Raw genomic sequence first — 71,961 nt, forward strand, 5'->3', positions numbered from 1 at the left:
TCTAGAACACTCACAAGTTATAAAATTGTATTTGAAATGAGAATTACTCTCCATGTTTCATCTTATTGTATGACGGGATAATAAAATCCACTTAGGAATATCCATGCTGGCAATACTATACCAAAAAAAAAAAAAATGAGATATTTGAGTACTAATGATAGACATCTGGGAAAGACTGAGAGAAGAGTCCTTGTTCTCATTGAAAGATCAGTACCATTGTAATATTATTAAGACACAATTCATATATGTGTTTATCAGTCTACTCCCTACTCCCACTTATCATAGAATGTGGAAACGATAATCTCTGCAATTGAAAAAGAAGTTATTCATTCTAAAGATTAATGAAATAAATGATAGCTGTTTATGTTCATAAAGAGCTGCCCTGAGAAACAAAGACTTAACATTTGGCAGACGTGAAGAGAGAAGAGGCACCAAGAACCAAGGATATAAAATTTCAGATTGTTGAGCAAAGGATGGTTGTAGAAATTTCTCCCAACCACATAAATAGATAAAGGGATATGCTGCCATGGAATGAACAGAGAGGTGCTGCCGTTGTGATCAAGTGATCTGGTAAGTGTTGAACAGCAAATTGCCATGGAAAATTAAGCATCTATTGCACAAAATAATGTAGAATTATTTTATGTGATTTCCCCTATTTTATATAAACTTATTTTAAAACACTTATACTGAAATTTCTCAGGCAATAGCAATTCCAATAGTACTATATGTAAAACATCAAGTGCAGAGTATTTTATGTTGTGAACACCCTCAAGAAAATATTACTTTCTGACTCAACAGCCAAGGTAAAAAGAATCAAGCTGTTTAAAATTCCTAGTAGAGATCATTATAGAATAATTTATATGAAAAAATGTGGTTTTAAACAATATTTATTTTCATTTCAATTAATGTCCTGTTTAAGTAAAATGAAAGTAATATACTATTCTTGATTATACAATAACTAGTAGGTGAAGCTTACTTACTTACTTACAATATGATATATTGACTGTATTAAATATATGATCATTTAATCTTTATCACGATTATTTGCTTAATACTATGTGGAGTATATTTTCATGTGTCACAAAGAGAATTACAGGCTTCTTAGGAGCATTCTCCATTGCATGAATGATTCTGGTTTATCCTCATACAAATATATTGATATAAGTGTGTAGGGGTACCTCTTTTTTATTCATTTGAATATTTCGTCGTGAGTGTTGTATAAAATGAAGATGATAATCACTACATCCTTTTCATATCTAGTATTCTCTGACCTTGGAATTCCTCATTGGTTCTGCAGTATCATTATATTATAAAGAAATAAACAGGAAATTCAGTTCAGGAAAAGTCACACAACCCTGTAGCTTAGTCCTATAAGGATGTGAGCAAAATGGCAAATTTGCTCTCTTTAGAGAATCTAGGGTGTGGAGATTATATTCTGGAAGTTAACCTCATCCTGATGATTATCCACCATACTTAAAACAATTTGTTATTATCCAAAATGCAATGAACTCACTTCTTTAAGGATATCCTTTATATAACTCCTTCAACTACTTGAAAGGAAATGATCATTTTCTAGAGGGAAGATTAGAACATTCCACTATCTTCATTGTTGTAACCATACCTGAGAGGCAGGACTCTCTAGCAGCTTGGTGAAGACAAATCCCCAATCTGGAAGACCTTAGGAGTAAAGAGATGCTCTTTGACCTTCACTTTGATTCACATTCTGCACAGAATAACTGTCATTTTCTTGAGAGTTTTCAATAATTTAGAGCTAGGTTTGCAAAGAACTAAAACCTCAAGGGTTTACCCTTGAGGAGACAAAATTAACGTGTTCTTCGTGGCTTTTGGACCAAGTATTACCTCCTAATAGTATCTTTTCTCAGAGAGGATTCCTAAGAAAACAATATGGGTTTTTTCCTCCTTTACATTCTCCTTTGCCAAATAGAACCCTCTTTTCTATCAGTGGGGAGAGAGGCATTGAGCATTCAACAGCAGCTGAGATGAAATAGTTTGCTGCATGGCTTCTGGTGGCACATTGCCTGGGTGTAAATCACAATTCCATAGTTTACTGACTGTGTCACTTTGAGCAAGTTTTTAAATCTCTCTGTGACTCATTCACTTAATCTCTAAAATAAAGATATACAGTTTCTAGTTCACAGAGATGTTGGAAGGAGTCAAGGAAGTAATACATTTCAAATACTTAAAATTGGAGTGTCCAGCATAGAATTAGTTCTCATGAATGTTATTTAGTATTATTAGAGGTGTATAGCATAGTTGGGGAGATAATACCTAGACACAAAAATAAAACAGCAGCTCAAAGGAGCATTTGCTTATGTCTAGGACAAAATGGAAAAAAAAATGGGTCACCGGACTCCAAAGGAAGTACCGATCACTGTAAACTGGAGTAGATTTTCAGAGAAGGGATCATTTTGGAAAGACAGGTACAATTTAGATAAACTGAAGCCAAGAGGAAAGTCATTCCAGGCAGTACTTAGGAGATGAATAGCAGCAGAGAAGCAGGAAAAGGACCCAGGAAGTCATTTGAGATGGAAGGGTCACAGTAAAGAGAAGAAATTGTAGAGTCTGATGACATAAGTTGAACTATCTTCATCACCACCTTCTATGAGAACCTTATCGTTATCCCAAGAAGAGCTGATATCTCATTCTATCAACTCTCATAACATTGCATTGGTAATTCAAAATACCTATCTTATAAGGTTGTCAATAATTGGAGTTGTGAGATTATTTGTTGAATTAGTGGAAAATAAAGCACTAAAATCTATCATTCACAATGGCTTATATTTAGCAATTAAGATTACAGTATTTTCTTTTGACTAAATATGTCAGGAGAAAAGCATTGCTCCCTGTTATTCTTCTTAAATTCAATTAAAAACAATAAGAAAATCAAGAAAAACAAAATAAAAAAGAAAGAAAATGACAGATAATTAAACCTAAAAAGGAAAAAGTAATATAGAAATAATAGGAAAAATGTATTTTATTAACAAAAGAAAGTAAAGGATAATCCTTCTTTATTCCATTTAAAAAAATATAAATGTCCATTTTGTGGAATGGCAAAGTTGAAAAATAATAACAAAATTATATCAGGCTATCAGACGAATGCTGAGTGAGCCCAGGAAAGAAAATGATATGAGAATTGTTATCACATCTATCAAAACAGAAAAACAGCCTAGACACTACTTAAAACAACCATGGAAGTCATTTGAAAAAATTTAAAAAGAGAAAATATACAAATAAACTATAACTTCAAAAGATTTATAAAGCAAGTGATTAATAAGACAGAAAGGGAAATGCAACATACAAATAATTGCCATCTCTGAACAGTAGAGATGTAATATGTAAAAAACTTTCTAAAACATAAGAAGACCTGTGTCTATGGAATAAAAGAACACAATTATATCTTAATGAAAAAATAGGAGATAAATAACTCATAGTTTATTCTAGTAAAGTGTCTAGACTTCATGTTATTTTCTTAAATGAAAAGAAAAAACTAAAACTATTCACAAAATCCTCCACAATATCATTCCACACTATACTCATTACGGTGAATACTCTTATAATTGAACTGAGATTGGAAAACCATGGCAATTAAAGGAAATGGTGATATGGCCATAGTAATATAATCAATAGTGATACTAATACTACTAGTAATAATGTAGCAATATAATCAACACAAACTTGAAGTGAAAGAAGAGAGAATTTTACAGATGCTCTTAGCCCACCAATCTTTTCCCCTCAGTGTAGGGAGTTATTAAATACTGCTTAATTGTGGCTTTGAATCCACGTCTACCTGACTATCCTACTCATCTCTCCTTTTTCCACTGTACCATTTTGCCATGAGATAGCAGGTTAATATAAAAGCAGTATTCAGTATTCAACTTTTACATTAAAAATGCAAACTATATATAATATATCATTTTTTAAAAAGTGGGGTTCATTTATGAAAAATACTAAACGAAATGAAAATGAAAGACTTTTATTGCTCATGAATATAGACATGAAAATCTTTAACAAACCATTAGTCAGTCAGATCAAACAATTAAAAAAATACATCACGACCAAGCAGGTTTCATCCAAGTAATGCAAGTCTTCTTCATTTGAAAAGCAATCAATGTAATTCACCATATTAATGAACCAAATAAGAAAAAAATATGTCATTATATCAATAGATGAAGAAAAAATTAAAAAAAAATTAGCAGCCCTTCATATTTAACACCCTTATCAATCAAGGAACAGAATGAACTTTCTTAGCCTAATAAAAAATTTATAAATAAGAAACAACTAACATAATAATGGTGAGAGACTAACATTTCCCTTTGTGATCTAGAGTGAGGCAAGTGTATCCTTTTTAACCATTTATTACTCAGTATTGTTCTGGAAGTCTTAGCTAGTGTAATAGAGAAAAAATTAAAAGGCACACAAATTAGAACAAATAAGCCTATCCCTATGTCTAGGCAACACAATTGCCTATGTTAACATCCCAAAGAATATATAAATATCTCTTGGAACTAATAAGTGAGTTAGCAAGCTCATAGGATACATTGTCCACATACAAAAGGAATTCCATTCATATACACTAAAATAGAAAAATGAAATATAAATTTAAAAAACACTTAGAACATATTTGCATATAAATTTAATGAAATATTTGCCAGTTCTGTAGGCAGAAAACTACACAACAATGAAGTAAAATAATTTCTAAGTAAATAGATATACATTGCTCGTTGATTAGAAGACTCACTATTGTTAAGGTGTCAGTTTCTCCAATTTGTTGTTTAGATTCAATGCAATCACAGTCAAAAACCTAGCAAGCTTTTTTGAATAAATCCCAACAAGATGATTCACAAATTCATATGAGAAGAAAAAGCAACTATAATAGCCAAAATAACTCTGAAAAAGAAAAACAATTTTGGAGGACACATATTACCCAATTGTAAGGCTTACCATAAAGTTAAAGTAATCAAGACCTTGTGGTATTCGTGGACAGAACGTGTAAACAAAATCAATGGAACAGAATACCAAGTCTATAAAGAGATCCGTAAAAATATATTTAATTGAGTTTTAACAAAAGGGAAAATAACTTAATGGAGAAAAGATAGTGTCTTTAAAAAAAAAATTACTGGAACAACCAGGCGTCCATTTGCTGATAATGAACCTAGACCCATAACTCAGTTTATACAAAAAAGTAGCTGAAAATGTATCATAGATATAAATGTATGTTTTCAAGGTGATTTTAAAGAACCTAGGAAGAGATACTTAAGTCCTTTATGCTAAGGTGGAAAGAATCCACAGAATACATGAGCTTTTTAAGTAAACAAGTATAGCTAGAAAGAATGGGCGAGTGAGGACAAAAGAATGTAAGAAAAGAGAAAAGGAACATAGCAGATCTCATGAAGAAAATTCTGACATCTGAAGGACACGTAAAAACATTGACTAAATAAAGACTGAGGGAGACTTCTAACACACAAAGAAAAAAACTTTGAAAAACAAACATTAATTGGATTGTAAGAAATAAACTAATCATAAGTACATCTCCCAGAATCCCTTGGCAGTTTGTACTTTAGAGGCAAAGCAAACTTACAGTTTGCATTAATTTTCAGTACCTACGTTATGAATTTTGGTTATTTTAATACATTCATTACTTTAATCTTTTAATCATTAAATAAGACACCCAAGGAGACATTAATGTACAGAGTAATGAATAATGATAAAGTAAGCTCTCATATAACTCTTATTCAAGACAAAAAATAACATCACAGTCACATGCTATTTCTACCGCAAATGTAATTTCTATCTCATAAGAATAGTTTATATCTTAGTTTCCTCATCTGTGAAATGGAATTGCTGTTAGTATCTATTGCATAGGGTTGTTTTAAAGAAAAATAAGCTAAATTCTGCCATGAATCAGTTCATGTAAGACACAGAGTACTTGTTTACAAAATATCTGCTATTGTTACTGGTGCTCAGAGAGCAAAGCAGAAGCAAGCATTAGTTTTGAATATGAATATAAAAATAGGAAAGCCTATTGGAAATGATACAAGACTAGAGTAAAATTACATAATATTAATTTTCACTGTTGACAAATTATTTTAATGAACATTTTGTAAACCTAAAATATACGTGAAGGAAAGTTCTAGGGGAGGAACATCAGCAACATGAGGGAATGAACTGTTCTCTTTATCTCTCCTCCTCTGAATTACAACTAAATGGACATTCATTGACCAGAGAGGATATCCACACAGCTCAATAGGATGCGTGAAAGACCCACAGAGCTACACATCTGAAGGTGGATGGACTAGATCCCCAGGAAGCAGTGGAGATAGGTGTGTGCACTCCTCCCCATCCGTGGCAGCAATGAGCCAGATCACAGAGCCTTATACAGCAATTGGCATGATGCTAAGAGGAGCAGAGACCACCCAGCCAGTGTGTGAATGATATCCCAGTCAATGGCAGCACCCATTGTGCCAAAGCAGGTCCCACCAATGGGAATGCTCCCCACCCACTCCAAGAGGTAGTGGCTTGGCTCCTGAGAAGTAGCCCCACCCACTGGGCACAGCAGACAGTGTGATTGTAAGAGGAAGTGGGGGCAACCTGGTGTGAATGTGAACACTATCCTGGCCTAGGAGACTGCCCATTATGCTAAAGCAGGGCCTACCAGTGAGTATGCTCCCAAGAAAGTGGCCATGGCCTGGCCCCCACAAAGATGCCCTATTCACAAAGCTCTGCCAAACCACCCATAAGCACAGTACAAGCCTGCACCTGCACAATCCACCTGCTGAGTACAGAGACACAGAGGCCCTGCCCCCATAAGAGCGACCTGCTGAAAGGCTGTCACCAGCCTGCACTAATGCAGAGTAGCCACACCAACATAACTTCCAGCAGAAAAGGCAGAATCAGAAACATAGCTCTCGCTTTCCCTCAGCAGTGGGAGGTGGAATCTACAATGTGATACCACCACAAACGCAGTGGCAGAGGTTCAGTTTATCAGACACCATGAAAAAACAAAGTAATACTTTAAAGCAGAAGGAAAATGACAAGTTTCCTGAAGCCAATCCTGAAGTCACAGAAGTTTACAATCTAAATGATAGAGAATTCAAAATAGTTGTCATAAAGAAACTCAGTGAGTTACAAGAAAACACAGAAAGACAGTTAAATGAGCTAAGGAATAAAGTTAATGAGAAGAAGGAGTACTTCACAAAAGACATCGAAACTATTAACAAAAACAGAAATTATGCATATGAAGAACACAATGAGATTAAAAAAATAATCAAGAATCCTTAAAAATAGAACTGACATATGAAGGACAGAATTATTGATTTAGAGGATAGAAATATAAAAAAATGTTTCATGTGTAGAAGGAAAGAGAATTAAGACTTAAGAAAATAAATTCATTGAGAAATATCTGACTCAATTAAGAAAGGCAACAAAAAGATTATAGGTATTCAAGAGGGGGAAGTGTGGTAGAAAGGAGAAGAGAGCTTGTTCAAAGTAATAATAGCCGAGAACTTCCCAAACCTGGATAAGGAAGTGGACTTAGAAGTACATGAAACCAATAGAACTTGTAATTACATCAGTGCAAAAAGGCTTTATCCAAGGCATTTAATAGTAAGACTGGCAAAAGTCAATGACAAACAAAAAACATTAGGGGCAGTAAGGAAGAAAACAATCTATGAAGGAACTGCTATCAGGCCTTAAGCAGATTTCTCAGCAGAAACCTTACAGCCTAGGAAATAATGGAGTAATATATTCAAAATACTGAAAGACAATACTTTCAGCCAAGAAAATTCTATCCAGCAACTATCTTTCAGATACAATTGAGAAATAAAACTTTTCCAAGATAAATAAAAGCTGAAGTTGTTCATCACTAGTAGACATCCCTTATAAAAATTGACCAAGGAAGCCCATATACCTGAAACAAAAAGGCAAAGGTCTACAAAGCTTTGAGCAAAGAGATAAATAGACAGACAAAATCAGAAAATTGCAGCTCTCTTTCAGAATAGGTTGGCAAAGAATTATAAAAGATAAAATGTAGGGAAGCAACAAAGATAGCTATAAACACTTTAATTTAGTCACAAGCTCACAACACAAAACAGAATATGTGGCAACAATAACTCAGAGGGGGAAGAGGAAAAGGAAGTAATCTGCCTAGGCTAATGCAGATAAGAGACTATCAGAAAATGGACTATCTCTTCTATGAGATCCTTTATACAAACCTCATGGTAGCCACTAAACAAAAATTCAGAGCACAGCCATAATTCACAAAAAAGAGAAAGCTGAGAAAACTACCATATAAAACCAAGGAACTGAAATGGCAGTCAGAAATACAAGGAAAGAGAAACAATGGAAATATAGAACAACCATAAAATAAGAAATAAAATGGCAATATTTAGCCTTCATACATCAATGGTCACTCTAAATGAAAATGGATTGGATTCTCCAATAAAAAGACACAGAGTAGCTGGATGGATTATAAAAACAAGACCCAACCAGATGCTCCCTCCAGGAAACACATCCCAGATCTAAAGACAAACTTACGTTCAGAGTGAACGAATGGAACAAGTTACTCCATGAAAATGGCAAACAAAAGAAAGGAAGCGTTGCTATACTTATATAAGACAAAGGAGACTTCAAGATAAAAATGACGATGAGAGAAAAAGAGAGGCAGTATATAACGATTAAAGGGACATTACACCAAGAGGACATAACACACCAATGTATATGCACCTAACACAAGAGCACCAAAGTTTGTAAAGTAACAACTACCAGACCTAAAGGGAGAAATTAACATCAAAACAATAATAGTAAGAGACTTCAACACGCCACTTCCACCAATGGATAGATCATCTACACAGAATGTCAACAAAGCAACAGTGGAATTAAATGAAACATTAGATCAGGTGGGCTTAATAGATATAGATAGGACATTCCTTCCAAAAACAGCAGAATACACATTCTTCTCAAGTACACATGAAGCATTCTCTAAGATACACTATATTTTGGGGAGCAAGGCAAGCCTCAATAAATGTAAGAAGATTGAAATATCATCATGCAACTTTTACAACCACAATACTATGAAACTAGAAATCAACTAAAAGAAAAAAGCTTGGAAAGCCACAAATATGTGGAGACTAAACAACATACTACTGAACAACCATTGGATCAATGAAGAAATCAAAGGAGAAATCAAAAATCACCTGGAGACAAATGAAAATGAAAACATAACATACTAATTCTTATGGTGTGGAGGAAAGAAGTTCCAAGAGGGAAATGTATAGCAATACATGCCCAGCTCAACAAACAAGAAAAATCTCAAATAAGTAATTTTAAACTATACCTAACAGAAGTAGAATAAGAAGAAAAAAAACCCGAAGACAGCAGAAAGAGGGAAACATTAAAAATTAGAGGAGAAATAAATAAAATGGAGACTAAAAGCACAGCAGAAAGGATCAAAGAAAATAAGAGCTGGTTCTTTGAGAAGATAAACAAAATTGAGAAGCCCTTAGGCAGAGTCAATATGAAAGAAAGAGAGAGAAAGCTCAAATAAATAGAATTAGAAATGAAAGAGGATAAATTACAATGGATGCAACAGAAATATAGAGGTTTGCAAGAGAATCTTATGACAAACTATATGCCAACAAATTGTATAACCTAGAAGAAATGTATAAACAACTCCCAAAAATGAATTGAGGAGAAATAGAGAATCTGAATGGACCAACAACAAGTAAAGGGATTGAAACTGTAATAGAAAACCTCCCCCAAAATTAAAGTCCAGGATTAGATGACTTCTCTGCAGAATTGCATCAAAAATTCAAACAATGTTTAATATCTATCTTTCTCAAACTATTCCAAAAAAGAGAAGAAGATGCAATTTTTCCTAACTCTTTCTATGAGGCCTAAATTACCTTGAAACTAAAAGCAGAAAGGGACAGCACAAAGAAGGAAAATTACAGGCCAATATTGGTGATGAACATACATGCAAAAATTGTCAACCAAATATTGGCAAACCACATACAGCAATACATTGAACAGGATCTTACACCATGATCAAGTAAGATTTATACCAGGGATGCAGGGATGGTTCAACATCTGCAAGTCAATCCATGTGGTACACCGCATTATCAAAATGAGGAATAAAAATCACATGATCATCTCAATAGATGCAGAGAAAGCATTAAACAACATCCATTTATGATAAAAAGTTTGAATAAAATGGGTATAGAATTAAAGTATCTTACATGATAAAGGCCATGTATGAGAAACCCACAGCCAACATCAAATAGCGAAAAACTGAAAGCCATCCCTCTGAGAACAGGAACAAAATAAGGGTGCCCACTCTCACCACTCTATTGGACATAGTACTGGAGGTTGCCGCCAGAGCAATTAGGCAATAAAAAGAAGTAACTTGTATCCAAATTGGAAAAGAGGAAGAGAAACTCTAGCTGTTTGCAGGTGACATGATTGTATATATAGGAAACCCTAAAGAATCCACAAGAAAACTATTAGAAATAATCAACAACTACAGCAAAGTTGCAAGATCAACTTATAAAAATCAGTTGCATTTCCAAACACTAATAGTTAACTAGCAGAAAGAAAACTCAAGAATACAATCCTATTTAAAATCTCCACAAAAATCCTAAAATATCTAGGAAATAATTTAACCAAGGAGTTGAAAGACCTATATACTGAAAACTATAAGACATTATTGAAAGAAATAAAAGATGACATAAAGAAATGGAAAGATATTCCATAATCATGGAATAGAAGAATAAATATAGTTAAAATGTCAATATTACGTAAAGCAATCTACAGATTCAATACAATCTCAATCAGAATCCCAATGATATTCTTCACAGAAATAGAGCAAGAATCCTAAAATTTACATGAAGCAACAGAAGACCCTGAATAGTCAAAGCAATCCTGAGAACAAAGAATAAATGTGGAGGCATCACAATCCCTGACTTCAAAATATACTACAAAGCTATAGTAACCAAAACAGCATATTACTGGCACAAAAACAGACACACAGATCAATGGATTAGAACTGAAAGCTCAGAAATAAAACCACAAATCTATGAACAGCTAATCTTCAACAAAGGAGCCAAGAACATACAATGGCTAAGGGAAAGTCTCTTCAGTAAAGGATGTTGGGAAAATGGTACAGCCACATGCAAAAGGATGAAAATAGATCATTATCTTACACGATGTGCAAAAATTAAGTCAAAATGGCTTAAGACTTGAAAGTAAGACCTGAGACCATAAAACTCCTAGAAGAAAGTATGGGTGTACATTCTTCGGCATCGGTCTTAGCAACATCTTTTCAAATATCATGTCTACTCAGGCACTGGAAACAAAAGAAAAAATAAACAAATGGGAATACATCAGACTAAAAAGGTACTGCAAGGTAAAGGAAACCATGAGCAAAACCAAAAGGCTACCGACCAACTGGGAAAACATATTTGCAAATTATATATCTCACAAGGAATTAACTTCAAATTTATATTAAAGAACCAACACAACTCAACAGCAAGAAAACAACCAACCTGACCAAAAAATAGGCAGAGGATATGAACAGATATTTTTCCAAAGAAGATATATAGATGGACAATAGGCACATGAAAAGATGTTCAATGTCACTAATTATTAGGGAAATGCAAATCAAAACTACAATGAGACATCACCTTGCACCTGTCAGAATGGCTATAATTAAGAAGACAAAACATAATAAATGCCGGAGAAGATTTGGAGAAAAGGGAATCATCATACACTGCTGGTGGGAATGCAAACTGATGCAGCCACTATGGAAAACAATGGAGATTGCTCAAAAAAAATTAAAAAATAGAAGTAGCATATAATCCAGCTATCCCACTACTTGGTATTTATACAAAGAACTTGAAATAAACAATTCAAAGAGATTTATGCACCCCTATGTTCATTGCAGCATTATTCACAATAGCCACATGTGGAAGCAACCCAAGTGCCCATCAACTGAAGAATGGATAAGGAAGATATGGTGTGCATATATATATATATATATATATATATATATGCGTGTGTGTGTATACAATGAAATACTGCTCAGTTTAAAAAAAAAAAAAGACCAAATTTTCCCATTTTCAACAACTTGGAAGGACCTTCAGGGACCTTAAGAAAAATTAGCCAGACAGAGAAAGACAAAACACTGCCTGATTTCACTCATATGTGGAAGATAAACAAACACATGGATAAAGAGAACAGATTAGTGGTTAGCAGAGGGGAAAGGAGTGGAGGAGGGTTGGACAATAGGGATAAAAGGGCACATATGTATGGTGATGGATAAAAATTAGACTATTGGTTGTGTGCACAATGCAGTATATGCAGAAACTTAAAAATAATAATGTACCTATGAAATGACACAATGTTCTAAGCCATTATGACCACAATAAAATAATTGGAAAACAATAAAATTCTATGTATCTATAATTTTCCAGAAATTCACCTTAAATGAAAATACATTAAAGAACACACATTCTTCCCCAGAGAACATGATAAAAACACTATGTGAGAATGGATGGAGATCATTTCTTAAGGACCGGATCTAGAGGTTTTCCCCAGATTTTAGCAAAGAGAAAAAGAAACTAAAATTGCATAAGTAGCAGATCTCAGACATCAAGGATTTTTAACCAATGAGATTCTAAGAACATGCTGCAGAGTTACCTTTTTTGCAAGGCATTTATAATCCAGTTGTAGAGTTGCCCTTGTAATTTCAATCTAAAAGGATACTAACTAGTGAATTGATTACTTGGAGATGTATAATAATTAACTTGAACTAAATAAGCAATGTCTTGGGAGAAAACAAATACAATTTTAGGATAAAATCCTTACCTAAAATTTTACTTACTATTTGGAAAAGAAAGTACTCTTCATGCTTTCAAGTGTTTTTCTGCAGGGTGACTTCTCATCATTTATTTGATTTATTGGTATGACAAGTGACAGTAGTTAGTAAAAGGGTATGAATTTTATAGTTTTTATGTATAAATTGGGGGAAATTAGAAAGGGAAACTCATCAGTAGCACTCACTATGCTGAGAAAAAATTCAAGTCATAAACTTGAAAGGAAATAATTTAAATGGCTAAACTTTAACTACTAGGTTAAGAAAATGTATAAATTAGTCAATAATTTTAAAATAGGCTACACTCTAAATTCTGTAGTCTAAGAATTTTTGGACTAAAAGAGCGCTAAGTTCAAGGAGGATCTGGTTGTCCATTAAGGGAGTAGACATATTCTAGAAAAGTAAGATCAAAGTCACATAAGAATCCTGCTATTTTATTGGACAACTGCAGATAGAAAAAAGGATACACTAATAGAATTTGAGGCAGAAGGTCAGTAAGACATTGGCCAAGAAGAGCATAATTTTAATTCTGAAAAAGAAATCATGATAGAAATGGTTCTTAGAGATAATTGAGGCTAGCTCTCTCATTCTACAGCTAAAAGAGTTATGAAACTAAAGTATACAGGGTCACAAATTTAAGAAGCAGCAGTGTTAGGGCATGCACCCAAATATTTTTCCTCCTATTTTTCTTACATGGCGAATAGCTGAGGATGCAATATCACTACTCATGTTTGAGAGAATGAGAAATACATTGCTTCCTACAGAAATCTGGGAGCTGTGCATTTGTTACTTTCTAGCACTGGCATAATTATGTCAGAATCCTGAATTGATTTGGTTTGTGGTTTTCATACACTTTAACCTTACTTACAGCTTTATATTTCCATTCACAAATTTTCAATTTAAATTTGAGTGCTTAAAATGGAACAATGATTGAGAAGATATCCTGGTTTTGTCTAGAAGATTCAGAAATGAATGCAAACTTCAGAGATGGGATAGTCAAGGTTAATGATGTATTTATCTTCTTACTTCAGGTTTTCCCTTTTGAGAGGAGGTATAGTGGAATGATTATGAATGCAGTCACTAGAATCAGAAAACTTCATTTATAAACTCTAGTACGCTATGCACTACTTATGCTACTATGCATAAGTTCCTTAACATCTATAAACCTAAAGTAATTTTGTCATTTTGTTTTGTGTATGTTAATTTTAACACGATAATACCATAATGTGTACTTTTATTCTTTTAAAAGATCTTTCTCATGTTTGATCAAAATTGAGTCTCAGAACCACTCTGAGTTATGTGGAGCAGGATGCATTTCCCTAAGTTTCAAATGAAGAAAAATCTTTCTAAAAGTTTAACTGACTTGCAAAGATCATATCTAAAGTTAGTGGCTTAATTAAGACATGTAACCAGGGATTGCCTCAAATATACGATGAATGATTAGATGGTACTCATGAATTTTTTTATAACCTTAAAATATGTAACAGTTAATCACGGTAGTTTTATATCTGTGAACAACTTGAATCAAGGGGGAATGCCAGGTAGAAAAGTAAGCATAGATGTAGCTTTCAGAACCAAGAAAACTAGACAGTCAAGTAATATTTTTTGCAAACTCCTCATAAATGCAGATGGATTGATGAATTGGCTTTGCCTGAGAACATTCCCAGTCTTCCTTTATTTGGACACTTAAAATCATGTAAAAGACTTAATATGCTTGAAGGGGGATAAGGAACATATTTCAGGTATGTTCAACGAATAATTCAAGCCAGTAGTATATACTGCACTATTTTATTCAAGTTAAAATAAACAGCCTTTCTTACTTATTGCCTAATTTTACTGTAGTTTGATTTTGGAAATTATCGGAAAATATTTCTCAATAATTTATCCTTAAACTAATTAAAATTCCTAAAATTCCATTATGGAAATGAATACCTTTGTTTTAAAATTCTCTCTCTATTACAATGTTATTACTCATTGCGTGGGTGATAAATATTAACTCTCAGTTATGAAGGAGAGTTAAGGTGAAAATTTAAGTAAAAGAAGCTAGGTATGAGGTTAGGGATGAAAATATATGTTATAAAACTGCAGACACAAAGAAACCTTGTAAGAATTTATCCTAATTCTTTTTATTTAAAATAACAAAAGTGTTTAATGGAACACATTGCTAGTCAATCATTGTCAACTTCTCTGCAGCATCCAAGACTTTATTGTAGATTAATCAAATGCATTTGTGTTGAGTAAGCAACATTGATCATGACATCCTGGAAGATTTAATGGAAATCAGCAAGTATGTGTTCACACAGAGTCTTATTAGAGAGTCATTTTAATTGAATACCTTATTTTTATTCTCTTGGACACTTAAAGGATGCATATTAAAACTAATTAGTTCCTTGAATATAATATGATCATTGCTCTTCTCCATAAAGATTTCTAAATATGGGCTCATGAAGTATATCATTTCAGGTGATTTATGCGTCTATGCTCTGCCATGGAAAAAAGCAACAATGTCACTGTATTTATTCTCTTGGAACTTTCCAAAAACAAGAACATTGAAATCCTCTGCTTTGTTACATTATTTTTATTTTGTTACATTTCTGTTTGGGTAGGAAACTTGCTGAGGATGATTTCAATTACAAGCAGTAAGCTAGTTGACCCACCCATGTACTTTTTCCTTAATTACCTCTCACTCTCCAACCTTTGGGAAACATCCACTGTGACACCCAAACTAATGACAGACTTCTTGACAGAAAGGGAGACCATTTCCTATAGAAACTGCACAACACAGGTTTTGATGACTCATTTCTTTGGAGGCACTGAGACCTTTATCGTCACAGGATGGCCTATGACTGTTATGTTGCCATCTTCAAGACCCTGCACTACGCCATCATCATGAGCAGACAAAAGTGTAATGCAATCACCATAGTCTGCTGTACTGGGGGATTTATATACTCTGCCAGTCAGTTTCTTATGATTTCCTTACAATTCTGTGTTCCCAATGAGATAGATTACTATCTCTGCAATGTGTATCCATTGCTGAAACTGCCCTTTTTAATACACACATCATAGGTCTCTTAATGTTGTTAATTCAGTGCTGTTTGCTTTGGTGACCTTTGTTGTCTTGTTCTCTTATTTCTTTATATTGTGCCACATCAGGGCATATTATTTGGAGAGACACAGCAAAGCTCTTTCCACTTGCACTTCTCATATGACAGTAGCAGTTTTGTTTTTTCTACCCGTGTTATTCATTTACATTAGACCAGCTACAACTTTCCCAGAAGATGAAGTGTTTTCTCTTTCTTAAAACATCATTTTCCCCTAGTTAAACCTTCTGATATGCATGCTAAGAAACATGGAGATGAAGAATCCTTGGAGAAAATTTGGTGTCATCGTATACACTTGGAAGGAAAGTAACTTTCCAGAACTTTTTCTGCATTTCAGCCATGGTTCCATGAAACTATAACTATGAATAAGACCCATTCTCATCATTCTCTTGGGCTTACAGCTTGGGGAAATTAAGTTGGCAAGCAGGAAGCATATAATCTCTGTGGTTTTATGCTTTTACACCAACACTTCATCAACAAATTGAGCATTATTCTTATTCATACTTTCCTCCATTTGACTTATTATTAAGAATTGTGCTCATATGGTATGAATTAACTAGACAATATCATAAAAATAAACAATTATATCATCTTTCTGTCACTGTATTGTAAAAAAAAGATACAACGGATCAAGTGTTTTCCACAACTTAAAGCACAAAAATTCTGAATTAAATATTTTCTTCAAATTTTAAACTTTTTACTCTATACAGCTATATTCTGTACAACTATAAGTACAGAAAATTGCACATATTCATGCCTGCTCAGTTCATAAATTAAAACAAACTGAGAAATATCATGTAATCAGCAACAGGATTGTCAGAAATTACCTGTATACTTGAAGTCCTCCTCATTTCTCTTTATAATCATCACTACCCAAATGTAATCAATATCTTCATCTCTAAATCAATTTTGCATATTTTTGTACTTTGTAGAAAAATAATGATACAGATTGTACTCTTCAGTGCCGGTCTTCTCATTACTATGTTTGTGAGATCTGTTCCTCATGTTTTTGCGTATTTTCTTAATGTTTTCATTAATCTATAGTCTATCATTGTATGAATATGTGACAAGTAATTTATGTGTTGGCTTGTTGGTAGACATCCGGGTAGTTTCCCACTGAAGGCCATTATCAGTAGCACTGTTTTGAACGTTTTGAAACATGTATTTTGGTGAGTATATGTATACTATTATATCTTTAGCAGGCTTCATATTGTAATTAAAACAAAATTTTAAGATAGTGATTTTACGCTAGTGTTAACAGTCTTTCTGAATATATTCCTGACATAAAATAAACTGTATTAAATAAAAAATAATTATCAATAGAAAAACACTACAATGAATGCAATAGATGGTTTTGAAAGAGTGAAACATATGGCAATTCTAGGACCCATGCAATGGGGTATGTGATGTATTGATTGATGTAAATCAAACCTGTTAATAATAAATAAAAAGAAAAAAGCTCTTAGAAAGTTTATATGATGGAGCTGAGAAAAACTTCCAGGAATAGAGCATTAAGTTATACTAGCAAATTAACACATTAGTAATCACAATTGGGAAACTTTAATAAATAGGATATTCACTGGAGGATATGAAGTTGCTTGTTATAATAAGAAAAACTGATAAAAGTCTTTATTTAGCTCTTAAAAAGTAAAAAAATATATTTTTATTGGTTCCAAATAAGGGCAGTGGTTCCAGGTAAGGAAGGCGTGCTATAAGTGCATGCTAATGTTGGATTGACAAACACAAAAACACACATACACATACATTTGCAAAGACACACAGCATAGAAAACAAGATCTTCCAGAGACTTCTGTTTCTTCTATAATTGAAATAAACATGTTTGAATAGAAAACCAAAAATGAAGGAGGAAATATTTTCTTTTTTCGCAAAAGTATGTGATTGCATACCCAAAAATCACTCATATAGGAGGCAATTATGTTGGAAACAGCTATTGCAGAGTATGTCATATAATGATTGCCTTTATTGAACTAATCAGGCACAAATATAATATGAATGTTTATTATATAAAAATAAAAATAATTTTAAAAGCATGGTATAAGAACATGAATCTCAAAATTTTCCAGGTTAAACAAACAAGCAAGATAATTTAAGATATAAAAAACAATATTTTAATTAGAAACTCGATGCATAAAACAGAGTGGCTATACCTTAAGAAAGATTCAATGAATGGAATTTTAGATATTGACAAATCATCCAAACACAGAATTAGAGAGACAAGGAGATGGGAAAAAAAATTAAATAGGTATTAAGAGTCATTATGAAAGAAGTAAAAGAGAGGAACACACGTCTATCAGACTCCAGGGTTTCGATAATAGTGAGAAAAAAATATTTAAAGAGATAATAACTGGTAATTTTCCGGAAACGATGAAATGATCTTTAGAAAATATGCATAGGAAATAAAAAGTGTTGTTCTTAAATAGAGTCATAGAAACACTACTGCAAATTAATAATAATTTAAATTATACAAAGAGTAGTAGACAGAAGAAAATCAAATTACATAATGAAAGTAAAAGAAAAATGTCACCCTTGACTTCTATATTTTTTCAAGAACAAGGATAAAATGAAGAGTTTTCAGAACAATAAAAGATAAAACAAACAAACAAACAAAGGCAAGACTTTACTACAAACTCACCCTTACTAAAAGAAGTTGCAAAGAATGTTTTCATAAGAAGAGAAGATGTCTAAGAACGGAGATAGGAAATTTCAGGAGGAATGAGGAATGAAGAAAATGGTAGTCTTATGTAAAACTAAATTGTATTAAAAATAACAATCTTGTCTAATATGTGAGATAAAACATAGAAAAGAGAACAGAAATCCTGGTCCACAACATCAAGAAAGTTGGAAGAAAATGAGGAGGAAAAAAGTGTTCTATTTTAGCATGTACTATTCAGCGGGAGGGTATATGTTGATCAAATTCAGACTTGTTAACATTAATGTACAGACATGATTTCTTACAGCTAAAATACTAGGAAAGAGATAGATAGAGGGATAGATAGATAGATAAAAATGTATTGAAGGACTAAAAGGAGTCCAATCCAATTAAAAAGCAAGAAAAGAGGGAAGAGGGGCTGGCCCTGTGGCGCAGTGGTTAAGTTTGCACGTTCCACTTTGGCAGCCTGGGGTTCCCTGGTTCAGATCCCGGGTGCGGACATGGCACCGCTTGGCGACAGCCATGCTGTGGTAGGCGTCCCAAGTATAAAGTAGAGGAAGATGGGCACGGATGTTAGCTCAGGGCCAGTTTTCTCAGCAAATGGAGGAGGATTGGCAGCAGATGTTAGCTCAGGGCTAATCTTCCTCAAAAATAAAAATCATTCATTTCATAAATGTCAGAGCTGAGGAGCTGAAGAATTATGAATGAAGTGACAATTTCAATAGCAGCACTTAGATTAGGTAGGTGTTTATGTGTGTTAAAAATATTCTAGGCTACAGGAATGATGACTGTTCCATATAGTGTAGGTGATTCTGAGGCTGATCATGAATTTTAATAATCATTTGAATGCAATATTTATACATGGAGACCTCTAGACAATTTTGGCATTCTGTAGAAATGAAGTAGATTTAAAGTCATTTTCAGAAATTAAAAACGAATATTTTTTATTATTGAGCTTTATTTTCCAATAGAATATTCAATTAAATCTTATATACTGGCAGTGTGAAATAAATTATGTAATGAAAAAATTCACAGAGATTATTGGGTTTAAAGTGTAAAGAAAAAAGGGCATGAGATTTGTTTTCTGGGAGCTGCAGTGCCCACTCCCCATCTGCCTTAAAATGTCATGAGGGGGCCAGCCCTGTGGCTGAGTGGTTAAGCTTGTGTGCTCTGCTTGGGTGGCCTGGGGTTTTGCTGGATCTTGGGCGTGGACATAGCAGTGCTCATCAAGCCATGCTGAGGTGGCATCCCACCATAGCACAACCAGAATGACCTACAATTAGAATATACAACTGTATAGGCTTTGGGGAGAAGAAGCCTGGAAAAACAAAAGATTGGCAACAGATGTGAGCCCAGGTGCCAATCTGGAAAGAAAAATTTGTTATAGGCAGGGACAAAGTGACTGAAGACTGTTTATGTTTCTGTTATGATGTTTATTGCATCACATATACTAAAACTATGGAAAGAGTGGATGAGAAAATTAATAGATCTTATCCCTTTCTAGTAGCTCAATCACTCGAGTGACTACAAGACTACATTTGGGAAGAAACTGCACATATCAGCTTCTCCTGATATGTAGACATGAGAAAATAATTCAATACCCATCTAGTGGTTCAGAATAGGCCCAAGTGAAATTCTTTATAAAATGAATTTTCCTTTAGAATAAGTCTTTTTGCATATATTTTATTCCCTCTTAAGGTGAGAGAAAAATAACAATAACAAAAGCAGAACTATTGGTGATATTAAAAAACATACTACCATGGTACAAGTAGAAATTGCTTTATTTGTAGGTATGATTCTGCTCACACAGCATATCGGAAGCCAACTCCAATCTTTGGTTACAGATGTGAAAGAAGAAAAAGAGGAAAGAAAGATATATGGAAATTATATAAGGACTTGAGGAAAAATTAAAAGATGTTCAACTGCAAAAGTTTTTAAAATTATTTTTTGGAAATTTTCTAAATCCATATAAGATAGTTACAAGCTATATTAGTTTACAATTTTTCAGGAAATCAGCCTAACTCATATTTGGAAATAAACTGAAATTCATTCTAATTCTCTCAGAGAATACCTTAAAGATGCTATGTGAGGAGAAATGAAGACCATTAGCTACCATAATGACTGCTACCCGAGCAGTCATTTACTCCTCAGTCAGTTTATAGAGATTATGGAAAGGATCTATCTCTCAATCAAAATTGCCCACATTTGTTTTATCACAAAACTCTTTGAGTAAAGTGCAGAGGATTTTAGTCATTGTGGCCCAGGAGGAATATCTAATGACTGAGATTTCTAAAGCAGAAGCAAAGTTAGTTATGACTTGCATACTATTTATAATCCAGAGTCTATTTTAGCTGCAGCAGCTCTGATAACTTAGATATAAAGGAAATCCACCTGGTAAGCTTAGATTTGAGAAGGTAAATCCAAACAATTTGGAAGGAATAGTCAATATTCTAGAATAAAAGAAATGCAGTTTTAGAATATATACTCTACTAAGTATTCAGTTAATCATGTGAGCCGAGACAATTACATGAATAATTTTAGTAATGAAAGTATAGATTGTGATTTGACTTGTTTGGATATTAAAATTATTCCACTTGACTTTAACATGTTGCTCCGAGGGTATGACCTCTCATTGTCTGTGTGAACATTGCTTGAGTGACAGGCGTCAGTTGTCTCTAAAATGATACAAGATTTTTTTCTATGAATGACTAATGAACTATGCTGAATGGAATGTGAATTCAAGAAGCTGAAGTGAAATACTCTGAAAAATAGGTGAATCAACAGAATTTCAATGAGGTAAGAGAGAGAACACTGAAAGAATGGAATAGAAATGGATTCACAACAATTGAAGGAGAAAAACATGTGTGATAATTATTTCTCCTCTTTCCTATTATCCTGCCTGGATGTTTAATATCAGTTGAATACATTTTTGTCCCCATTGTATAAGTAACAGATTGACTGCCAGTTAAAGTTAAAAACAGACATCTCTTTTATAGACTAATTTGTTTTAAGATTAGGGCAGCAACAGATTCAGAGTTACCCACTGACACTGTGATGTGGCATTCTAAAAGGACAGTGAGACAATGACAGGGAAATGATGCTTAACTAAGTAGAAAATTGAGAATAAGAAGAAAAACATTATTAGTTCTTGTAGAAATTTGTCTAGGTATTGATTGATACGAGAAAGTGAAAAACCCAAATTGAAAGAACAAATAAGCTCCCTGAAATAACCACTACCATAATCCCTGTTCCTCCTCCTCAAAAAAAAAAGTTAGCCCAATAATTAACATAACCTAAGACCCTGGCAGGTCACTAAAAAATAAACGGAAGTATCTCAAAACTTACATCTCTGTTTACCTTGCCCCTGTTTACTTTGTTGCCTGCACTTGTTGCATGTAATCATTGTGAGGATAATAATTTCAATTATTGACTGTTTTATTTACATACTGTTTTAAATCATTGAAGTTAATTTTTTAATCATTCAATAAAAATTTACTAATTATTGGTTAAATGAATGTCAGCGTCTATTTGACCAGAGATAAAACAAAGATTAAATAATTGGAAATATTTTTTTATTGACTCTCTATCATGTACTGGGTGACTCATATACTTTATCTAGTTAATTCTCACAATACCATTGGGAGATAGAGGTATTCACTAGCAATGTACTCATCCATCAGCAATATGATGATCTGAGGAAAAAACAGCACGTACCAAGAGACAATCTCTCTGTCCTTGAGAAATTTAGGATCATGGACATTAAGCATGTATAGATTTTATTTTAGAATAGATCAAAAGTTGAAATGCTGGAGCCAGTGAGACCCTATATTTTAAGTATGATATCATCAAATATTTATTGAGTATACCATATACATCAGGAGTTGTGCTATGTGTATGCCATTTTGCCAAGCATATTTCTAAGTGAGCATATGTTGTTTTTGATCTTGACTATACTACTTACTAGTTTTATAATAATCCACCAAATGAAACCAAATCATACATAAATTAAATAATTAATAATATTAATTATTAAGTAAATAAAGTATTAAGCAAATAGTATTTAATTCTTAGAGTTATTGTGAGGATTAAAAAGGATTATAAAAATAAAGTGTTAAGAATTTAGGTGCATGAGAATGCTCAAATTGTAAGGTAATCAAAGAATGATTAGATCTATGATGGTCAATGTACTTAAGTAATGTACTGAGGTCATATGCTTATTCACAGCAAAGCCAGAATATATACACAAGCAATTATACTTTATTATGTTTAAGGTTTTTCAAAACTTTACTTTTAAAAAAGGTAGATAGCCCAAAAGTTATGCAAAATCTTAAATGTATTTTATTGAGACTAGATTCATCGTTTTATAGAGACCCTCGAACAAGTGAATACAAATTCCTAAACAGAGTTAAGAGCTGTACTAGAAAATGAATTTGTTTCTCTTTTTTCCTAACCATTGTTCTTACATAGGGACTCTTTGTGGCTGTGGTAGCATTGTTCGTGTTTGAGAGAGTGAAGGGATTTAGTAGATTTTATTCATGTATGTGAGTGTAATTTTCTTACTCTTTATATTTTCCCACTCTAAAATTGAGAAGCTAGAAATATAGGTGGTACTTTATAGATCGTAAACTACGAATGTATGGGGACAGTGAAGTGGAAAGAGAATATTATCAAGACGGGAGATAAAATGTTACCCACGGACTTTCAGAATGGAAAAAACTGAAGGCACAAACACGTGTTTAGTAAAATTATTTGGTTAGAATATCTGACCACATTTAATTAGCAGGGAAATTAAATTAATATCAAATGAAGACACAATGATCGATTTTGCCTGAATATTCTAACAACATCAGTTTCTTTAGAGGTATAATTATACGTATAAACTGAAATTTTCATGTTCACTTTTGGGGAGGGGAAAAACAATTTAATGGGATTTTTATTTACATGCACATGATTAAAATAATTATTTTAGGGGCCAGCCCGGTGGCACAGCGGTTAAGTTCACATGTTCTGCTTCGGTGGGTGGGAGTTCACCAGTTCAGATCCTGAGTGTGGACCTATACATTGCTTGTCAAGCCATGCTGTGGCAGGCGTGCCACATATAAAGTAGAGGAAGATGGGCATGGATGTTAGCTCAGGGCGAATCTTCCTCAAAAAGAAAAATTACAAATTTGAAAAAAATAAAATAATTATTTTATTTATGTCCATTCAATTGAGCAAGCTATTACTGTGAGTTGACCAAATTAGCATTTTAAATATTATTTTGGAAATAGTCTTTATTTATTTATATGTAAGGAAATAGGTACATGATGTAGTTGTAGGAATGATACCTTATTTTTCAATGACTTCTCTATAAGCTAATTCTAAATCTTATAATTGTGCCATGGAAATAAATTTACTCGTTTGAAATCTTCATTGCAAAGGAATTTTTTATTTGGAAGGTGACACAGTTAACAACCTATAAAGAGAGTGATGAGGAGAATATTTAAAAATTAATTGATGAGAAAATGTAGCTATACGATTAGAACAGAAGATACTTCATAAATTTAAAAGAAAGATATTTTGACCTGCATAAATAAGGTCGAAATTTCTAATAAAGACAATTGGACCATATGGATACCAGTTCTGTGTTATTTTTTCATTAACATGGAGATTCTAACTAATTTAGCAGAAGCTATGGTCAACCTCTACTGATTTGCGTATGTTTTCATATATCAAATCCTGTTGACTTAATATAATTGCTGAATGATGAAGATATTCAAACTACCCATATTCATTCTCTGTATATTTTATATGCTTTTAATTAAAACTCTTTCTATTTAAAACTAGGATATTTGTCTAATGGATCTCAAAGTTTCCTTCCTGCTCAAAAGAATTTTATGATTTAAAAATTTTATTTTCTCTGTGTAAGTTATATTTACTGGACTTTATTATTGACAACTGTAGATTACTGATTTCACTAATATTAAGTTAATAAAATCAACAAGTAACACTTCTATGGTGAACAAAACAATGAACATTTATTGATTGTAGTTTCACAACTATTTTGGGACAAAGTTCAGGAAGGTTTCCTCATTTTATAAATGAGATAACTTAAATTCAAATAAATAAAGAGATTGGCACCAAATTCACACATTTGTATAAGTAATAACAGAGCTGGGATCCCAATTGTTTGTCTTCACATGTACTTTTTCCTATAAACTTCCTGTTAACTTTTTCTATCAATTATGCAATGTCAAGATTCTTAATGGGTTTGGGCAAAAGTCATAAATAGGACAAACATAGAACAGAAATTCATACTCTAATTCAAACCACTGAGAAGAAATTGACCTGCAGAATATGATACATTGAGTGAAGAGCTGAACCGTGAATATAAAACTACTTTCTGCTCTTCTCTTTAAGTTTTAGCTATCGCTTTATTCTGTGGTTCATTTAACGACATGGTTTTTATTGAAGTGCCTATAGAAATCAATATACTTCTGTTATAAAATGTCAGCATTTTACTGTCACAAATCACTAAAAAAGAGACAAGCCTTCAAAAAATTGTTAAAATCAATCGCATGTACCTCTTGCAGAGAGTTTTTATGTTCCACTTTGTAAAGGTATATGTATCATTATATGAATATTTAATTTTATTTTCTACTTCACTCTAAAATTATTTTGAAGTAACGTATATTCCACTAGTGACTACTGTTAAGCTTTACATTTGCTGCTGTATCATTAAATAAAAACTTCGTGTGATTTATATTTGCATCTTTAAAAACTTGAATTTACAAGGATCTGGAGTGATCTCCTTTTCACGTACTTAGTTGTATATTCTTTAGCATTGAAAAATATTTAGCAACTAATGATTTTTAGGCATTTTTGAAATTGATTTTTGAATGTATTCGTCTTTATTAATGTCCTGAAAGACTGACTTATAGTTATCATCATAAGACTAATCAGAAAAATATTTTGTTAGATATCAGATTTTGATTTTCTAAAACACTGGGATCATGTCCACTAAACATAGCTTAATGATGTTAGTTATCAGCAATTTTCTCCATTTCTGATATTGACTTATGCATTATATCTTTTTAAGGGACTGTTGAGCATTTTGACTCCATTGGACCATGGAAAATAGGAATAATGTCACTGTTTATTCTCTTGGGCCTATCTCAAAACAAGAACATTGAGATCTTCTGCTTTACATTATTTTTATTTTGCTACATTGCTATTTGGACGGGAAATTTGCTCATAATGATTTCTATCTCATGCAGTCAACTAATTGACCAGTGTATTTCTTCCTTAATTATCTCTTACTCTCTGACCTTTGCTATACAACAACAGTGACACCCAAACTAATGACTGATTTACTGGCAGAAAGGAAGATCATTTCCTATAATAACTGCATGATACAGCTCTTTATCCATCACTGTCTTGGAGGCGTTGAGATCTTTATCCTCACAGGGATGGCATATGATCGCTATGTGGCCATCTGCAAGCCCCTGCACTACGCTGTCATCATGAGCAGACAAAGGTGTAATGCAATCATCATAGCTTGCTGTACTGGGGCATTTATACACTCTGCCAGTCAGTTTCTTCTCACCATCTTCTTACCATTCTGTGGCCCCAATGAGATAGATTGCTACTTCTGTGATGTGTATCCATTGCTTAAATTGGCTTGAACTGATACCCACAGAATTGGTCTCTTAGTAATTGTTAATTCAGGTCTGACTGCTTTGGTGACTTTTGTGATTTTGATGGTGTCTTATTTTCTGATATTTTACACTATCAGGGCTTACCCCACAGAGAGCCGCACCAAAGCTCTTTCTACTTGCAGTTCCCACATTACAGTTATTGTTCTGTTCTTTGTGCCTGTTCTCTTCATTTACATTAGACCATCCATAACCTTCCAAGAAGACAAAGTGTTTGCTCTTTTCTACACCAGCATTGCTCCCATGTTCAACCTTTTATCTACACGTTGAGAAACTTGGAGATGAAGAATGCCATGAGGAAAATGTGGTATCATCAACTGTTTTTTGAAGAAAAGTAACTTATATTAAAAGCATTTCAGAATTTTACTTTATGGCTCAATCTTGTGCCTAGAATTAATATGGAATGATATACAGAGAGTATACTGCGATTGCAAAAAACAACCACAGATTGGAGCTGAGGATTATTAGCAATTTTAATTTAATTTTTCATGTTCATTCTTCTTTTTCTCTCCTCATATATCTGCCTCAAGTCCTCCTTAACTTGACATTTTATTTTGAATGTGCAATTAAGTCTTTTCTCCCTTCCTCTTGATTTCCAATCTCATTCAATTGTGCTCTTATTGACAGACTAATAGGAAGCCATCTGGTAGAGGAGAAGCATAGTTAGATTTTACTCCCAGTATCTCAGAGGAAAGCATATAAAGGTGGATTTTGACTGGGGATAATAGGTAAATGAGTGGAACGTTTAACTCCTTTACTCAGCATTCATAAACACGCTTCTATATTATATTTGAAAGTCCTTTAAAAAACCAATAACGTCTTTCTGCTTTCACTGAAAAAGATGTTTTTACAAAGGTAGTCTTACTCTCTCTCCCAAAAAAGAAGCACAGCATCCTAAACATTCTAGACAATGTTAATTTAAACATTAGTTTCTTTTCTAATTCAGTTTAAAATCCTTCCTGAATAATCTGTAACACTAAGAATAGGCTATAAAATTAACTACTCAAAATCTTCTTAATATAAAATAATAAGAGAAAGGAAAAAATACTATATATAAAATATACAAAAATATGCATTGCTACATTGGTCCTTCTTGTTTCTGTAATTGGTCATGAGATTTTTGTTACCATATATGCCTTTATTTCTTGCAATCCCTACTTCACAGTCCCTTTGACCTCAGGCTAAGCTTCTGCTGGTTGGGACTCATTATCTACTAGTGTGAAACAAATCTTCATTCCTAAATTTCTGGAACCTCAAAAGTCCTGCCATATGTTTGTTGCTTTATTTTTCACCAGATTTTACTATTAGTTATGGCTGTTTTAAGAGATGGCATTTTGAATTCTCTAGGCTCAAACATTGGTCGCCCATGTCTCATTGTGTTACAACAACCAAATTCTCCCTGGTGATAAATAACATCACTCCAGTGCCCTTTTTGTCTGTCCATTTAGTAGAGGCATGAGGAACCCAAAATGTCCAGGTGACAATTTAAATTTCCAGCTCAATAAAATAATTGCTGTTTTCCCTGATGCAAGCATCATCTCTGTAACTAAGACCTAAAAACCAGATGACCTGAAAAAATGCTGAGACAGGAAGCAAACATTCTGTAAAATGTATTTTAGTGCAATAATAAAAGGAGATACTTGAATTACATCATTCAATTTCTATAACTGCTTATCAAGGCTATGGAGAAACAACATCATATATTTGTCATTACATTCTTAAAAATATAACTTCAGTTTTTCAGGATGTGTTCTCTGAGTTGGCACTTTGAATGTCCAGGATGCCATTCTTCCCTTGTTTTGAATCCATGTATTAGTTTGCAAGAAGAACCACAACAAAATATTACAGACTGGGTGACTTAATCAACAGAAATTTATTTTATGTCAGTTCTGGAATCTGGAAGTCCAAGATCCAGGTGCCAGCAGCTTTAGTTTTTCCTGTGGTATCTCTCCTTGGCTCATAGATGGCTGCATTCACATTGTGTCTTCACATCGTCTTTTCTTCTTGTGGGCACAACCCTAGTGCCTCCTCCCTGTGTCCAAATTTTCTCTTCTTATGAAGACACCAATTATATTAAGGCCCACCCTAACAGCTTCATTTTAACTTAATTACCTCATTAAATGCCCTATGTCCAAATACAGTAACATTCTGAGGTACCTGGAGTAAGTACTTCAACATATGAATTTTCAGAGACACAATTCAGTCCATAACATGGTACATGGTAGGATCAGTGAATTCCTTGTGTATCTGTCCACTACCATGCTTCCTTACTGTGAATTAAGTTCCTTGATCAGAACCAGTGCTGTGGAGGCAACATGATGGTAAATAAGACATTCTATAAGTGTATAGATTGTGTTGCTGATATAAGCACTATGGCCAGGAAAGGAAAATCCATATCCAGAATAAATGTCTATTTGTGTGAGGATAAATTAAATTCTCTCAATAATATCAGGTTTTAAGTGTAATAAACTTGTGACCACAGGGCTGAGTAGTCTTGCTAAGGAATGGTATGGTTGGGGCATTTACTGTTGCAATTACAGACAGTAGCTTCCAAAGATGGCAACTACAATCTTTTCCATCTCGCAGGCTCTTCTTACAATGTGACATTGACACTAGTCCCATAAATTGATGTGGTCTATGATCCTTTGGTTTAAACTTAGGTAGACCTTTGTGACTGCCTCAACCAATATAATAAAGTAGAAGTAAACATATGTAACTTCCAAGGCTTGGTATTAAAAACACAAATTTTCACCTTGATCTCTTTGGGTCTTCACTCTCAGAATCACAGCTTGCATATTGGACAGAATCCCAAACTAGCCCACATAGAAATACCATATATACGGGCCAGATGTAGAATTTTATGGCCAGTAGCTCAGCTGAGGTCCCAGCCCACAGCCAGCATCAACTGCCAGACTTGTAAGTCAAGATGCCAAATTCCTCACTTCTCTCCTCGATTAATTAGCATACTCTCCTGATCCAGCTCTGACCATAAACTGTGCACCATTTTAAAGCATGCTCAATTCCGCCTCAATCCTATGCTCCTATTGTTCACCCAAACAAGAATTCTCCTGATTTATGTCTTGCATAATCTAGCGCTGTGCACAAATCAACCATCACCTCAGCCATGAAAACTTTTCTAGATATTTTAGCCATCTGTTAGCTATTGTATGTTTCTTTTTAATTGATTGCTTGAATTAAAAATGATTTTATTTATTTTAGAGGGAAGTTTCCTAAGTTTTATTTAACACAAATCCTTACCACACTATTTGTATGAGGAAGTGCTGTAGACATTCACCTGCTCTGAGAGGTAAACCTGTGAAAACCTTTGAATGTGTTCAAGTTCTTGGCCTGCCCTTGAACAAGTAAAATTCTTTACTACCTCTTTGGCTGGGACTCAGTGAACTCTAATTTTCCTGAGAGACTTTGCAGGCATTCTTTTCACACATGAAGTGCTGCCTTTATCCTTAAGTAATGGCCTTGCCATATCTAACTAAGCGAATTTACCTTTAAATGAGGTAGCTTGGACATAGTCAAAGATAAAACTTGGTTCATCCAATTATGCTCTAACTGGAAGGACATTGACTAATATTGAGCCTATAGAACTAAGTTGACTCATCCTATCACCAATATAATGAAGATAGATTCAACCACAGATGACACTACCATTTTCATTTTTTACAGATACGTTGTATTTAAAGTGGAAAATTTAACCTGAATTCACTTATTAAAGGAAAGTTGTGATTTTTTAAAGCTAAACCCATTGTAAAAATATTCCTCTTAATTCTTGTAATTAAAGAATGTTCTTTAAGTTTCCCCTGATGATGCATAAATTGGCTTTGATTCCCTAGAAAAAAAAATATGAGCTAAAATTTATGTGCTAACACTTTATTCAGAAATGTAATTCTAGAGAAATATGTGTGAGGAAAAATGGTAGTGAAAGAGATATGGAAGGAGATCCAATACAAAGGAAGGTGTTACAGAGCTAGTCACAACTTCACAAAACATCAAACTTCACATATACCACAGCCTTTGGTTTGGATCTCAAAGAACAAGTAAAAAAATACTGCACATTGAAACGATCTATGGAAGCATTAAAATGAAAGGGAATTTATCTGCCTGTGTCTCTTCTGCTCCTTGGGTTTTCTTGCTCAATATTCATCCCAAGGGATAACTCCTATGGATTTCTTGGATAATCATTTGTTTCTCAAGGTCTCCCAGACTGATTACCTCACATTCCACAACTTCATGTTTTGTCCTACGTTAGAAGTGGTGAAAAAAAACCCCAAACTCTATGCACGCTGCTGATCAGCCTTGCGCACAAGGCCAAATTTGAGCTCTTGGGTCATGCCAGTGAACAGTGTCCATGTCTATGGAACATGTGCTCTTAGTCTTGAGGACCAGTACACCATAGATGGACATGCAAAAGTATATGTTATTACACCTTGCCAGGGTAGGAGAGAAACTCCATCACATGTCAATGAAACTTTTGTTTCTTCACAGACAAATTCATATATTCAAATAAAGGACATCATAAAATAAGCACAAAGAAACAATGTGAGATAGAAAGAAATTCCTACACCCAGAAATGGAAGACAATTGGTTGTACAGGGAATAAACTAATTTTAAAAGAGAAAAAGAAGAGAAAAAATGTTATAAGATAAAACTTGTGTGATAATGACACAAACTACTGTTCAAAGCCAGTAACAAGAACAGAAAGAAGATTTCCAAGAAGAGGCACTCCATGTTTCTTCTTTTTCTTCTTCTATTTTGGTGAGGAAGATTGGCCCTGAGCTAACATCTGTGCCAATTGTCTTCTATTTTTGTGTGTGGAATCCTACCACAACTTGGCTTGATGTGCAGTGTGTAGGTCTACGTGCAGGATCTTAACCAGTGAGCTATGGACCACTGAAGCAGAGAGTGTGAACCCAACCACTATGCCACTGGGCCAGCCGCTCCATGTTTCTTAGTGACCAATCCTTAAAATCATAGAGGGTTCAGCTTTTGGAGAATGGGTGGTATAAAAAAAAAAAAAAAATAATGGTATTAGCCAGGAAAAGTGATAAATTTAGAATTTATGGATGAAAGTTATGATCATCAGTGTTGAGGATAGTTAATAAGAATATCATTGCAATCATTCCCTTTGTAAAAAATTAGTCTATTTCAATAATTAAATCTTCTCAAGCTTTGCTCTATGAGAAGGTGTAACTGAGAGAACTCCATCACTAAATCTGCTTTATATTTTATTTAAAATATATTTTAGGATTATTTTAAACTCGGATCTAAATAGTAAGTGAAAAATCTTTTATTTAAAAAAGTCATTTTGAGAAATTTATATTTTCTTCCTTTTTGTAGCAAAGCCAATTGTGGTTTACTCCTTGATCATATATAGTTAATGTCAAACTGGTTAAACTAGCATGAGTCCAACCTCCATGACTTATCAAGCAAGACAATAGATTCATCTCAGAGGCATATTGAACTTGCAAGGAATCAAACACATATCTTGGGAAAAAATAGAAGTTAAAGAAGATAAAGGGGAAAACAATTTCAATAGTATAAGAGATTTTTCCCTGCCCAACGTCACGCCAATGATGGTGTATGCATAAGATGTGAGATGGTATTCAACTTTTATTTTGCTGCATGTCAGCTGTTAGGCACCACTAATACTACATGTATCTCACAGAGATGGATGGTTGAATTGCATCTTTACCATTTACTAGCTGTGCAATGTGGGATAATTTTAACCACATCACTGTTCATCTCATATATTGACTTTAGAACCCAACGTATATGAGATGTGACTTTATATTCTTTTAATAATGCAAAGAATGACTTAATATATGAAAGTTAGGTACGCATATTTAAAGACCAGTATCTGAGAATTACTGGATTTTCTATATACTGACTATAACTAGTGAGGATGAGAAATCATAATGGAAAAAAATATATATTGCATTCCCAGTAGCAACAAAAGTGATGAAATACCTAAGAATAACTTAACGAAAAATATAAGATTCTTTGAATAAATCACAAGATTTCACTACAAAATATAAAAGAAGATTGCAATAAATATAGCCATAGCATTCTCTCGGATGGGAGAATTGAATATTATTAAGATGGAAATTCCTACCAAATTAAGTTAGTTATAACTCCAATCAAAATTCCAAAAACATCACTTTTAGAATGTGACAAAATCATTCTAAAGTATATCTGGAGGACAAATAAGCAACAGTAACCAATATATTTCAAGGGGAGAAAAAAAGTGGATTAGCTTTCCTAGAAAGTAAAACACAACAGAAAATAACAATAATGTTTTCAATTTGTTTCTCGTGCTAGTGTAGTTTAGTGAAACAAAATAGATATGACATAAATAGCCTATTAAATATACAATATGATGCTGATAAACATGGAAAGGCAAAAGAGGAAGAAAGGGAAGAATTTTCCAAGACATTGTGCTAGATAATGTGGTGGAGTGGGAATGGGTTGAAGGAGGGAATGGAGAGAAACTGTTTTCCTGAGTGTATTTTTTGATATACAGGGTCTTGAACTAGAGTCACACCACTGCTTTCTCTCTCAAGCCCTCACTTTCTCCTTTCCAGGGTAAGAAGAGGGAAATACCTGATTAACGAGTTTAGAAGAAGAAATAGAGTGTATTTGTCTCTCCCTTCTGGATCTGCCTGCTTAACTGCAGAGTGACTGGGTGCTGTTCTACACTCTGATCTGTGGTCCTTTAAAAGGTGTTTCCTGGCTCTACTTCTCCCCTTAGGGGATTTGGTGAGGATCTAGCATGGCCTGTGATTGGATGTGTCAGGCAGCTTAATCCAGAGGTGAAGTACATTAGCAGATAATTTGGCTGCTTATCTAAAATTATATGTTCTAATCAGTTTTAATCAGAAGTAAAGAAGACAACATCTGCTCACAATAAAAACATGACTTTCCTATAACCATATATCTTCATTGCTAAAATCATCCCAAATAAAAGTAGATATGGTTGTGAAATGCTGACCAATTTCAAGGTCTTGGGGCAATAGAAAGAAACCTCAAAGTTAAAAAAAACACAACTGGTCTATAATTTGGAAGAATTCAATTCATTTTATTACCAACTATTCAATATTTTAAGCTACCTTTGTTTCACATAAAATTATGTAGAGATTACTGTCATAGCAAAATTATGAAGTGAGTTGAGATAGGAAGTTTTAAAAGAAAAAATTAAAAGTACGAAGACATACACGATCAGTATCTTTCACATCATAGTTTTTTTTTGGCACCATCAAAAGGACTTCTTAATTTGGAGTGCATTTGTGTGTGTGTACGCGCGTGTGTGTGTGATTTGACTATTATTATATAAATTCGCTATTTTTCTTGTAAGAACAGACTTTATGAATAACAAATTCATCACATATTCAAACTCTGTTGGAAAATCAGTATATGCATAAGACTAAAATAATTGACCCAGTACTCTACTATGCTCCTGATTTCTGGTTGTCTCGGCTGGCCGATTGGACCTGGAGTAGAATACTTGCTTGTCCACAGTGATACATGAATGAAGCCAAAATACACTGAAGTAGAGAAATAATTGAAGAGGAGTTTTATGTTGGCAAAATGGTGGCATTTAATGTTGAAGTGGGCCATTCAACCATGAAGGTGGTTCCTACAAGAAATGAGAAGCAGAGCTATGTGAAAAGATATTTAGATATTCATTCAATAAATATTTATTGAGCTCCTAATATGTGCTATACACTTTGCTTATTGCTAGGAAATTAGCACTGAAACAAATATGACATGACACCTACTTTCATGGAGCTTAAAATTTAGTGAAGAATGAGGACAAGGGAACCACATCAGGAAAGGAATATGAAACAGGAGGAGCAGTGATGGAAGCTGTTGTTTAAGACTTGGCATTACACATTCTGACTGATTTTCCCATCAGCATGAGGGTATCGAAGAAAGGAGGTGTGATGCAAAGATATCCATTCACTTCAAAGAATGAATAGCCTTCAAATCATTGGCTTCCCTCCCCAAAACCTTTTATTGCACCAAACTTTCCTAATATTTTTTATCTTCATGTTTCTAAGTGCATAGATAAGAAGCTTGAACATGAGGAAAATAATTGTGTAGAAGAGTGTAAACACTTTACCTTCTGGTAAAGTTGTGGCAGATCTAAGGTAAACAATGATGACAGGGACAAAAAACAAGATCAGAAGAGTGAAATGAGAATTGCAAGTTGAAAGTGCTTTGTGGCAGCTTTCTGCAGAATACAGTCTCACCTTATATCTATCATAAAGTAGGAGGCTATCAAAACCATGAAGATCACCAGTCCCATTAGACCAAAATTGGCAATGACTAAGAAACCAACTTTGTGTGTACAAGTGTAGGCCAGTTTCAACAAAGGATACACATCACAGAAATAGTGATCTATTTCACTGGGGCCACAGAAAGGTAAAAAAAAAAATTACAAGAAGGAACAGGCCAAGGGAAGACAGAAAACCCTCTGTGCATTATGTATGAGAATTGAGTTACACCTTGCCTATTCATGAGGACGGCAATAGTGAAATGGTTTGCAGATGGCCATGTAGTGGTCATAGGTCATTCCTATAATGGTGAATACTCTAATCCCTGCAAAGAAGTATGAGGTAAAAAACTGTTGTGCAGTTTTTATAGGAAATGACCTTCTCTGACAGTAAATAAGTCATTAGTTTGAGTGTCACAGTGGTGGTGTAGGTCTGAGAGTGCAAGGTGATTAAGAAAGAAGTACATGGGCTGGTTAATTAGCTGACTGCATGCAGCAGAAATCATGATAATAGAATTTCCAACAAAATCACTAGGTAACAGAGTACGAGAAGTAAAAAGCAGAAAATCTGGACTTTCTTGTTCTTGGAAAGTCTCAAGAGAATAAATCAGTAACATTACTCCTATTTTACATGTTCTGATGCTCAGGAAAGTTATCTGAAATGACAAAACTAGTAAATCAAATCATTAGTGAGAAAATGGAAATCTAATATCTAATTAAAATTGCACTACCACATTTCTTAAAACCTAAACCATTTTGAGATCCATTGATATCACTCATTCTTTTAAAAACACAGTTCTTTTGAATATCTAGTGCCAATATTCTTCTAAGAACTGAGGATGAATTAGACAAAGTCTCAACATTTGAGTAATTTAAATTCTTTTGTGAGAAAGCAGGAAATTATACTCATAAAGAATAAGAAAAAAATGAGGAGTGGTGTCATCAACATGATGGAGTGAGCCATTTCCTTTGTCTCTCCCTCTTTGAACTACAACTAAAGAGACATGCATTGGCTAACAGAGGAATCCCACATAGCATAACAAGACCTGTGAGAAACACACACAGCTAAACATCTGAGGGTGGATTGACTGACCCTCTTGGAATTGGTGTAGATAGATGAGCATTCCCTGACCTCCCCCAGCAAGACTGTGTATGTTCATGAATGTTTTCTAGCCTAGCAGGAGCATCCGGACAGCAGGAATGTGTCCAGGATGACTGTAGAAAGAAGTGGCAGCAGCCCTCAAACCACTTGTGAAAATGTTCCCAGAAGGGGGCCCACCATGCCCCTGTGCCATCAAGGAGTGGCTCTGGCTCAGTACCCATGTGTGAAGCACCACCTACAAAGCACAGCAGATGAGGGGACCACAAGCAGTTACATTGGCAGACCTACATTCTGGGACAAGTGAACTAGAGGCCTGAGCGAGCACCCATAGTACTGCTAAGCGAGCACCCATAGTACTGCATAGTACCCCCAAGAGGTAGCATACCCCAGAGCGACTGTAGGAAGAGGTGGCTGCAACCATTAGCACTGTGGTGATTGCTTTCCTGGCAGTAGGGGAGCCCTCTGTGTCCCTGTAACCCCAAGGTGTGGCCCTAGCTGAAACTCCACAAGGAAGTTCCACCAACTAAGAAGTCTACACAAGGGATTGAATGCTCTCCAGGCCAGTGCAAGCACCCATAGTACCCCCAACAACTTCCAGCAGATGGAGTAGGAACAGAAGCTCAGCTCCTGCTTCCCCCAAGTGGTAACAGGTGGAATCTGTGACCTAATACTACCACAGATGCCGTGACAAAAGATTAGTTCACCAAACAAAATGAGAAACAATAGCAACAATTCAGACCAGAAGTAAAATAACAGTTCACCAGAAACGAACTCTGAAGGCACAGAAATTTATACTCTAAATGACAGAAAATTAAAAATAGCTGTCATAAAGAAGCTCAAGTAACAAGAGAGCACAGAAAGACAGTTCAAGGAGCTCAGAAACAAAATTAATGAGAAGAAGGAATATTTCACCAAAGACATTGAAACTGTAAAAAAATCAAGTAGAAAGTCTTGATATTAAAAATACTTTTAATGAAATAAAAATAATATAGAATCCTTAAACGTACAGCTGATATTAGGAGGAAAGAATTAGTGATTTAGAGGATAGGCATGCCAAGGGTGTAGGAGGAGACAGAACTAAGCTTTTTAAAAAGTGAAGGAATTCTTCAAGAAATATGTCTTTCAATTAGTTAAAGCAAAATAAAGATTACAGGTATGCCAGAAAGAGAAGAGAGACAGAAAGGAGCAAAGAGCTATTCCAAGAAATAGTAGCTGAGAAATACCCAAACCTGTGGAAGGAAATGGATTTAAAAATATACGAAAATAACAGAACTCCTGATTACATTAATGCTAAAAGATCCCCTCCAAGGCATATAATAGTAAAACTAGAAAAAGTCAATGACAAAGAAAAAATTTTAAGGCAAGCAAGGCAGAATAAAATAACTTACAAAGGAATCCCTATTAGGTTTTCAGTGGATTTCTTGGCAGAAACCCTACAGGCTAGGAGGCAATGGAGTGATATATTCAAAATACTGAAAGATAAAAACTTTCAGGCAAGAATACTTATCCAGTGAAACTTTCCTTCAGACATGTTGGAGCAATAAAAACTTTCCAAGATAAACAAAAGCTGAGGACTTCATCACCACTAGACCTCCCCTACAAGAAATGATTAAAGATGGCCTCACTCCAGAAACAAAAAGGCAATGTTTTTCAAAGATTTGAGAGAGGAGATAAATAGACAGAAAAATCAGAAAACTGCAGCTCTCTTTCAGAATGGGGAAGCAAAGGCTCAATTATAACTTAAAAGTTAAAAGAAAGGGAAGCATTAAAAGTAACTATAAATACTTCAACCTAGCCACAGACTCACAACATTAAAAACAGAACTATTTGTAACAAGAATAACTCAGAAGGTGAAGAGGAAAGGGATGGAACCTGCTTAGGTTAATGGAGATAAAAGGCTCAAAGTGAATACACCATTTCAGATGCAAGATCATTTACACAAACTGCATGGTACCAACTAAATAAAATTCAGAACAGACCCTTAATTCACAAAAAAGAGGTAAAACTGAGACAGCCTCCTCAGAAAACCACCAAAATGAAATGGCAATTAGAAATGCAAATGAAGAAAAACAATGGAAACATAGAACAACCAGAAAACCAGAGATAAAATGGTAGTATTAAGCCCTCATATATTAATAATAGCTCTAAATATAAGTGGACTGAATTCTCCAATCAAAAGATGAAGAGTAGCTGGATGGATTTAAAAATAAGACCCAACAATATGCTGCCTCCAGTAAACACATCTCAGCTTTAAAGACAAACATAGGCTCAGAGGAGAGGGACAGAAGAAAATATTCCAAGTTAATTGCAAACAAAAGAAATCAGGTGTCACCATACTTATAGTAGACAAAACAGACTGCAATTTAAAAAAGACAATGAGAGACAAGAAGAGGCAGTATTTAATGATAAAAGGGACTTTTCACCAAGAGGACATAACATATAAATATATATCAACCTCACATCGGGGCACTAAACTACATAAAGCAACCATTAACAGACCTAAAGCTGGAAATTAACAGCAACAAAATAATACTAGGGGGCCACAACACCCAATATATATTAATGGGCAGATCATCCAGACAGGAAATCAACAAGGAAATGGATTTAAATGAGACACTTGATCAGATGGACTTAATAGATATATAGAGAGCATTCCATCCAAAAAGAGCAGAATACACATTCTTCTCAAGTGCACATGGATTATTCTTAAAATAGACCATATTTTGGCAAACAGGGCAAGCCTCAATAAATTTAAGAAGACTGAAATTATCTTAACCAACTTTTATGACCATGATGCTATGAAACTAGAAATCAACTACAAGAAAAAAACTAGGGAAGTCAGAAATATGTGGGGACTAAACCACATGATCCTGATCAATCAAGGATCAATGAAGAAATTAAAAAGAAATTTAAAAATACCTGGATACAACAAAAATGAAAATACAATATACTATGTCTCATGGGATGCACAAAAATGAGATCATAAGAGGGAAATTCATAGTAATATAGGCCTACCTCAACAATCAAGAAAGATCTCAAGTAATCTTAAACTTCATCTAGCAGAACTAGAAAAAGAGGAACAAACAAAGTCCAAAGTTAGCAGAAGGAAGGGCATAATAAAAATCAGAGTAGAAATAAATAATTAGAAACTATAAACACAGAGAAAGGATCAATGAAACTAAGAGCTGGTTCTTTGAGAAGATAAACAAAATTGACAAACCCTTAGCCAGACTCATGAAGAAATAAAGAGAGAAGGCTCAAGTAAATGAAGTGAGAAATGAAAGAGGAGAAATTACAACAGATACAGCAGAAATACAAAGGATTTATAGAGAACACTATGAAAAATTATTTGCCCACAAATTGGATAACCTAGAAGAAATGGATAAATTCTTAGACTCATACAACCTCCCAAACTGAATCAAGAAGAAATAGAGAATCTGAATACATCAATCACAAGTGAAGAGATTGCAACATCAATCAGTAACCTCCCAAAAAACGAAAGTCCAGGACCAGATGGCTTCTCTGGAGTATTTTACCAAACATTCAAAGAAAAGTTAACACCCATCCTTCTCAAACTATTCCAAAAAATTGAAGATGACTGAATGCTTCCTAAGAGGCCAACATTACCCTGATATCAAACCAGAAAAGGATAACACAAAGAAGGAAAATTACCGGGAACTATCACTGATGAACAGAGATGCAATAATCCTCAACAAAGTATTGGTAAACCAAATACAGCAATACAAGAAAAGGATCATGCACCATGATAAGTGAGATTTATTCCAGGGATGCATGGGTGGTTCAACATCCAAAAATCCATCAATGTGATACACCAAATTAACAAAAAGAGGAATTAATATCACATGATCATCGCAATAGATGCAGAGAAAGCATTTGACAAGATCCAACATCCATTTACGATAAAAACTCTCAATAAAATGGATAAAGAAAGAAAGTACCTCAACATGATAAAGGCCATATGTGACGCCCACAGCCAACACTATACTCATTGGTGAAAAAGTTAAAGCATCACTGTGAGAACAGGAACAAGACAAGGGTGCCCCCTGGCACCACTCCTATTCAACATAGTACTGAAGGTTCTGGCCAGAGAAATTAGGCAAGAAGAAGAAATAAAAGGAATCCAAATTGGAAAGGAAGAAATGAAACTCTTGCTGTTTTCAGCTGACATGATTCTGTATAGAGAAAACCATAAAGATTCCATCAGAAAACTGGTATAAATAATAAAAAATTACAGCAAAGTTGCAGGGTACAAAATCAACCTTCAAAAATCTGTTGCATTTGTATACACTAACAAAGAACTAGCAGAAAGAGAAATCAAGTATATAATCCCATTTACAATTACAACAAAATGAATGAAATATCTAAGAATCAGCTCAACCAAAGAAGGGACCTACCTATACACTGAAAACTACAAGATATTATTGAAAGATATTGGAGAAGACACAAAGAAATGGAGAAATTTTGCAAGCTTATTTCATCAGAAGAATCAACAGAGTTAAAATGTCCAAACTTCCTAAAGCAATCTACAGACTCAATGCAATCCCAATCCGAATTCCAATGACATTCTTCATGGAAATAAAACAAAGAATCCTAAAATCTGTATGGAACTACAAAAGACGCTGAATGGTCAAAGCAATCCTGAGAAAAAGAAACAAAACTAAGGCTTCACAATCCCTGACTTCAAAAAACACTACAATGCTATAGTAATCAAAACAGCATTGCACTGGCACAAAAACAGACTCACTGATGAATGGATCAGAATTAAAAGCCCAGAAATAAAATCACACATCCATGAACAGTTAATCTTCAATGAAGCAGCCAGGAACATACAATAGAGGAAGGAAAGTCTCTTCAATAAATGGTATTATGAAAACTGGTAGAATAGAATACTACTCAGACATTAAAAAAACAAAAACTGTCCCATCTGCAACAACTTGGGCAGAACCGGAGGATATGATGTTAAGTGAATTAAGCCAGACAGAGAAAGACAAATACTGCATGATTTCACTCGTATGTGGAAGACAACAAATACATGGATAAAGATAACAAAGATTAGTATTTACCAGAGGGGAGGACGATTGGAGTGTGGGCAAAAAGGGTCAAGGTGCACATATATACATTGATGGACAAAAATTAGGCTACTGGTGGTGAGCACAATGAAGTCTATTCAGAAATTGATAAATAATAACGTACCCTCAAAATTACACAATGTTATATACTATTATTATGTCAATAAACTTACTGGAAAAAATTAGAAAAATGAGATCATTCAAATAATCTTAAGTAGAGTGAATACATAATGTGCCACTGTAGGATGTAAAATGAAGGTAGCGATAGACTTTACCAGATTAGATGGTTTCTAATGAGATTACAAAAATGGTGGAGGGTGTGTGGGTAGTTTATACAGTGCTTGGCATATAGTTAATGTTAGGTAAACATTAAGTAAAGAGAAAATTGGGAAGTAAACAATGTGCTATAATCTTGAAGGAATATTATGCCATTGGAAAAAACCAGTCATCCATTAGTCAGATAATTCATGATGAAACTGAAGAACAAATTATTTTTCTTAATTGACTTGTCTTTTTTGGAGTTATAAGAAGAAATAATATAGATATTACTCCATGAAACTTTGATATTTCTTAAAAAATTTTCTAGCTTCTATTGGATAATGTATCTACAGCTCTGCTTTTTCTATTCATTTCTCTTGCAGGATTACAGTAAAAGCAACCTTAGTTTTAAAACTTTGTTCTTGGTTCAATAATTTTTAAATGCATTAAAACATATGTTTATACATCCTTGGAGACTTCTGCTTTTTATATTAAATTGGATGTAATCTGTTACAAGCAAAATTAAACAATGCTAATTAAAAGACATGTAGTTGAAAAGTATTTTGTTTTACTTATTTTAACTTTAGTATTATTATTTGAGTCAGTCCTGCTTCTTTATACGAAAAATATATCCAAAGTTCAAAAATTCTTCAATTTATATTGTTATGTTATATTAAGAGAAATTAATTTAAATATTTATGTAACTTAACAATGGTTATCTTATAATGGTTGGACTATGCAGATTTTGATTTTCTAATTTATACTGTTCTTTATTTTCCAATATTTTAGCATAAACTTGTATTTATTTCTAGAACAAGGAAATATCTTATAAATAAAACTAAATATTACATTACTAACAATTATGATATAAATTAATTTGAAAGTATCTTTATAAATATGACTGTCCATTTATCCTGGAAGTATAGTTTAAAATATTTAAGAATTGTGCCCACTAGAGTCTGGAAGTCCACTTAGATTTTTATGGGAAACTAAGACCAGGAATTCACACTGATAATCATTTATCCCTAATTAAAAAATTGAGAAACAAAAGTGCATTGATTTTTATCAGGTTTCCTTTAGGTGAATGACTGCTGAGACCTGCAAATTATGTTTAAATTTGCCAAATATGTAAGAATATTTTAGTTCTCTGTGTCACTAATACCAAAGGCCTTGCAATGTCAGACAAACTAATAAGACCTCAGAAAATTCCAAAGCATTACACAATTTTGAATACTGTGGTCACAAGACTGTGCTCTGGGTGTAGGTTGAAGAAATAATCTGAAGAGCAACATAGATTTATTTTTAAAAATTATTTCTTCTCCTCATCTGGTCTTTCAAAATAAGTGAATTTTCAGAAAATTTATTCAATTTCCATCTTATAAAACAATCAACTATGGGGTCCAAGTTTGAAAATATTAAATGGAAAAGTGGGCTCCTCTGATTTCAAAATAGTTCTCTCAAACATAATACACTAAAAATGATGTAGCCTGCTTTGCTCAATCATTTTCTCCCTGTCCTTCTTAGAGAATCCACTCACACAAGCAGCATGACTCGATGAAAGACGGAGCTTTTCTCCCATTCTGTCTAACTGTTCATTCCCTAGGATTTCAGGATCCCATTCATATAATAAAGGAGTTGGATTAAGTAGTCTCTGAAGATCTCCCCAGATTCTGAGAGTGTGTGACTCCTGATTCTCCATTAGTGTGGCGGAAACACTTGTCAGCCTCCTTCCTGACTTCCCTCAACCACTGGATACGTGGAGACTGAAAATATATTATCAACAGTGGCAGTTTCTGTGCCTCACTTTCCTTCTCCATAAAACTGAGATAGTGATAATACCTCTACATAGGGTGATTTTTTTCAATTATAAAAGTTAATAAATGTGGAACTTTTTAGAGCAGTGTCTAGAAAGTATTACACATTCAATAATTATTAGCCACCTTCTACAATTACTAAATGTAAGATGAAGGCCTTAGGGAAAATGTAATTGCAGTGGGTCAGGAATTACATCTTGTACTGTTCCTCTCTTCTCAATATTGGAAATATCAGAAACTTTGAAGATAGATCCTAGTTCAGAACACAGCTCTGATATTTAAATGCAAGATTCTTCACCTCCTTGAACATTTTTCCCTTTGTCCATAAAATGAGGATTGCAGTACCTAAGTTATAGGATCACTGTGGAAATAAAATTAAATTACACATATGAACCTCATTGCTCAAAAACACACTAGTTCCTCCTGCTTCCCCTGTGGAATCCTCATGGTGTTATAAACTTAGGAGGTACTCAAGATATTCAAGTGGTAGTAGGTCCTAATAATTAAGAAGATAATGTCTGGGGCTACATAAAATGAAATCGGATTCTGGCTCCAAAACTCACCTGGAGCATAATCTTGGGCAAAGTGTGCAATCTTATTTTCTCCCTTTATAAAGTGAGCAATACTAAAATTAACTCTGAAGTTTGTTGTAAGGATTTGATGAGTTGATTTACGTATAAGCCTGAGACAGAACCTGGTATATATCAAGATTAAACATTTAAGAAATATTTTTATCATTAGTATCACATGCTTTTGTTGTATCCGGGGCACAAACATAAATTAAGAATACCATGTCATCTTATCATTCTTCTTACAAATGTTGAATATCTTATCAAAAATATACTATATTTCAATATGGATAAATAAAGGTAAGTAGATTAAACACAGCATAGTTTCCCTGCCATGAAAAAGCCGTTATTTCTCACTTGCGGCTGGGATCTTTACATTAGAGAAACATTCTCTCATTAAACAAAATCTTTCCCTCCTGGTCAGGGTTAAGCTGACCTTTTCCTCACAAACCTGAAGGTACCCCTGCTTATTCTAGTCATCTAAAGCTTTTGTTTTCTTTCCTTTGAATTCATTAACCCTACCCAAATAAGATGGATGTTCACATCTCCCCTTGACAATTGTTCTTCTCAAAAAAAAGAAAGGTCTGGGGGCTGGCCCCGTGGCCGGGTGGTTAAGTTCGCGCGCTCCGCTGCAGGCGGCCCAGTGTTTCGTTAGTTCGAATCCTGGGCGCGGACATGGCACTGCTCATCAGACCACGTTGAGGCAGCGTCCCACATGCCACAACTAGAAGAACCCACAACGAAGAATACACAACTATGTACCGGGGGGCTTTGGGGAGAAAAAGGAAAAAATAAAATCTTTAAAAAAAAAAAAAAAAGAAAGGTCTGTATAAAATTTATAAAATAAAACATACCCCATAGATATGCATTCAAGTGGATTAATTGAAAATTATGGCATAAATTTTCGCTTCTGCATAGTCTTAGAATTGTACTGTTATTTTGCTGTTTAATCAAGTTATATTCAGTTCCTTCACTGAACTTCTGTCCACTAATCTGCTGAGCCAGTACAACCTTCTTCCCATTCAACTTTCTTCCATAATGTAACATAGGAGCATAATGATATAATTAAATTTATGAGATTTTATAATAAAACAATACAAGCAAACCTAGTAATATTTTGAAAGCTGCTGAGAGATATGGCATTGATAACTCATATAGTAGATGCACAAATCGAAATTCATCATAGCACAGTTTATTATAGTTGGAAGGTCAAGCAAAGTCTTTCCCATAATAGTAAAAATGGCTTTTTTAATGATTCTGAATTTTTTCATCCAAAGGTTTATTAGAGGGATGAGATCATAAATATAATCAGAAGGATTCAAATATTCATTTTAAGGGAATTTACTAGTACATTTATAACCTAGATTTAACTTACCAGCTACTTAATTCACCAGACAGATTTTGTTTAAGTGGAGGGTCACATATAAGATAAAGTCAGAATTAAAAAATTAATATAGCTGTGCAATAAATTATAAATCTGAAATTGCATAAAATCTTATGACAGAACTCTTGTGAATTCCATCAGTAGAGATATGTTTGGTAAATAGAACCAAATTGAGATTTGTTTTTAGCATACTATTTTTCTATTTCTAAAAAGAAAGAAGTGTCTCTCTGATATTTACTTTTACATCTAGAGAAAATTTATATACACATATATATAATTCTTTATATATAATTCTAAATATATATTCTTTTTGATATCAAATTAGTATCTAAAGTGAATTCTGAGAAAACATATAGAATAGCTCTCAATATCTCTGAAGGTTTAGAAATTTCCCATCAGTATACTTTGCCAAAGATATAAACTGTAGCTTAAATTTCTCCCTCATAAATAGTTATGACAAAGTCAATAATTGTGTTTCCCTATTGCATCAGGATCCAAAGCACTGAGATTAGACATGGCACATGGGAACTCCAAGGAAATGTTGTACGTAATGCTCACATCTCAGGACAGGGCAGCAACAGGTGGCTAAGGTTAAGGAGAGCTGAAATGGAATATGGCCATGATTAAAAATACTAAAGATAGACCAAGGATTTAAGATTTAATTTATCCCCAAAATCAAGCTTGTTAGGGTACTGGCATTTCTAATTGATGTCTAGAAAAAAGTTCTTTTCCTTACATCTTTTCTTTCAGGAAGCCTATCCACTGCCATGGGTTCTCTTGCCAGCTGTGCAAGTAGCTTACAAATTTATCTCTGTATGGCAAACTCCTTTCCAAAAATATATTATTTGTTCTGCTTAAAATTTCACAGATGCATATTGTAGAAAATATAGAAAACCTCACAAAAATAAAATGATCTTGTTAATTCATTTATTTAAAAATATTTGCTGTCACCTACATCTAACAAAGTCTGAGTTGAATAAAACTCAGTGTAGAGAATGGATATAGTGGTGGACAAAACAGACATAGTCTTTGCCCTCAATGAGGTTAGAGACTAAAGGTGAAGACAGAGAATAAATAAGAAAACAGGCAAACATATAATAACTACAAATGAAAAGAACAGGGTGCTGTTAGTCGTCTTCTTTTTAATTTATAGAAACTTTATTAAACAGTAAATCTTTGACTTTTTACGTTGTGCAGATATTTGTTCCTTGGTTGTTTCTGAATTCATGGTTAAGTAATTCTACAAGACAATTGTATTTTCTCATCATTTTTATACCTAAAAAATCTTGTGTTTGTATTTGTTCTAAAGCAGAAATCACATAATTGAACTGATTTTTCAAAAACTTACTTTGTTTTTATTGTCTGCTTAAAAACCTGTCAGATCTTTTCGTTTATCATTGAAATTGCTTTAAACAGCAAGTGTCTGAACAAATCAATTTTATAGTTTTTAAAAATTTCAGAAATATTTTAAGGCTTACATCTGCAAGCTCTGATTTTTAATTTTCATGTTTCATTTCCCATCTCAAGAAAGTTATCCTTAACATGAATTTCTTCTAATTTATCTGTTTTCAGAATTTAATGATGAGAAAACTGATAATTCTTATATCTCAATATCGTTATCTGAAATATCAGTTGTAATCTCTCTTACTGAATTTATCTATTTTCCCTTTCCTCTCCAAAGTGAGAGAGCATCTCAAGTTTTCAGTATGTGATTGTCAGCATTTTAAATTTTGGATTTTAATGCCATCAAATAGGATTTTAATTTTTCTACTTAATTTTATTTTCCTCCTTTGTTCTTCCTAATCTGTTTCTGTTTTGTATCTATTTTCTTTTTAAAATCAATTTGTTCGCCTTAAAACTTTTTGTTTCAGTTTTATACACATCTTCTTGCAACCTATTGAAGATAACCTTTTTTTCTTCTTTTTCCCATAGGAAATGATACTCACAGGTGTCATGTTTCTCTATGGTTCCTGATAGTATTTCCTTTTTCTTTTTTATGCAATCTTCTTTCACAATCTTTTCTTCTTTTCTATTCTTCCTAGAATAAATTAAAATATCTTCAGAACCAGTGTTTGCTAACTAAAATGTTATTTGCATTATCCTCCATTAATTCTGAATCCTCCTGGGTGGAGCTGAAATCTACTCTCTACCCTATAGCAGTAACAAGTGGATATGCCCAGCTCCTTGACCATGTCACTTTATGCACCTGGATTTCATGATGAAATGTTGGCTAAGTTTGTCTCCCTCTGCATTCTTGAGTCCAAGTATACAACTCCCTCAGCTTCTTCTGTAGTATCCAAAAGCACCCACACAATGTGTCTGAAATGTATTAATATCTAAGATTCATTGAATGCTTACTAGGTGCCAGGTAGTGTTCTAATTTGCTACTCAATACTCAAATTAATCTTATGATTAGATACCATTATTATTCCTCTTTTACAGTTGAGAGGACAGAGTTACAGATGTTGGGACACTTTCCCAGATTTACCCAGGCAATAGATGTGTGTGTGGTTGGAAAAGAGTCTAAACACAGATAACCTGGTTTCAGAGACCGCATGTTCTACTGGTTCAGGGAGACTCTATTTTAGGCTTAAAGCATCAAAGGGGTTTTACATCAAAGTAAAATATTTTTAAGCTGTATAGTATTTAGTCGTTTTTTACTGGTACCTTACATTTCCCATTTTGCACTATTTTCCCCAATATCTGCTTCCTTCAATTAACATTTTGTCCTCTTCTTTCCTCTGTGTCTACCTTTGCACACTAAATTAAGTTTCCCCAATTCTAGCCCTCTCTATTCTGAATATAAAGTAATTGGGAAAGCTTTGAATTTCAGTCTCCTATCCATTTTGGAAGACAGAAATGAATACTATCTGTTTATTTTAAATGAGTTTTTTTTTCAGTTTTCATCTTTTTATGTTCTTGAAACAGTGGTATTTGAGAGACCTGATCCAGAGGCTGCTAAACATAGACTACATTTATATTACTCCGAATCTCATTTCTTCTGTTCCTTGACTATTGCATTAAATTCTATCTCTTCAAGTTTAGCTCCATAGTCTAACACTACCACGCGTTACACTGTTAAAAACGCCTTCTTTGTTTCCCAATTTGGCATGTGGTCTTTCTTCCAAGCTAAAATTTTTCTGGTGAACTTTTGCATGTGCTTCTATGCTTCATAAATAAATAATCCATCAAATATAATCACAATACTATGATTTTAGCTTAGAAAAAGTTTATCTTAGATGTAACTTTCTTTAAATCAAGCAGTTGCTGTAACGGTTTAGTGGAGTGCGCTCTGAACTGAGAGTTAGGGACACAGCTTTTGGTATTAACTACATGAGAAAGACACTAAAATTCTGTGAGACTTTATCCACCTGCAAAATGGGGTAGGGTGTAAGCCTATAAAACCTAAAAAAATGATAAAAATATCTAGAATTAGTAAGAAAATTGGTAAGGCAGCTAAATCTAAGATATGTATCTGCAAAATTAACAGATTCTGTCTAATCTAGGGATAAAAACTAGAGAAGGAGATAAGAGGTTCTATTTACATCAATAACAAAACAGTAAATTCTTTTCAACTAAATTTTGCTAAGAGAAATGCTGGATCAATAAGAAGAAAACCATATGACCTTATTTAAAGCCATAAAATAAACACTGACAGAATTACATATTAAAGTTTAGGAAGGAGATCATAAACATCACAAAAAAATCACAACACAATAATTTCCTGAATTGATATATACATTAAATTTCATTTCCAGTTAAATTATCAGGATTTTTTTGTTTTTCTTTTAAATAAAATAATCCTAAAGTTTATGAAGAAGAATTAGTTGCCAAGAAGAGGCAAAAAAATTAAGTACATATTAGTTAGAATTATCCTCCATCATAGTTAGTAGAAAATAGTTCAGGAACTTAAACAAATAGTTTTTAATATAATAATAAATCCATAAAAGCAGAGTTTATGTGCACATAGGGAGTATTTAAAACCATGGTGTAGCTGATTGAATGATATAGGTCCTGGAATAATTCATCCAGACCCACGATCCTCCTAGATCCTTCTTTACCACATTTTTCAGGAAGTATTTGCCCGAATGGTTTCAAAATGGTTGCTCTACCTATAGTCTTAGGTTCATGTTTAAGGAAGGGAGAAAGAAGAGGAAAAGGAAAGAAGGAAAATTAGACGACTAAGCTAGTTACAAAAGTTAGTAACCTAGTCACAAAGAAGACTCAGTAATTGACAGTACAAACCATCTCAGAGATCTGATAGAAATTGAAAAGGAGAGGCTTCTTACACTTCTGGTGACATCTGTAATAGTGTGCAAATAAGAACCTTGAAGGAGAATTTGCTTTCTCACGTATCATTACAATAAGGAACTGATTTGGGAAGGGAAGAATAATATTTTTGGAAGAGAATTTAGAACCCAGGTATATTTCTCAGTATATATAAAGAATGCAATACATGATAAATACATAGATCTATGAACATGCCCTCTCTGTTTTAGATCACATACCCTGTAGTTAGAGATTTTTCTCAATAAATTTATTTAGTGTGCATTTATTCAACAAATATTTATTATTTATTATATACCAGCTGTTATTCTAAGAATACAGTAAAAACAAAACAAAACAAAACACAGATACCCTTGCTTTCATTGAGCTTACATTTTAATTGAGTCAGCCATTAAATAAGATAAATACATAAAATGTATAACAGCTTAGATACTAACATATTTAAGGATAAAATAAAGCAAAGCAGAGGAATAAAAAGGGTCTACATATGGATGTGAATATGTGTGGAAATTTTATATAGGTTGACCAGCAAAGAATTCACTGAGAAATTGATGCTTGAGCAGAGAATCAAGAAATTGAGTTGGCTAGCCATACAAATATCTGAATGGAAAAATTTCCAAGGAGAGCCACAAAGAGTAAGTTCAGGATATAGTGATCAGGCCAGTGAAGTTAGATAGAATGAAGGGGATAGAAATTAGCAAGGGAGATCAGTGGATCGGTAAAGGGGTAAAGGGTCCACATTATGTGGAGCCTCCTCAGACTTAGTCTATTGCTCAGTTGAGATTAAAAAGTGAAGACAAGTGAGGAAGAAAGGAGACCAGATTGAGGGTTGTTACAGTAATTCAGTGAACGGAGATGGGTATGTGAGTTGAAGGGAGAGGTCTGAGTTGGAAGATTAAAAATTTGGAGTTATCTGCACATAGGGAGAATGTAAAACTATTAGATCATATGAAATAACCAAGATCAGAAAAGAATACAAATTCAAGGCCTTAGCCCCATGACTGTCCAAAGTACAGAGTTTTGCAAGAACAGTAAGAGCCATAAAAAAAAAAAAAAACTAAGCTGAGACATAATTTTTAGATGTAATAGGAGAAGCAGCAGAGGATGGTGCCTCCAAAGCCAAGTCAAAATGTCTCGAGGTAGAAAGAGTGATCAAATCTGTGTAACCCTGGATATATTAACATGAAAGTCATTGACAACCTTGATAAGAGCAGCTTCAGTGAAGTGGTAGAACTGAAAATCTAACTTGAGAGCTTACAATAAAACTTGGAGGAGTGAAATTAGATACAATGAGCGTAGGTAGAAAAGAAATGAGAACTGGGGAAACTGGGAAGGGAAAGTAACGACAAAAGAGGTTCTATTTTGCTTTATTTTGGATGAGATAAATAACAATTTAGTTTATTAAAGGATAAATTTTAAAAGAGGATATAGTTGTGATTTTTGTCCGAATAACGAATATGTCAAAGATTTTATTTAACTCAGTATTTAATGCAGAAAATAGTAAGATGTTACCACTGGTTCAGACAAGAACAAAATGTGCCAGACCACCTTGATAGTCTAGTCAGTAGTGCTGAAATGAATTTACAACTGGATGCAAAACTAGCAAAGTATCCACAGGGCTACAATCAATTCCATTTCACTGGGCGCATAATTGTATTTTTATGAGCAAGCACTATTGATATTGCTATTATTTTCGAAGTCTCAACTTCTCTATAGAGTTGTAAAATGTCCTGGTCAAAGACAATAAAAGATGGATAACCTGAATGGAACAGCTAGTAAGGTCACTTAAATTGCAAAGAATCTTATGTTTCCCTATATTGTTATGCTGATATCAATGATCCAACTGGAGAGAGAAAAATCAATGATGCAGAGCAAGACAGGAGAATCAATGAAGTGATGAGGAAGTGACGTTCTGGAGAAGATGGGAAGGGAGGAGATACAGTGCAAAAGTGAAAGAGTTAAATGAAGAATTCCCTCGTTAATGGTTTGTGTTACCAATGTTTTTCCTCCATGTATTTTAATAATCTCTGTTCAGAAATTTTATTCCAAGAATTAAAATAAAAGATAATGATTTATATTAATTTTTGATGTTTTATTTTTCAATAATTCAAGTCTGGCTGGCTGGAAAATGGAGCTATGAAACAGAGGCAAACTTTAAGACTTTGCTTGTCTTCTTACCAAAGACCCTGCTAATTGTAAGCTAACAAGTGATCTTTCACAATTCTGCTGTGATGATGTTCTTTGATATATGCACTGTTCACGCCCACTCAGGAGCTTAAGAATAACTGTCAAGAACTAGATAAACAACATCCAGGAGTGGTCAGCCTGGTAGCATAGTGGTTAAATAATTGTACTTTGCTTCAGTGGTCCAGGGTTTGTGGGTTCAGGTCCTGCGTGCAGACCTGGCGCTGCTCATCAATCCATGCTGTGGCAGCATCCCACATACAATAGAGGAAGATTGGCAGAGATGGCTCAGTGACAATCTTCCTCACGCAAAAAGAAAAAGGTTGGCAACACATTAGCTCAGGGCCAATCGTCCTCAAACACACACACAAAAAGAACAACAATCAGGAAAGTATCTTAGGATATTTTTTAAGAATTTCTAGCATGTTATATTTTTAATTTTATTTGTTGGGAACTTTAAACTGAGTCATAGCATTACACTATTTTTCTCTTTATATTATTCACCCATGTTAGGAACCATCAACAAAAATAACTCATCTTTATTTAGTAAGCCTTCTCTACCAACCTGAAAAGCATTCCTTATGCAAATACATCATGTCAGTAGAGTTTCTAAAGATCTTTGAGATCCTCTCCTGTCCAAACTAGTTATTCAGTGGCTTGATTTTGCAACCAGCCATTTCTGATGTTGGGCAAATTTACTCCAGGGTAACTTCCAATTTCTACTGAAAAAACTTTCTTTAACCTTAACAGTGATAAAAAAATAAAACGCGCTCATTGAGTTTAAGTGATACTCTCTACTTGTCTACTCTGAGAAAAATTTAATTTCATCAGTTACAGGAACATGACATTAATGTGAGCATTACTTAACTTTTTTCCATCCTCACACCCTCACTGTTCCAGAGAAAAGTAATTATCAGAATGGTTACTTTTCTGATGCTTAACAAGGGATTGAGCAATAAAAACAGCTCATACTTATTGAGCACTTACTGCGTGCCAGGCAGTGTTTTAACCCTCCACATATAATGGTCACAAAACTGTGAGTGGTATACTATTATCATTTCCATTTCTAGATGCTTTTTTGGGCATAAGTCCTCATAGTAAACTATTCTGGGTCTTGAACTCATGCATGTAAGGTGCTGTAATTATCCAGAGAGGAGCAGTTGATTTGTATATGAACAGACCTCAGTGAGAAAGTAAGTTAGAACAAAAGAAAATGATTTTAATGTGAGGCTTGGGGAAAATGTACTGGTGTTGGGGATATGAAAACCTTCAGAATACCACTGGGTATAAAATTATCACAGTACAAGGTGAATTTTTTGAGAAATATTGTTGTGGAATATAAATTAGATCTTTTAGATCTAAGTGATTCAAGTGAAAGATAGTAATTATTATTATTTTTTTATCATTGTTTGCTAGCTGGAATTGGTTCCTTGAATAGAGTCACACACAAGAATGAGGTAAATGAGCTCACAGTGTTGATTTGTACTGCACACTGTGTTTGATGGTCTGCTGCTAAATATCTAAATTAGTTACACAGCCAAAGGATCAATAGGGCAGAGGAGATCTAAATAAGAAAACTAGAAAGGAAAGCACAGCAGAGAGGCAGCCTGGAGAAATCCAAAACATCATAAACTTTTGCTCTTATTTTTGCTTAGGCATGTTGCTACATGCAAGAGACATACACAAACATCATGCATTTAAAAAGTTTCAAGGTAAAGAAGTCAGATTCAACAAGGTTTGTAGAGAAAGTCAGGGAGTCTTTCCATTTATTTCCTTACTTTGTATGATACGGAACCATAGTTTCTTTATGGCATTTTTTATCTCCGTGTTTCTTAATGTATATATCAGAGGGTTGAGCATGGGAGCAATGATAGTATAAAAAAGAGCAAACACTTTGTCTTCTGGTAAAGTAGTTGCTGGTCGAATATAAATAAAGAGTAAAGGAACAAAAAAAAGGACCACCACAGTGATGTGGGAACTGCATGTAGAAAGAGCTTTGTGACGATTCTCTGCAGAGTAGGACTTGACAGTATACAAGATCACAGTATAAGATATCAACAAGACGACAAAAGTCACCAGACCCATCAGGCCTGAATTGGCAATGACGAGGAGACCAATTCTGCTTGTGTCAATGCAGGCCAGTTTCAGCAAAGGATACACATCGCAGAAGTAGTGATCTATTTCATTGGGCCCACAGTAGGGTAGAAAGATGGTGAGGAGAAACTGACCAAAAGAATGTAGGAATCCCCCAGCACAGGAAGCAGCGATAATGGCATCACACTTCTGCCTGCTCATGATGACAGTGTAGTGCAGGGGCTTGCAAATGGCCACATAGCGGTCATAAGCCATCCCTGTGAGGATGAAGACCTCAATCCCCCCAAAGAAGTGCATACTAAAGAGCTGTGTCATGCATCCATTGTAGGAAATGGTCTTCTTTTCCGCCAATAAGTCAATGATTAACTTGGGGGTCACAGTGGAGGTGTAGCAAAGGTCTGAGAGTGAAAGGTAACTCAGGAAGAAATACATAGGCTGGTTAATAAGCTGACTGCAGGTGAGAGAAATCATGACAAGCAAATTTCCAATCAAAATTGCAATGTAACAAAATAAGAACAGTAAAAAACAGAGAACTTCTATTTCCTTTTTCTGAGAAAGTCCTAAGAGAAAAAATTCTGTGATGTTATTCCTATTTTCCATGATCCCAAGTAGTTTGCAGCCACCTAAAATTATATAAATTATGAATTCTTATGACACATATTTAAATATAATGATTCATATCATTCCATAGCCTGGGGCATATTATAACAGAAAGGGTCCAAAGGTCAAAGAAAATAGAAATTTAATTTTTATTTAGCAAGGCTTTTCAGCAGCTATTTTTGTGCCTTTCTTGAAAATAATAATTACTGGTAAACATCTTAGGTACCCGAGGTAAAGACTAGCATTGTCAAATGCAGTGTATTTATGTAAAAATGCTATTAATAGTATGATCAAATGTACTGGATATTATGCCTTGATGGAATTAAAGAAATGGTACTTTGGAGAAACAAAAACAAAACATTAGTTATCTCTTTGTGATTCCCACTGTTTATTATTGAGAAAATGCACACATAAATGAAACACTGAGTGAAAACACAAAAAATGCAAATACATGTAGTACAATATGTGGATAATGTTACATGTGAGAAATGTCCTGCCATCTATCCTGTAAAGGAAGGTGGTAAGTAGAAAAATCAACAAATATGTTTGGAATCATGAGGCATTTACGCCTGGCCATAATCAAATATATTTCTCTTGTGTTTAATTTATAAATATACTTAATTTACAAACAGAGAGTTATATTTCATAGCCAACCAGAAGGATAACAAGATAAGTATGATTATCTGTGTTTTCCAAAATATAATCTCAAATGTATTTGATATTCAGCAAGGCAGCTGAGAATAATAATAGTAGGTTTAGTTTGGATTTTAGTCTCGTGCAATGCCTTACACATTTATATAAATTGGCTTCTTTTGAATTGATGTACTCAAATTGTTCAATTCTTCCTAATCAGCCATCCTGAAAATGTGTGCTCCTCTCAGTTTCCATATGACAACTCTTAGCATCTCAGGCTGGCTTTCCTCTCTTTCACTCCCATTAGTTTTACTTCCTCCTCTTTGTCATTGTTATAAAGTAATATAGAATCAACTCTCTTAATGTCTTTTTGGTAGTAATTATTAAAGCTCAGAACACATAGATACTTTTCTACTGGTAGAATTTCAAGGATCATTGATAGACCAAGGAAGAATTACTGAGAAACATTCCACTAAATCTTTCAACCATTCCACTAAACCAGACCATATATTCTCTAGTGCAACTATATGAAACACTGAACTTTAGTGTTTAAAATATTTTATGTCAATTACTTATAACTTCAGAATCAATATGTTTACAATTTATTTTCAAAACAGTAACACTTCCCTCTCCTTTTTCCTTTCAGTGGAATTACCATTCCAATCTGTGTACATAAAGTAGAGTTTTGAAGAGCAAAAATATAAACCTATCCAATGCATGAAAGTTAAAATAATTTGCCACAAAATGAAATTTGATATCGTTTATATTGTATAATGAAGAGATGATATTTGTAGTGGTCAAATAAACCATCTCTTATTCAATTAACAATTGTGTTTTAGGCTTTTAAAATTATTCACAATAATTTAAAATAATCTTTTGGCCTACTCTGAATGTCTCCTAAAACTTACATTCTTCAGATTTAGCGAAAAGAACTGTAAGTTAAATTTTAATTACAGTCTAGTATTTACTTTACATTTAACTTGCTGCCTGAGCTGATCAATTAAGTTTTCTCAGCCTTCTTTTCCTCACAGTTAGATAAAATCCTACTTGATCTAGTCCATAGCAGCTTCGTGAGATTCTTTGTTAAATAACAGATCAAATCACATTAGAAAAGGACAATGTAAATGTCATTTTGTTAAGAGTGTTTTTTCAGACCAAAAGTGGCAAATAAATGGAAAGATTAGAAATTATGAGGGAAATATACAAGGACATGTTTTTTTATGCAGATTATTTTATTGTACAAACACTTGGATATTTCAAACAAAACAAAATTAAAAAAAAAATTGTAATCACATACATGTACCCAATCCAGTTTATTAGAAAAGAGGAATGAAAGCAATTAATTTCATTTAATTTACTTTTTTTTTTGAGGCAGATTGGGCCTGAGCTAATATCTGTTACCAATCTTCCACTGTTAGCTTGAGGAAGATGGTCCCTGAGCAAACATTCTTGCCAATTTCCACTTTTGAACATGGGACACCACCGCGGCATGGTTTGATGAGCAGTGTATAGGCCCGTGCCCAAGATCTGAACCTGAAAACCCCAGACTGCTGAAGTGAAGCACATGAACTTAACCAATACACCACCAGGCTGGACCCTAATTTACTTTTTAAAGTACAAAATCTACGTAGTACACAACTCAGAAACCATAATCTATGTTCCTGAATCACTTCAAAGTATTATTTCTCCTACTTGGAAGTACTTCTACAGAAAGCTAAGAAGATAGAACTATATGTCTAAAAGAATCATTTCATATTTTCATATTTTTATAATATTGGTAATAATATCATGTTATCAGTAGATATCCTTTAAAATACTGCACTATTTGGAAAAGAAGAAAAAACCATTATTTCCTGCATCTGCTTCTGCTACTTCTTAACTCAACTATTTGCCATATGCCACATCTCTTTTATGCATTTCAGTTTAACCATAAGTAAGCTGTGAGAGCTAAACCAGATCTTTAAGGACCTTTTCCATGCCTGACCTGTCTGTGATTCTAACGTCACTTAGGAGCAATCAGCAACTGAGTATTAGTATCTGGTTACTTCTCTTACAAACACGTCAGAATAAATCTACAGCCACAGGTTCAGGTGGTTGCCCCTCTTCTCTCCTTTAAGGGCAGCTGATCTAATCACACAATCACAACAAAGTGCCCTTTCTCCCAGCAAGAGGCAGACTCTCCAAGCTCTCTCCCTTTCTTTGGATCCTTCATATCCTGCTTCTTTAAACTCCATAAACAAGATTCCCTTTACACAATCCAAGTACACAGAAATCTCCAGCGTCTACAGTTAAATTTAAATATTTTTGTTTTTGTTTTTGTTTGAGGAAGGTTAGCCCTGAGCTAACATCTGCTGCCAATCCTCCTCTTTTTGCTGAGGAAGACTCCCTGAGCTAACATCCATGCCCATCTTCCTCTACTTTATATGTGGGACGCCTACCACAGCATGGCTTGCCATATGGTGCCATATCCACATCCAGGATCTGAACCAGTGAACCCCAGGCTGCCGAAGCGTAACATGCACACTTAACTGCTGCGCCACTGGGCTGGCCCCTAAATATTCTTCCCTGGAATTCCTAATGACTCTCTGCAACAGTGAAACTGTACATTTTGCCATTCCCTATCAGGTCTGTTGAATCCGATCACAGTCGGTTCAACTCCTACTATTTCCAGGTAGATTTCTCTGACAACTGCAGCCCACCATGCAACCTTTATTCAAATATTCTGTCTTTTAGCACTTAGAACTAACTACCTTGCTTCATATTGTTTATTTATTTTTGTCTGATTGTTAAATGCTTTAACTTCTTTCTCTAACTGAATCTTATCTCGGCGATAATTTGGGCCTGTCTCTGCTCTTCTCCCTGCCATGAAGATAATGGAAAAAATAGAAAGTAAACTTTATGCCTTTCAGATCTGTGTTGAATGGTGGGTATCTCATTTTTGACAAATTATGTTAACTTTCTGAACCTCAATTTTTTTCTCTCAAGTAAGGAAAGTAAAATTCATCTCCTGTTGATTTGGGGAAAATCTAATTAATTAATTAACACCTACTCTGTACCAGGTATTGTGTTAAATGAGTAAAAGCCTGAAAACACCAAAGCTTCACTGAAATTCTCATTTAGTAAGATAGTCATCTGGTTCTCCCACAGTAAGATTTTGACTAGATAATTAAATGATGAATTGTGAAGGATTTGATGAATGATATGATACATGTATAAGTTAAACAATTAGCTGGCATCTGGTCTCACCAAGTATTAAAATATTAATTCTATTCCTTTCTTCCTTACAGCCTCACACAATATTTTGATCATTTTATGTAATCAACATGTATTTGCCAAGTTAATGACTTAATTTTATTTCAATGTTTGAAAAAATGAAATGGAAGTTCATTTTAATTACATATCATTATCATTATCATTCTTTTGTAATTTATTGAAAAGATGTAAAAATACAGAATGTTTGTAATCAAATCTACTTCAGAATGTTAGAGATACAGAGAAACCCATTTAAAATAGTCCTGATTTCTATCATATCCTGTTTGTTAGCAAAAATCATTTTGTAGTCACGTAATCCCCATCCGTTAACTTTCCCTCATTTCTTAGTCCATTGGCCTATGTGGAGACTACACTCTTGAGTATAGTCTTGTTAAAGCTCAGGTCACTTTCCTAACACCCTGGTGGTCTGCTCCCTTGGTGGTCCCCAAATGTACAGACATAAACCTGACTATGCTTTATTCTCTATCTTTTCACCCATCCTGGATGGATATTCAGGTAATCTTCATTAATTTCAAATTTTAACAGTTAGGCAAGGTTTGGCTGAATTTTAATAGAAAAGGTAGCATTAAAATTCAGAAATAAGAAACACAAAGCACAAATATGACACATTCAGACAGTTAACATGAAGTAGGAACAGAGACATTTAACACACTCCACATGTGTTGAGTTTTCCTTGTCAGATTTCCTCTATATCCTTCACCGAAATACAAGTCAATAACTCTCTGCTTTATTTCTTTCCTCTGAACTTTCCTCAAGTCATGGAAGAAAAACATTTATCACTCTCATTTTTTGAATTCCTGTACGCAATTTACACACAAAGGGCAAATTATCATATATGGATTATATAGAATATATAGAATATATGTAACCACAAGAGATGCTCTGTATTACCAGGTGGATGGAGCAATAGTTTCAATAGTTTATTGTATGTAAATTATGGCTAAATTTTTCTAATAAGCAGTAGTCAAGGCAAACATAATCATTAAATTGATATTTTAATAATATATTCGAGCATTACATTTCTTATTGATCTAAGAACAGTGCTTAATTGTGGGTTCGTTAAATAAAACAACATGTGTCCAACTCACTAGATATCTGGGTTAAATCTAAGGTACTTGCAATGATGCATGACTACCATACTCAGGATCAACCAACAAAATCAATGAATATATATTAATAAATCTCACCATGCAAACAATTCTGAGGAATCCTGACGATAGAACTTACCTGCTCTCTAAGATAAGGTGTCCAGCTTTTTTCTATAGCAAATTCAAGACCCTTTTCCCAGTTTTATTTTAATATTCTAAAGAAGAATAAGCTGGTATGTTCAGCATTTATGTTGGTAGCTCTTATTTAGCTCTTCTCAGACAGAACATTTACGATATTCTCTGGGAAAAATGAAAACACAGAGAATACATGGTTTCTTACTGATTTCCAAACAGCTCTACCTGGGAGATATTTAACTTGCAGGAATTTATTGTGGTACCTCTGTGAGTTTGGGAATTCCCATTGGGATAATTTGACCAAGGTGAACTGACCTTTTTTTTCTTAAACATTATTCATAGACATGAAAATAATTATATCAATCAAGTCATATTCCTATGTGTATATGGAAACTAAGATCAGATCAGCTTCCATTTTAATAAGGAAATAGTTTATGGGGAAGCTCTGGTGATCTGGAAAGAAAGGTCATAATACTCATATCTCAGAAAGAAAAGAAGTAGAAAGAGAAGACTGTTTAGTTGCAGGTAAGAGAAAACCATTAATGTTGCCTCAATTGATCATTCTTGGAGGATGCTGAATACTCTAGCACGCATCTCCTGTTTTCTAATAAAAACTTTTTTTAAAAGTTACCACAATATGTTGTCCTTTCCTTCTCAGTGTCCTTGGTTGTTGCTTTTCCTCACAACAATTCTTTGAAGCAATCCTTTTACATACCTTATCCTTGTGATGGAAGATATTCCCACATCTTTTTTGTGATTATTACTTTTTATCTTATAACTGATTTCTCAATAACCTGACCTTCTCTGACAGTATTTTCTTCAGGCTCTATAGACCACTTTCTTCAAATTTGCTTATATATAAAACACGTCATTTTAACAACTTTGAGTGCATAATTCAATGGCATTAATTATATGTACAATGATGTGCAACCATCACCACTATAAATTTAAAAACATATTTATCATTACAGACAGAAATTGTGTAGCCACTAAGTAATAACTCTCCATCCAGCCTTCCTTCTGCCACTGGTATCCTCTAATCTACTCTGTCTCTATGAATTTATCTATTCTACATTTTGAAAGTAAGTGGAATCACACAATATCCGTTCTTTTGTGTGTGGCTTATTTCACTTAGTATAATATGTTCAATGTTGATCGATGTATCAGAGTTTCATCCATTCTTAGGCATGAAAAGTATTCCATTAAATGTATATGTGACATTTTGTTTATCCATTCTCTGTGGATGGACACTTGGGTTGTCTCCACCTTTTAGCTATTGGGAATAATGCTGCCAAAAATATTGGTATACAAATATCTTTTAGAGTCTGATTTCAATCATTTTAGGTACATAACTAGTGAGGGCATATAATATTTGTATGTATAGATTTTTGAGAAACCACCTAACCATTTTCTACAGTGACTGACCAGTTTACATTCCCACCAGCACTGTACAAGGATTCCAAATTCTAGATATCCTGGCTAACACTTACTTTCCATTATTATTATTATTATTATTATTAGCATCCTAGTGAGTGTGAAGTGGTTTTGATCTGCTTTTTCTAATGAATAATGATGGTGAGCATTTTATCATGTGCTCATTGACCATTTGCATAACTTCATTGGAGAAACATCTATTCTAATCTTTTACCCTGTTCTTAAAATTGGTTTGTTTGTCTTTTTGTTTTTGAGTTATAGGAGTTCTTTATATATTCTGGATATTAACCATTTATCAGATATATACTTCACAAACATTTTCAACAGATCTGTAGATTATCTTTTCTTTTTCTTGATAATGTCCTTTGACAAGCAGAAGTTTTGAATTTTTAGGGAGTCCAATGTGTTTGTTTGATTTGCTGCCCATGCTTTTATCTAATGATCCATTGCCAAATTCAAGATCATGAAGATTTATCTCTATGTTTTCTTCTAAGACTTTTACAGTTTTAGCTCTTGTAGTTAGGCCATGGATCCATTTTGTGTTCATGATTCTGCACATTGTGATGTAAGTATATAACTTCATTCTTTTGCGTGTGGAAATGCAGTTGTCCCAGTATCATTTGTTGAAGACACTAATCTTTCCTTATTAAATTCTCCTGCTACCCCTGTTAAAAATTAACAGGTTATAGATGTGTGGAATTATTTCAGGTCTCAAATTTCTAATCCAATGGTCCATATATCTAACCTTATGTCATACCACAGTCATACCATACAAACTATAGGTTTGTAGTAAGTTTTAAACTTAAGGAGTGTGAGTGAGTCCTCAAATGTTTTTTTCTTTTTCAATATTAGTTATTTGGGACCTGTTGCAATTTCATTTGCAATTGAGGATGAGTTTGACTATTTCTGGAAAAAAATCTGTGGAATTTGATAGAGATTGCTTTATAACTGTATATCACTGGATAGTATTGCCATTTTATAAATACCAAGTCTTCCAATTCTTGAACAGTGGAATAAGTGGATATCTTTCCATTTATTTAAGTATTTCTTAATTTTTTTCAGCAATGTTTTGTTGTTTTCAGTGTACAAGTTTTTTTTTACTTTCTTGGTGAAACTTACCCCTAGGAATTGTTTTTAGATGCTATTGTAAATGTAACTGTTTTCTTATCTTTTTCAGAATTTTTGCTAATGATGTAGAGGAACACAGCAGACTTTTGTGTTGAGTTTGGACTCTGCAACTTTGCTGAATGTGTTTACTAAGTCTGGTAACTTGTGGATATTTTGGGATTTTTCTATGTATAGGAGCATGCCTTCATTGAATAAACAAATTTGACTTTTTCCTTTGCAATGTGGTTACTTTTTTTCCTACTTTTGCTTGTGTAACTTTTCTGGTAAGAGTTCCAGCACAATGTTGAATGGCAGTTGTGAATATGGGCATCCTTGTCTCCTTCCTGATTTCAGGTAGAAAGCTTTCAGTCGTTCACCGTTGAGTATGATGTTAGCATTGCACTTTTTATAAATATCCTTCATCACATTGCTTACTACCGTTCTGTATCTAGTTTTCTTAGTGTGCTTTTTTTAATGATGAAATGGTATTAGATTTTGTCAAATCCATTTTCTATAACAATTTAGAGGTTGATAGGGCTTTTTGCTTGGTTCTATTAGTGTGGCACATACATTGATTAATTTTTTTATGTTGAAGCACCCTTGAAAAACATCACACTTGGTCATGGTGTATATCCCTGTTAATATGCTGTTGAATTTGGTTGCTAGTATTTTCCTGAGGATTTTTGCATCATGCTTATAAAGAATATTTGCCTGTAATCATCTTTTCTAGTGATTTATTTATCTGACTTTGATATCAAAGTAATTCTGGCCTCAGATTGAGATAGAAAGTATTCTCTTCTCTTCCATTTTTTTGAAAGTGTTTGAGAAGAGTTTGGTAGAATTCACGAGGGAAAGTGTCTGATTCTGAGCTTTTCTTTGTTGAGAGGTTTTGGTTACTGATTCCATATGTTTACTTATTACAGTTCTACTCAGATTTTCTATGTCTTTTTGGGTCAATTTAGGTAATTGGTATGTTTATAGGAGTTTTCCCATTTTATCTAGGTTATATAATTTGTTGTTGTACAATTGTTAATTGTGTTCTCTTACAATCCTTTTTATGGCTGTAGGGTGTAGGTAGTGAACTTTTATTCATTTATGATTCTAGTTATTTTTGTCTACACTTTGTCAATCTACCTAAGGTTTGTAAATTTTGTTGATCTTTTCAAAGACCAACTTTTGGTTTTCTCCTCTGCTATTTTTCTATTCTTTATTTATTTTTTCTCCTCTGTAATTTTTATTTCTTTCCTTCTGGTAGTTTTGAGTTTAGATTGCTCTTTTTTTTTTTTTAGTTCTTCAACGTGTAAACTTAGATTATTGATTTGAGATCTTTGTTTGTTTGTTTATTTATTTATTTATTATGGTGAAGAAGATTCGCTCTGAACTAACACCTGGGCCAATCTTTCTCTATTTTTTGTATGTGGATCACTGCCAGAACATGGTTGACAAGTGGTGTAGGTACACACCTGGGATCCAAACCTGCAAACCTGAGCCACTGAAGTTGAGTGTGCCACACTTAACCACTATGTCACTAGGCCAGCCCCTCTTTTTTATTTTTAATAAAACCTTCTACAGCCATACTTTTCCCTCTGAGCACTGCCTTTATTACATCCCATAAGTGTTGATATGTTATGTTGTTTTCATTTGTCTATAAGAATTTTCTGACTTCTGTGATTTCTTTTTGGCCCTTTGCTTGTTTAAGAATGAACTGTTTGGGGATGGCACAGTGGTGTATTGATTAAGTTCCTGTGTTCCGCTTAAGTGGCCCAGGGTTTGCACATTCAGATCCTGGGCGCAGACCTAAGCACCACTCATCAAGATATGCTGTGGCAGTGTCCCACATACAAAGTGGAGGAGCTCTGGCACAGATGTTGGCTTAGCAACAGTCTTCCCAAAGCAAAACTAGGAAGACTGGCAACATATGTTAGCTCACAGTCTATCTTCCTCAGCAAAACAAAAAAAAAAGAGAGAGAGAGAGAGAGGGAGAGAGATTGTACTGTTTAATTTCAACACATTTGTAAATTTTCTAGCTTTCCCTCTGTTAGTGATTTCTAGCTTCATTTCATTGTTGTTGGATAGGATACATTTTATGATTTTAATCTTTTTAAGTTTATTGAGACTTGTTCAGTGGCCCAACATATGGGCTATCCTCGGTAATGTTTCTTGTTCACTGAGTGAAAATGTGTATTCTGCTTCTGTTGGATGGAATGTTTTATATATGTCTACTAGGTCTAGTTATCTTAAGTATGGTTTAAGAACTATTTCAGGGGCACACCCGGTGGCACAGTGGTTAAGTTCACACATTCTGCTTCTTGGCGCCCTGGGGTTTGTCAGTTCAGATCCTGGCTGCAGACATGGCACCGCTTGTCAAGTCATGCTGTGGCAGGTGTCCCACATATAAAGTAGAGGAAGATGGCCACAGATGTTAGCTCAGGGCCAGACTTCCTCAGCAAAAAGAGGAGTAGTAGTTAGCTCAGAGCTAATCTTTCTCAAAAAAAAAAAAAAAAAAAGGAACTCTATTTTATTATTGCTCTTCTTTCTGGATGTTTTATCAATTATAGAAAGTGGTATATTGAATTCTCCATATATTATTATAGAACCATCTGTATCTCTCTTCTATTTTGTCAATTTTTCCTTCATATACTTTGAGGCTGTCAAAACCAAGGTAGCATCCCCAAAATGGAGTGAGTTGTGATAAGCCCCATGTCACCAAATCAACACTTAACTTTAGTTTTGTCTCCTGAAAAAGAAATCTTAAACCAGTCAATCAGAAATCATCTTAGAAGCACTAGGTAGGTAGTCTGCATGATAAATCTCTGTCATCTCCTAAAGGAAAGTAACCTCGATACAACCATTCTGCTTTTATGTCTAGCGTAACTTCCTTTTCCTGCTCCCTTCTGCCAGCAGAAGTTTTTCATTTTGTGTAATTTCTCAGAGCTCCTTTCTGTCTGATAGATTGGATGCTGCTTGATTCTTGAATCATTGAATAAAGTCAATAAGATCTTTAAAATTTACCCAGTTGAACTTTTTAACAGGGCTTTATTATTTGGTGTATATATATATTTGGTATAGATATATATAAATATTTATATATATAAATTTATTTATTTATTTATTTTTAATTGTTATAGCTTCTTGAGAAACTGACCCTTTTATCAATGTATAATGCCCTTCTCTGTCTCTTGTAGCTGTTTTTGACTTGAAGTCTGTTTTGTCTGTTATTAATACATCCATACCTGTTCTCTTTTGCTTATCTTCTGCATAGTATATCATTTTACATCATTTCACTTTTTACCTGTTGTTTCTGTGGGTCTAAAGTGCCTGTCTTGTAGAGAGCATATAGTCATCTTCTGGTCATTGCAGATTGGCTAAGTGCTAGGACAATCTTTCAACATTCAGCTAGGCTTATATTGAGCCTAGGGATCTGCTGAGGATCTCCTCAACTTCTTGCCTCAAGTTCTCCTCAAGAAGAGCATGCATCTTACCCTCAACACGACCAGATCTTCCTAATTCCTCCATATACAGATTCATTTTTGAATGTCCTAGTTTCCCAAATAAACTCTACTCTGCTTTTTCTTCTGGATCTTAGGTATCAGTGGATCACTATTCATCTTTCAGTGTTTTCAAGCAATGCTCATTGTTCTTCCCACTTGAGAGTTCTGTGTTAGATGAAACATGAGATAGGCACTTTGGATCAGTCTTTCATGTAGCCTGCAGGCAGACTGGAATAGACGTATACAATAAGTTTCAAATATAATTGTTTCTGTTCACTCCAAAACTAGAGTTCAGAATCCCATACTGGGAATGCAGGCTACTATGTCAACACTGTAACCACACCATGGAGGTTCTCACCAAATGCAAGTATATGTGTCACAAACTTTCTTACCATTTTTAACTTAACTTTTGTTTTGTTAGGTTTTGTTTTAGCATTACCTTGGTTGTTGTACATCTTTGGCTGTTTTCCAGTTTCTGACAATGTTTGTTCTGATAGTATTTGCTTTTTTCTTTTCTTTGTTTTTTCTTTGGTGATTCTGTGGCAGGAGAAGATAGCTTGAAGTGCCCACTTGACTATTTTAGTATATCAAGATATACACAAGAAGAAACAGAAAACTTGATTTGAGATATTTATTTATTTTTCATGGAACTTTCATAGGGATTGCATTGACTCTATAGACTGCTTTAAGAAGTATGGATATTTTAACTATGTTAATTCTTCCAATTCAAGAGCATGGAATATCTTTCCATTTCTTTGTGTCTTCTTCAATTTATTTCAACGATGTTTTATAGTTTTCGGTTTACAGATCTTTCACCTCTTTGGTTAAGTTTACTCCTAGGTATTTTTTTTGTTTTTGTTGCAATTGTAAATGGAATTGTATTCTTAATTTCTCTTTCTGGTACTTCGTTGTTAGTGTATAGAAACACAACCGATTTTTGTATGCTGGTTTTTTTATCCTACGACTTGACTGTATTCATTTATTGTTTCTAAAAGTTTTTTAGTGGATTCTTTAGGATTTTCTATATATAAAATCACATCATCTGCAAAGAGTGACAGTTTCACTTCTTTTCCAATATGGATCCCTTTTATTTCTTTCTCTTGCCTGATTGCTCAGGCTAGGGCTTCCAATGTTATGTTAAATAAGAGTGGTGAAAGTGGGCATCTTTCTCTGGTTCCTGTTCTTAAAGGGATAGCTCTCAGTTTTTCTCCGTTGAGGCTGATATTTGATGTGAGTTTGTGATATATGGCCTAGCTTCTCTCTGTACTTTACCTTGCAACAGGAATGGAGATCAGGTTTTTGTTAAGTCCAACTGCCTGACAGGGTGAAAAATGACTTCTATAAAAGTGTTTGGTTTTCCACAATATAGGAAAAGAGTGAAATCCACATGTCTAATTCTAAGTATAAAATTTTAAAGAAAATGATAAAAATGATTAATTTCTCTTAAGAGCAGGCAAGCAAAAATATGAAATAAAATTTTATTAATTGATTTCCCTAAGGCTTTAAAAATAATATACTCAGGAATAAATGTATGAGACGGTATCAGAAAGCTATTCATTTTATTTCACATGTTACATTGGTCAAGCATATTAAGAAAAGTCCTGGCAAATCTAAAGATAGCAGGATATATAAAAGGTACATGACTTGAAAAAATGACAAAAATATTTATAATATCTCATTATTATCTTCCTAATATCTAGAGTATATTCTTTTTAAATATTGGCATTGGTAGGGTTTTCTCTGTGTTTTTGTCTCTTGATACATCAAGCCAAGCACTTACTGATTGTATTGATCTATCAAAAGAACTGAATTTGATTTCATTGATCTTTTTCCACAACTTTTTTCAATTTCTGTCTCTATTGTGTCCAATAAAATCTTTTTTGGTATAGTCCCTTTATTCTATTTGTTTCATTTCTTTGAAATTTTTACTCAAGGGATATTTTTAACGTTTCCAAATTATTATTTAACGATTTTAGTTCAATTTAAAATGCCATGGTATAGTTTTCTTCTGCTTACTTTGTGTTGTATTATTTTGGGGACATTTTTATTGTTTGAAATATTTTGACTCATTCTATGCCCCCCCACCCCCTTGATAGTAGGATTGTACAGATACAGACTTTTTTAATTAACTTTGTGGATTAAGTTGAGAATTTTGTTGGTTTACAAGATTTCTAGTTATGATTCCTTTCTTGCTTTCTTCTGACATTATAGTGAAATGAAATGTGTGTGCTTATAAACATACACACACATATATATATAAGCACATACATATGTATATGCGTGTATATATCTATATCTGTATATATATCTCTCTATATATAAAATTTGTGGTTTTAAGGGTTCTATGTATGTGTGTTTGTTTCTTCTAACTTGCTAATAGAGGATGCTTAACTTAATTTAATCATTTTGTTTCCTCTTTCTCTTAACCTTTACAACTCTAAAGGGTACTCACCTATTTTTCCTTCCCTGGTTTCTCTTAGAAATATTTTTCCCTGTGCTTTTCACCTCAAACATATTTGTTTATATATATAAAAGATATATATATATAAAATTGTTTATATAAAATTATATCTAAAATAAAATAAATATTTATATATACATAAATATATATAATTGCTATCCCTTATCCTGTACCTAATGCTGTTTTCTACCATGTTTTGGACCTGTTTTCAATTATTGGTTGTGTAAGAGGAATTTTATTATTGATTTTACCTGTTTAATAACACTAATAGAATCTCCACTTCCCTTTTCTCTTTTCTAAACTGTTCCTTCAGACTTCTTCCCTGTACACACATTGAATTATAGTAATTTGAGGGCCAGAAATAGTTTTTTTCACTTTTGATAAATGTTTCTCTACTTATAGGCATCTTCCACTTCATGGGATTATCTTCCTCAAGTAATGCAAAAAGTGTCTGATATTTATTTGCTTACTCTGATCTGAAATGTTTTTTAAAAGATGGATGAGATGCTAATTTTAGGTATTGTTATTATCTTAAGGCCTTTTTCTAGGCCTTTGGAGTGGAGTGTTTTATTTTCACTTTGTGCAGTCGATATGCAATTCCATAAAATTTCCTCTGTTGATTTCCTTAAATACATCTTATATGCTAATTATGAAGTTGTAGTCTATATTATTTCTTTGTTATTTTCTAATGGAATGCTTTTACATTTTCAAATGGAGTGAATTACTGTTTAATAAACATTGTTATTAATTTATACTTGTAATTTTTAGTATCCAAGGAATATTATTTACATTTTTATCTTTTTTTTATTTATTGTGATTTTACTCATGGGTTAAAGTATAGTCAGTTTTTATACCTGCTCATGTGCAATTGAAAAAAAATCTCCTCTCACTGGAGTTCTGTGATATATATGTGATTTTGTTATTTGTGATTATAATCTCAGGTAATAAATTTTTAAAAATTTTTCTTTTGTCTTGAGTTGAGAGTTTGTTCATTTCTCTTCTCATCTTCTATAATTTCTGGTTTATGGAAATCGTTGCTTTGTCATTGGGTATGTAAATATTAATAACTGTTATAACTTCATTGTGGCTTGTAGCTCTTTGTAATATAGTATTTGTTTCTTTGAATACATTTAAAGCTTTACAGTCTGCATTTTCCTTCACCACCTGTTATGATTTCGACATTTTTCTTTTTATTTGCTTTTGTCTAATATCTTTATAAAATTTTTAAAATGTATATTTTTGGTTTTAACATGCATGCAGAAAAGTGCATGAAAAGGAACACAGGTCTTTACAAATTAAGTACACCTCTGTAACCAGCACAGAGATCAAGGAACAGAACGTTAACAAAACTCAGAAGCACACTTTAGGTTCCGTTTTGGCGGCCCAGGTTTTACCAGTTGGGATCCCAGCTGTGGACTTGGCACAGCTTGGCACATCGTGCTGTGGTAGGCGTCCCACATATAAGGGAGAGGAAGATGGGCATGGATGTTAGCTCAGGGCAAGTCTTCCTCAAAAAAAAAAAAGGACACAATTATTTTCATTTACCAACCCTTCTCTTATTCAAAGTAAATAACTATTTAATTTTATAACACCAATATTTTATCTGTTTATTTTGATCAGCGTTACATTTATAACACTCATCTTGTTTGCAAATTTCTTTGAATATACTCCAAATTTTCTACATGAAAATGTTGATGGCTTTCTAAGTTGTTTTTTACTTTTCAGGTATCATAAATAGTGGCATATGAACACTTACTGTGTTGTTTGGTGAACATAAATATTTCTGTGGGGTATAGATCTGGGTAAATTTCTGGGTAGTAAGTTACGCATGTGTTCACCGACTTTAAATATGCTGAAACTGTATACAAAGCAAAGTCTCTCTAAAGAAAGCCCATGCATGGTGCCGTCCTGGTGGTGCAGCGTTTAAGTGTACACATTCCCCTTCAGCGGCCCAGGGTTCACCAGTTCGAATCCCAGGTGCAGACATGGTACTGCTTGTCAAGCAATGCTGTGGCAGGTGTCCCACATATAAAGTAGAGGAAGATGGGCATGGATGTTAGCTCAGGGCCTGTCTTCCTCAGCAAAAAGAGGAGGATTGGCAGAAGATGTTAGCTCAGGTCTAATGCCCCCCCCCAAAATAAATAAATAAATAACAAAAAGAGAAACCTCATGCACCTATTATAACACATAGTAGGTTTTAAGTAAAATAAAATTACTAAAGATAAAGAGATGATTATTTCACATTGATATAGAGCTCTACTTACTAAGAAGATATTACAGTTCAAATGTCCACACACTCAATAATAGATCTACAAAATAGGGAAAAAAAATCCAGAGATATGAGAAGAAATAAATAAGTCCTTCATCATTGTGGGAGAATATAACACACTTTTCCAATTGATAAATAAACAAGCAATACAATATCTAAGGATATAGAAGTTCTAAATGACATAATTGACATATTTAACCTAGTTTAACTTTCATAGAATGACTCCCAACAAAAACAGCATACACATATTTTTCAGTGCACATGGAAAGCTTACCACAATCCATCACTTGCTGGATCATAATGCAAGCCACAAAGAAGGCCAAAGAATTCAAATTATTCAGAAAATTTTCTGTGACAATGAAATTAATTTAGAAATTAGAAATTAATTTAGAAACTTATTCTTTGTTTACTAAATCTCTTTGCTTACAAATCTCTCACGTATATAAGACAGCGCTGAATTTAAATTCGTCATTAAATCTATTAATATAAGCAATATGTTCTGTTTCAGTTCTGTAATATTTTAAGGCATATCTATGATATTTTACGTCATATATATTCATGTAAATGTTTATGATATATGATACTCATGTGTGTCTATATTACTAGATAAATGACTTTTCACCATTTAATTTATTTTGTTTGCTCTTTGTTTTGATGGAGGTTTGCATTTTTCTAAGGATTTATTTCTCTATACTAACACCTGTATGTATTAGTAAGCTCCGTTTTATTTGTGTATTTACTTATTATAAATTAATTGAAATGAACTGTTAATGCTCTTTATTCCCCAAACTGTGTGATTTGTAAGTGACTAAGAGCCAACACTTTACTCCTAGTTCAAAATTAATATATGGGGAAACAACATAAAAATAAAAAGGTGAGTTAATGCTTGAATGGGATCAAGTAACTTATCATGTTTGCACTTGTGTTCCCTTATCTCTGAAACAAAGGGGATTGGAATAAATTATCTTTACTGCATATTCACACTATTAACATCTAGTTTTCTATTTCTTTCCTCTCTTACTCTCTTTAAAGCAATTAATACACTGAGATTTTAGTGTCTTGATTTAAATTATGGTATCACCCTGCCATCTAGTAGTTATTCTATTTGTATTACTTGTAAAGGAAAGACAAATTCATTCTCTCTGCTACTATATTACAGAGAGATTTTGTACTACTGGATGTTATGAAAAAAAAATTCTATTAATTCCTGTGTAATTTGGTTGAGAATGGAACAGATGAGAGCTGAACTGGCAATGTTGGGGGAAAGCAAATCCAATATTTCGTTCTCATTATGTCAAACTAGAATAAACTCACGAAAGAAAAATTGCCTCTTGTGTGATAAGAAATAATGCTAAACTGAGATTTAAGAGATCCATTAACAGGTTTACCTTAACTCTAATCTTTTTTCAAATATGTCCCAGACTGGAGACCCAGCTTAGATCAGAGAAAGATGAAGAACATTGCCTGTAATCACATTAATTGAGAGTTATCCTAGATACAGAGCACTAGTTGTGGGCATACACTTCATACTTTCCATTTTCAAAAGTATTTATATCTATATCTATATGTATATTTATTTGTCTCTACTCAATATATCTATAAATCTTACTGGATTTAGGAGGCTATTTTGAATTGAATTATTTATGTCTTATTGTATGCTATATTTATATACATATAGATGCTTGCATGAATGGCCTCCTCATTTACAGGCAAGAACTAAGAAATCTTACATTGAACCAAATCCTTATTGGTTAGGAAGGTTAGAGTATGCTACTTAATTACTATAATAGTTACTTTTATTGAAAGGGTAGTTAAACCAACTCATTAGGTATGTATAAGTTCCAGAATTTGAGAAGCATAAAAATAATTTAAAAACAATAGAGTATTTTGAGAACACCAAAAATGAAGTGATCTTAGAGCTCTCTACTAATGTGAGACTTAGTCACAGAATATATGAAATGCAGAGAGAGATTGTGGTGGTTCTTTTTTTTGCCTCCATTCTTCCTAAAGAGCCACCCCCTTCCTTTTACTTACATTAAACTTTATATC

The 71,961-nt window shown here is 33.8% G+C and overlaps 1 protein-coding gene and 3 pseudogenes across 1 annotated transcript; 2 read left to right on the forward strand and 2 right to left on the reverse strand.

Moving 5' to 3' along the window:
• Nucleotides 1-15,374: 15,374 nt before the first annotated feature.
• Nucleotides 15,375-16,346, forward strand: LOC124229153 (olfactory receptor 4P4-like; annotated as a pseudogene).
• A 9,421-nt stretch (nt 16,347-25,767) lies between these two features.
• On the forward strand, nt 25,768-26,690 carry LOC124229155 (olfactory receptor 4P4-like; annotated as a pseudogene).
• Nucleotides 26,691-34,346: 7,656 nt separating this feature from the next.
• On the reverse strand, nt 34,347-35,256 carry LOC124229157 (olfactory receptor 4P4-like; annotated as a pseudogene).
• Nucleotides 35,257-53,076: 17,820 nt separating this feature from the next.
• LOC124229364 (olfactory receptor 4P4-like) lies at nt 53,077-54,021 on the reverse strand. The gene has a single exon (XM_046644546.1). It carries the CDS (start codon nt 54,019-54,021, stop codon nt 53,077-53,079), a length of 945 nt encoding a protein of 314 aa, XP_046500502.1.
• Nucleotides 54,022-71,961: the final 17,940 nt, after the last annotated feature.

This window comes from Equus quagga, chromosome 17 (genome assembly GCF_021613505.1).
Source record: "Equus quagga isolate Etosha38 chromosome 17, UCLA_HA_Equagga_1.0, whole genome shotgun sequence".
Classification (NCBI taxonomy): Eukaryota; Metazoa; Chordata; class Mammalia; order Perissodactyla; family Equidae; genus Equus; species Equus quagga.

Bases quoted from the DNA above. Each gene is read 5' to 3' on its own strand.
- LOC124229364 (XM_046644546.1), bottom strand. From the start codon at position 54,021: ATGGAAAATAGGAATAACATCACAGAATTTTTTCTCTTAGGACTTTCT.